Below are 60,948 nucleotides of genomic sequence, written 5' to 3' on the forward strand. Positions count from 1 at the left end.
ATATATAGTTACCACTAGCACACTGGAAGTACAGCTCTTTTTTGGGATGCCCATACCAACACTTTTGTGTGACTTTATTCTTTACATATGCTCTTTTCTTTCTGATTTTTTTTGAGGGAGGGAGGTTCGAGACAGGGTTTCTCTGTGTAGCTTTGGAGCCTGTCCTGGAACTCACTCTGTAGACTAGGCTGGCCTTGAACCAACAGAGATCCACCTGCCTCTGCCTCCCAAGTGCTGGGATTAAAGGCATATGCCACCACTGCCCAGCTTCTTTCTGATTTTAAGGACACAAAACTCTGTTTCAGGAAAAAAAGAAAAGAGAAGTATCACTTCTTGATTTCAAATTTTAACATAAAACAATAAAAATAGTGTGGCAAGGGCATAAAGATAGCTATACAACTCAATAAAACAGAATTAAGAATATATATATATATATATATATATATATATATATATATATATATATATATATATATGCAATTGTTGACAAGGGTATCAAGACCATTCACTTGGGAAAGAATAAATAAGTCTGAAAAAGTTAGATAGCCACATACTAAAAGGAGCAAGTTGGACTGTGTCTTATACCACATATAAAATTGTGCTGGCTAGTTTTTGTCACCTTGACAGAAGCTAGAGTTATCTGGGAAAAGGGAGCTATACTTGAAGAACTGCCCCCATAAGATTGGCCTGTAGGTAAGCCTGTGGGGCATTATCTCATTTGTGATTGATATGGGAACAGGAAGGCACAGCCTACTTTGGTAGTGCCACCCCTGGGAAAACGATCTTGGATGACATAAGAAAACAGGCTGAGCAAACCATGGAGAGCAAGCCACTAAGCAGTCAATGTTCCACTGTGGTCTCGGTTTCAGTTCCTGCTTCCAGGCCCCTGCCTTGAGCTCCTACTTGATATAACACCATGATCAAAATGAAACCACAACTCATAGAAAGGGAGAAAAATGTCAATTTATCATTAATGTAAGGGAGTGCTAACTATATAAAGGTCACTACGGATTAAATAATAAAAATGGCCCAGGAATATAAATATAAAGTGGTCCAGGAAATCTGAATAGACATTCCCTAGGGAAGATAGTTATACACATAGACATGTATATAGTAGACCATGTGGTAGTTTGAATGTAATTGGTCCCCATAGGCTCATAGGGAGTGAGTGGCTCTATTAGGAGGTGTGGCCTTATTGGAGAAAGTGTGTCTAAGTTCACTTCTTGCTGCCTGAGGATCAAGATATAGAACTCTGAGTTCCTTTTCCAGCACCATGTCTGACTGTATGTTGCCATGCTTCCCACCATGATGATAATGGACTAAACGTCTGAAACTAAACATCTGTAAGCCAGCCCCAATTAAGTACTTTCCATTATAAAAGTTGTTGTAGTCATGGTGTCTCTTCATAGCAATAGAAACCCTATTGCTATGACAGACAGTGAGCATGTAAAAAGATTCAATACCAACCTGAGCTGGTGGCTCAAGCTCATACTTGTAGCTACTTCAGAGGTTGAGGCAAAAGGATCCACATTCACAGTCAGTCTGGGATAAAGAGTGATTTTTAAAGCAGCCTAGGTAACTTACAAATCTTTAAGAAGGAGGGGAGCTGGAGATATAACTAAGTAGCAGTCTGTTTGCCTAGAGTGAACGAGGCCTTAGTTTCAAAGCTCATTGCCAACAATAATAACCAAAAGGTAGAAACAGGCTAAATATCCATCAGCTGATGAATGTATAAACAAATGATGCTTTATTCTTAGAGTGGAATATTCTTGCATAAGAATGAATAAAGTAAGTACATGCCATAACATGGGTAGACCTTGAAAACGTTATACCGAATATGAAGACCATGTACTATATTATTCTTTTTTTTAGATTCCCAGGGGTGGAAAATCTGTAGAGACAGAAAGGATATGAGCAGGAGATTGGAGGTGCAAGTGTCTCCATAGTAGGATACAGAGTCCTTTGGGTATGTGCCTGAGAGTGGTTGACCTGGATCATGTGGTAGATCTATTTCTAGTTTTTTGAGGAACCTCCACACTGATTTCCATAGTGGCTGCACCAGTTTGTACTCCCACCAGCAGTGAGTAAGTGTTCCTCTTTCCCCACATCCACGGCGGCATTTGTCGTCATTTGTTTTTGGATCTCGGCCATTTTGACTTGGGTAAGATGAAATCTCAGAGTAGTTTTAATTTGCATTTCCCTGATTACTAGAGATGTTGAACATTAAAAACAAAACAAAACAAAACCATTTCTCAGCCATTTGTATTTTGTCACTTGAAAACTCTATTTGGTTCCATCGTTTAATTGGGTATTTTCCCCTTGATATTTAGGGTCTTTTATAGTTCTTTGTATATTCTAAAAGTAATTCTCTGTTAGATATATAGTTAGTAAAGATTTTTTCCCATTCTGTAGGCAGCCTCTTTATTCAAATTATGGTGTCCTTTGCTGTACAGAAGCTTTTTGGTTTCATGTGGTTTTATTAATTAATTGTTGGTCTTAAGCCTTAACTATTGGGGTCCTGTTTCAAAAAGTGCTTTTCTGCACTAATGAGTTGAGGCATATTCTCTTTCTATTCCATTGATCAATGGGTCTCTTTTTTATGTCAATAACATGATGTTTTTATTATTCTAGTTCTGCAGTATAAATCTTGAATGGTATCAACTGCTTTTTTATGGTTTAGGATTAGTTTGGATATCCCAAGTCTTCTGTGTTTCCATACAAAATTTAAGATTATTTTTCAATTTCTGTGAAAAATTGTGTTGGAATTTTAAGGGGGATGAATATGTAGATTGCCCATTTTCACAATATTTATCCTACCAGTATATGAATATAAGAAGTATTTCCATATTCTTCATTTCCTTTTTTTTGTGCTTAAAATTTTTCATTACATAAGTCTTTCAGTTCCTTTGTTACACTGATTCCAAGATATTTTTGAAGGTATTGTGATGGAATTATTCCTCTGATTTCTTTCTCAATCTACTTGTCATTTGTATATATGAAGGCTACTGATTTTTTGTGTATTAATTTTGTGTCCTGCTACTTTGCATAATGTGTTTCAGCTGTAGGAGTTCCCTAGTGGATTAGTAGCCTGGTTTGACAGTTGTAGTCTTTTAGGGCTTGGAGTATGTCTTTTCAGGCCCTTCTGGCTTTAAAGATTTCTGTTGAATAATCAGGCATTATTCATAAGTGACTGCACCTTTCTCCCATGAAGCTTTCAATACCCTTTATTCTGTGTTTTTAATGCTTTGTCTGTGATATGTTGTGGAGAATTTCTTCTTTGACTTGTGTGACCACAATTATAATCATTCTTTCTAATTCTTTTAAGTTCTTTCAGATCATTTTCATTAAGGGGCCATTACTATGAGACTTGTAGATTTTTAGATGACGTTGGTTTGGTTTTTCATTTTTTCCCCCTTGTACTTGGTTTTATCATCTTGAGTTGGTTGGTTGAGTTTTTCTTCTTTCAGAAGAGGTATTTACAGTGTTCAGGATGGGGCTAATTCATACATTCATAGCAGGGTTGTGATCCCAATTTCCTATGTTTGTCTAGTATTTGGGGATATAGCCTCTATTCAGTTCTGTTTCTCTGTTACAGTTGGATGCTTTCAGCAGTTTGATTAAGGATCCTGGAGCCAGTTTCCTCTGGCAGTGTACACTCAAGGCCCTGTAGGATAGGGCAACTGGAGTGTCTCAGTCAGGAAGAGGCATTGTTCTGGGAGTCTGGGTAACATATGATGGCTGAAAGGTCCCTAGTGAACACCAGGGGTGGGATATGGTGAGTCCTAGAGGGAGTAGACAGGCTGAGATGCGGAAACTATCCCTGACAAGCAGCTGAGGAACTTGGGTGACCCAAATGGTGGGGAACCAAGAGGGAGAGCGTGGCTCCTTATGAGTGGTGGCTACAAGGCCCAGAATAACAAGTGATGTTGGGATCAGATGAGTCCCAGAGGAAGGGTGGGGAGGATGTGGCTATTCCTGGTAAGCATCCAAAGGACTTGGACAACCTGAATGGAGGAGAGTGAGGAGAGGGTTCAGGTAATCTACTTGAGTCCACAACACATATGGTGTCTATAGTTGAAAACTATTGATTATTTTGTATCTGTTTATTATTTACTTATTTTGAGACAAAATGTCATATAGCTCAGGCTAGACTGAGAGTCACAATCCTCCTGCCTCAGTAGTACCTTGAGAATTCTTTCTTGATTTGTATCATTTCTCTTTATTTATTTTACTTGATTGTTTGTTTTCATGTAGGAATGTAAACCCATGCCCTGTTACTCCCTCTTAGCTAGAAGTAGAAGTTTCCCTAATTTTTAAATAGAAGAAATTGAGACCAAAGGCAGCTAACTGGCTTATAGAAAACTCACACAAGATGCTGGCAAACTCAGGAAATTGCCCATTTCTAGTTTGAAATTGAAGTAAGTGCTTTCTTTTTAAGAAGGTGAATAATTTATTATATTTGTTTGCATGTATGCTTGTGCGGGCATACATATGTATGTGTGGGTACTCACATGCTACTGCACACATGTGAAAGACATACGACAACTTACAGGAGTCAGTTCTTTTCTCTCACTACACATAGGGGTTGAAGCTCAAGTCAAGTACCTTTACTGGCTAAACCATCTCTCTGGCCAACAAGTTACTTCTTATCTATCTAGCATCTTCTGGGGCAAATTGATTGCAGAAAGGTAAGTCAACCATGATTATATGAAGTAAATATCTTTGACTTAAGAGTTCTCTTGTCATTTCAGTCTGCTCATCTATGTGAGGATAAAGAAGCAGTTGAAACCATCTATTGCAGGGGATGTCTTTCTGTATGCTGTGAATGTGTTGCGTTGCTCTGATTGATAAATAGAATGCTGATTGGCCAGTAGCCAGGCAGGAAGTATAGTATAGGAGGGATAAGCAGAGAGGAGAATACTGGGAGGAGGAAGGCTGAGTCAGGAGTCGCTGCCAGCTGTTGCCACCATGAGAAGTAAGATGTAAAGATACCGGTAAGCCACAAGCCATGTGGCAAGGTATAGATTAATAGAAATGGGTTAATTTAAGATATAATAACTAGATAGCAAGAAGCCTGCCACGGCCATACAATTTATAAGTAATATAAGTCTGTGTTTTGAGACTGAGTGGCTGTGGGCCCCAGAGGGACTGGAGAAAACTCCAGCTACAATCTATGACAACCAAGGCCTCAGAGTCTATTTGGAAGAAAAATGCACATTAAACCATATCTGTGGCTCAAATGACTCAAGCATATTTGCCTGTAATATCATGAGTCACTCAGCTGTGCAGCTAAGGGAGTCAGAAGGGGTCATGGCATGCAAGCTCTTCTTAGGAAGGGCTCCTCAGAGGATAAAGCAACTGGGGTTTGAAAGAAAAGCAGTGTTTCTTAAGGGAGGATGTAAGTCAGGCCACCATCTCTGCAGGTCCATAGTAAGGTACACACAGGCCCTTGAAGGGTCTTTGGTTGTAAGGGAAGGATGGAGGTATCGTCCCAGATAAAAGGCAAACAGAGAATTTGGCTAGAGTTCTATGGTGATGAAAAGAGTGACGAATAGGGAACCTTTTTATCCTGTCACACAATCTAATCCTCCTGGGGAGATTGCTTACTATATTAAAGCAAGTTTCTTTGCAGGTCAGCAAAAGCTCCATTGTCCACTTGAAGAGGTGGGACAGACATTTCAGACACTAGCAATTCAATCATGTGGTGAAACAGTTGCTGTATTCCTGGAGTTTTTCTCTGGACCAAGAACTCACTGGTGCCTAAGACTTACTTCTTGTCTTAGTTCACAGTCTCAATGATGTGAACCAAGATGTGAACTAAGGGATACAATACCCAGGTGAAGGGTACTCTTTCCCATCCCTCTCCCTCTTTTATGCATAGGAGTGGCCAAATGCAGACCTACCTTCAGATCAGGGTGGGGCAGGGGAGAGATCCCCCTAGAGCATACCACCTGAAGGACTTTTCATATAGAGCCAGGAAAGACAAGGAGCACCCTGGAAAATCATTTCAAGCCTCTGCTTTATATCCTGCCTGAAAACGGACTATGTTTGGTAGACTTCTTTTCTGCATATGCTCACTCCTCCATGTTATGTTGAACTAAGAAAGATGTGCTTAGGTCAATGTTCAGCTTTTCTGGGAAATCACAGCCTTTGAAAGGTCATGCCAAAGATTTCATCAGGGTTTTATCACCTGTGGCACCTGTCATGGTATTCTACAGGATGAGTATTTGAAAAATGTCCCTTTAACAAATCTGGGGCTTTGGAACCCCTATCACGCTTAGTGTTGTTTCTTTTCTACCTGCACAGGGCCTAACTGTACACACAGGCCTTCCTACATCACTTCTTCTATTTCTTTAGATGCCTTCATCAAGTGAGATGACCACCATTGTGGCTAGGTGTGATTGCCCTGGGATGCTGAGACAATGAGGATGTCATGGCTTGATATGTGATCCTGCCTCCACTTCATACAGTTCCTTGGCCTTTTACTGACTTCCTAGTTACCATGCTGCAGGGAGAGGGTGTTGTTAAAAAAGAAACACCTATACAGGGGTGCCTCCTCCATAGAAAGGGAGTAAAGAGCCTGGGGTTCTCAAACTGCCTCTCCTGCTGCTCACGCAAATTTTGGAAGGGCAGCAGACCATAAGAAACACTGGCCTCTCACAAGACTCAGCCTTGACTCTCATATTCCAAGAACATTCACCTTCACAGGCTCTGTGACCTACACAACTCAACTGCCCTCCCTGTTGATTGGGAACTGCTACCCCAGCAGCTTGTAGCCCTATGTGCATTGTATCACCAAAATCCCCTTTTCACTCAGAGACTTCCCCAGATTTGAAAGAATAATACTGTCATCATCACCCTCTGCACAGGCAATGCCTTGCCATTCACTCAGACAATGTTCCATCATCTTGATGCCTCGGGGTAGGTGCATTAGGTGGATGTTCTGTAAGCTGTAACTTTACCTCCCTGTTCATTTTTCTTCTCTCAGTGAATTTTCCATCCTCACCAAAATAAAATCTCCTTAATACAAGTGTCCCAGATAGAAACATACCTATGTATCTTGGCTGACAGTTTGGGTTTGATAACACCATGCTCAGCAATTCCAGGACGGGGACATATTCCCAAGTGAACAAACAGTAGAGTTTTGGAGAAAATCCCTATCAATTCCAAGGACATTAGATCAGAAAATCCATTTGCTGAGCATACTGATAGGTGAGTGTTTACTTACTTTGAAAGCACATTTGTTTTTCAGAGGTATTCATAAAGGTATTGAATTTGAGTGCATTTTGTCTATTCTCCCTTGGTTTTCAGATAGGAATTTATAAGATAAATATGACTAGCTGTATCTCACAGCTATTTGTGGCTGACGTTGACTTTTTTAATATAAAATTCTCATTATCACTTCTTGGCCTTTTGGCTACAATCAAGTGATCTTTTGTGTCAGTATCTATTTATTGTACATAGTGATGGATTTCATAAAGACTTTTTCATACATCAAGTACTTTGACTATATTTTCCTCTCTCCCTTCCCTTTCCCCTCTTCCTCCTATTATTCCTAGTCATTTCCCCTAAGCAGTCTCATTTCTGTTTACAGGTTCTATATACATGTGTGATATTAAAATCCAGGATATACAAATTGGTGAAAACATGTTTGTCTGTGTTCAATTGCACTTAATACAGTTATTTCCAGTTGCATCCATCTTCCTGCAGATGACATTATTGCACTCTTTCTGAGCCTCCCTGGGATGTGAAGTTCCACTTGCAGGCTTCTTACACACTTAACACTCTGTTGGATGGAAGGGAAGAGATCTGAAGGTTAAGGATTCAAAGTGCATTGATAACCAACTGAAAACCGATAAATCACTTCTGAAATGACTTACTATTCCATAGCAGCCACCAGGGAAGCAGGGCTTGGAGACCTTAAAGGGATTTGTACATGTAGATATAGAAACTTGTCTCCCAGCTTCATCTCATGAAGTAAATGAGAGATGTCAGTGTGGAATGCCAGAGTCCTATATGACAGAAGGACTTTGTACAAGCTGCTTAAGTGTCCTCGACCCCCACTGCTCAGCTTGAAGGAAACTGTGGGCACCTAAGTCTTTAAGTGGCTAAGTGTCAACCAAGGTCATCCATTCAGTCTCCACCTCTTGGTCTCTCAAATGCTGCGCTTCTTTCTTTTCTTGGCTACATTCTAATCTCTCCACTGTGGTTATTTCCTTCTCTGTTCTAATCACTCTCTGTCATTTCCAAGATAAAGATTCCAACTCCTGTAGCTGAATGCAGTAGCTCATGTAGGCTCTTGGGGGATTGCCATGAGTTGGAGGGCCAGCCTGAGCTATTGTTATGTTTTAAAGGAAAAGAAAAGATTCCAACCCCTTACTCTAGTCTAAAACACTTTTCATGACTGACAAGCGCTGCACTTTCTAGGTTCTCCCACACCTCTCTTTGCTTAAATTTTAGACTGCAGTCAGAGCAAACTAATGGTTCTTTCCCAAGGCAGTCTCTTTGACCTATAGCCTTTGTGCTAGTTTCTTGCTGTACCTAGAACACTCAGTCTTTCCAGCTTGCCCTTTCTTTCCCTTAGCTACTGGACTGTGCAGAATTCTGTGCCCTATTATTATCTATTATTATTATCTTTGCAGGAGGTCCTCCCCCAATCTGAACCGCTTTTCCTCTGTGCTTCCTCCTCTTCATGTTTCTGTCTTCTTAGCACTCATCAACCTGATTGAAACTGCCCTTTTCCTGGTTTATGTCTCCCACTCAGTTCTGCCGGACTGTGTCTTACTTGTGACCATATTCCCCGCAGAGCCTGTTGAATGAATGATACATGTTTAAATGTCTTTTGAAACTGCAACTTGCTATACTAGTATTAAGTGTGGCAGAACATTACCGCATTCAACTTGGCCATTTACTATTGGTGGATAAAACTTTTTGATAGTAACTAATATCACATTTCAGTTATGTCATTCTTTTTCTGTCTTATAGCTGATTACTTAATAAGGCTTTCTAGTTAGTGAACATTTAAAGTGGACTAGACCGAGGTAAGATTTGATGTGATGGTGTCATTTACTCATTATATCAATCTTATAAACTAGGTTCTCCTATAAGAATCATCCTAATTTTTCAGATAAAAAAAAACTAAGTCTACAAATATAGGTTTTAAAACATTGAGAATCTTACCCAGTGTCTCATAGCTAAGTTTTTATTCTTGCTTTTGTGACAAGATCTGTCCTGCAGGCCAGACTGGCCTGGAACTTACTCTGAAACCCAGGCTGGTTTTGAAATGGCAGTGGTCCTTGTGCCCAGGCTCCCAGATTCTGAGAACAAGCATGTTCCACCATGCCTAGCTTCACAGTCAGATTTTGGATGTAGAGATTACAAGTTCAAAATCCTAGTCCTTACAAAGTTTTCAAATGGGGAAATTATTTACAGAGTGAAAAGATGATTCACAAGATGAGAAAATCATCTGTCAATTGTGTGTTTGCTGAGTTACCAACAGGTCACAGAACTACTAGAACTCAGTGATTTCAAACAGTTCCAACAGGATATTAAAAATGAATACAGAAACTTAAGTAGATATCTCTATAAAGAAGATACACAAGTGTCCAAAAAGTGTATGGAAATATGTTGAACATCATTGATCACCACAAAATGCTAATTCAAATGACAATGAGGTAACACTTCACACCCATTAGGGTGGCTTCTATTTTTAAAATGTGTTGACAAGGAAGTGGAGAAGTTAGAACCCTTGTGCATTGCTAGTGGGATGTAAAATGGTACAGTTGTTGTGAAAATGGTATGGAGATTCCTTTAAAAATAGAAGTACCCACCACATGATCCAGCAATTCCACCTCTAGGCATATACTTTACGGAGTTAATCACAGAATCTCAAAGGGATATTTGCTTACTGCAGTTTACAGATGTGCTATATACAATAGCTCAAAAGTGATGCAGTCTAAGTGTCCATTAATGGAGGAATAGATAAATGTGTAGACAGTCAATGGAATATCATTCATCCTTTTAATGTTAGGGTATCCTGATACACATCATGATATGGATAAAACAAAAAGACACAGTGCTGAAAAGCAATAATTCAGTCATAAAATGGGAAAATCATATGAATCCTCTTATTGGAGCTACTATCACAATGCAGTAGACACAGACAGATAGGAGAATGGTGGTACAAGCAGTGAGGGGATGGGAATAAGGAGTTAGCTTTGAATGGTATGTGTAGTACTTTTCACAGTGGGAAAGAAAAACCTCTAACCATTGATAGTGGCCATGTTTTCTCAACAGTGTGAGTATAATACCATGCCCTTCCAATGGTTAAAGTATAAAACATTACATGTTGATTTGAGTACAATTGGAAAAGCTAACCCCTAATTCTAACCATTTCCAAGTCTTGACAATGTCAGAAAATTCACTCCTAATGAATCTTTTAATTTGGATTTTATTTCTTCTGTCCTAAGGCCAGAGTTCTCCCTGCCAGGGCCTCCACATAGGTCAATGTTCCACTGTGTCCTAAGGTGGGACACAAACTTAGATGTCTAGTTCATTCTCCTCCTAGGAAGTAGATGGTTACTCTGAAGGTGGCACACACACATTTTACTCAAAACCATTGGCAGATGGCTGTGGGTCCCTTCTGTTCCCAGGAGTGACATCAAGACTAGCTACACTGTGCCTTTTCCTGGGAGCTAATCCTGACAGTGATGTTGGACATCATTATTAATAGGTCAAGAAGAGACATAAAGAGAAGGGGAAAGTGGCTTGGGCTGAGTCACACAGTGAAGTTGAAACAGCATGCTCCCAGTAAGAAACCTCACCCTGGCTTTCTGATGTGGCTGCCAGTTCCACAACTTTGCTCTTTTTTTGTACTTTGTACAACAGATTCACTGGCTATGGAAGCAGGTCTGAATTGTCTTGGTGATAAGTGAAGGAAACCTTCCTTGGTTTGGTATTTTACGATTTCACTTTGTTTCCTGCTTGACAGGAGGCCTTACCATTGAAAATCACTAGATCTTCAGGTTGCCCTCCACTGAAATATAGCAAAGAACTCTTGATATGCCTGGGGTCCTTTGGGGATACTGAGGACGAAGTAGGGAAAGAAGGATCTGCTTCATCCTTTCCACAGGTGAGCATCAGGTTAACTGGAGCATCACAGTCTCCTGGAGAACTTGTAAAACCAGAATGCTTGGGCTAGGAGTGCAGCGCAATGGTAGAACACCTGCTGAGCATATGTAAAGCTCTGGGTTCAGTCCCCAGCATCACAAAAAAGATACCCTGGGGCTTGACCAGCTCAGCTTGGAATGTTCCCTCCCCCCTGCTCTCCCTAGGGAGCCCAGCCCCAATATGAAGGGAACCCCCTTGAGTTTAGAAGCAGCTGTTCAAAGCCCCTGTCACCTAGCCAACAGGTACCTTCTTTGTGATATGGAAGTGCCACAGTGTTTGAGCATTCCCATAAACACAGTGTTCCTTCAGTCTTGGCACTTACTACATACCGCCTGTTGTCTTAACTTAACTGCTTCAGGTCTTTGCTTCTCATATCCTCAAGAAGCTACTGGAGAGTAAGGAGTATGTACACCATATCCTATTATTTTTGCTCCAAAATGTCAGCTTCATTAGCACACAGCGCATATTCGGTGCAGATGAGTTGAACTGATCTTGTCTTGTAGATGGGAAATCTGACATAATTTCTTACTTATTTGGACAGAAGCTCCATGTCCTTTGGAAGCAAAATGATCACATGGGAAAATTCTCATAGACAGAAGCCCTGGCTTCCAATCCTGGCTGTGTCCTAAACTCCCATTGTGACTTGTAGTAAGTCACTAGCTTTCTCTGGCATTTAATTTCCTCATATGTGAAGCCAGGGCTGATAAGTAAGCTTCATGTTAGCACTGGGCTTGGGCTATTCTGCATAGCAATGGGCAGTCTTTTTCTCATTTGAAGGTCTGAATGTCTTTTAAAAGTGTAAATCAATTCCAGGTTCTGAAATGAGAAACTTGGGTAAAGAGCAAAGTATGTGATTTGGCTTCGGTTCTATGCAGTGTGTGTGCGGAGAAGAGAATGTTGCTCACTTCTCATCCAAGTTCTTGGCTTTGACTGGACTCTTCCATCCTAGGAATGTGAAACATTCACTATCTTCATGCCTGTTCTGTTCTTTTTATGAATGAGCTGGTGCAGAGGTTCATTCCAGCTGGATTTCTGCTTGTCCCTCTGTATGTTTCTAGTCTGGACTAAAATGTTTGTTATTATGTTTGATAAAACCTGTTCAAGTAATGTGTTCTGAGGAGGACAATGATGACACAAGACACCAGTATTCTTTTCTTTCATGGAGCATCTGATTTACTCAGAAATTTGGTACACAGACTTGGGGATGTGCTATTGTCCATAAAGAACTACCTGGGAACTAAGTCTTGCTTACAGAAAGCTCCAGTACATAGAAGAGAGTCTGCTACTACATAGGTGATACTCACTATAAATATATGAAAGTGAATGAAAATGTCCATGTCTCTCAAACCTTTTGTTTTAAAGAGACATCTTTGAAATGCGTCTTAAGCTCACTACATGAATGGTACTGTCTTGATTGGGGAAAGCTAGGGAGCAGTCCTGTTTGCTCTCCCCTCTGGGTCCCTGGAAGGTTCCTCAGAGCCTAACTGGAAAACTTTTCTTGTATCCAGGAGAAATGAGAAATATTTCAATTCTTGCTCTTTTTCCCAGTTCATTTTTGGCCATGTGCAATTTTAACAAAATAAATAGAATATGGTCTTTCAATAGGGACATGTGTATCTGAAAAGAAAATGCTGCCAACTCCCTCTTCCCACCCTCACTCCAGGGATCCATCCCCCAGTTATTACTAAGAGCATGGAAGAGGTTGTTTTCAGTAGGATATCTCCACGTTAATCCACAAATGTATATGAGATCAGTGTTTGTTTAACTTAAATAAAAAGGAAAGGAAAATAGTGTGGTAGTTTCTCCAGCATGCAGTAGAATGCTTGTTGGGTATGGTCTACTACAATGGATCACAGTGTAAAAGCTCCTCTGTGGAGTCTGCTATGGTCAACAGCCAGCTAGGTGCAGCTGCCTTTTACGTCAGAGCACCCTACATTACCCTGACAATCAGAAATATTTCTAACCAAATTCACGGTCAGTGTCATGTACATGCCGGTGTCCAAGTCTCCCTAGAGAGCACATCTTTCTCCATGTTTGTAGGACTGTGACCCTCTGCCCAGCCTGTCCGACATCCTTGTTTCCCCATCACCAACAGGTTAAAGAGAGATAATGTCAAGGAGCTTACTTGACAGATTGGTCTGAGAAGCAAGGCACACCCCCACCCCCTTTATCTTTGGAAAACAATCTGGGATAATGTTTTGGAGATGTCAAAAGGATAATGCTTTTAAATTAAAAGGTTTCATTGTTACTGGTGTCATGGCCCTTTCATATGAATCTTTTCATGCCCTACAGATTGTCCCTCCTTATAAGAAAGACAGTTATACATATAACTTCCTTATGTGTCAGAATCGGTAGGCATACAACTAGTTCTGGGAATTTCATTTGAGAGTAAACTAAGGGATGAAAGGAATGGCCCAGTCCCAGACAGCAAGCCACTAGAAGCTGCATCTTCCCTGCTGATTTGTCTCCATATCCTCCATCTCTTGATGGGCTACCCATCCATCTTCAAAATCCAGCTCAGGCTGGACTCTGATAGAGGACAAGCATTTGCTACTGTTGAAGTTCCAAGCATTCCACTGCTCTCTGCCGCCATAACATATGGAGTAGTTATTTGGGATTCAGTAGTTAACACCTGAAATCTGGTTTTAGGATCAAGAACACTCAAGATTAGGGCTGGAGCAAACCTTAGGACCCCAAGGATTTATTCAGGGTCTGTCTGACAGCAAACCATGACTAGACCAAGTTTTCCTACACTGATCCTGCCTTCCTGGTTGGATCCTGAGCCCACTTCCATTTCTTGCTCCTTTTTAGTCTATAGATTGCCTTCCTTCTCTTCTCTGTCCCATGCTTACTGTCCTGTCTGACCAGAGAGAGGGGCTCTGTAGTGTGCTGCACAGTATCTGCACTTACTCTCTGGGACCTTGGTGTTTGTGGCTTAAGGCTGGATTAAGGACCTCAGTGGTGGGAGAGAGTCAGACATCCCAGCTCTGAAACAAGATTTCATCCCAGCTAAAACCACCCCAGACATTTATTTGTTTAGAGATGAAAATAACAGGTTTAGATGATATGGCCCTAAGTCCCCCAGCTAAATGGCCACAGCAGGAGCCAACTTGGTAGCACTCTGCTAGGACTCTTCCTTTGAGCACTGTCCAGGACCTCTAGGCACTGGAGGGGCAGGCCAACTGAGAGCAAGCCTGAACTCTGCCTTCCTTCTTGGAGCAGCACAACTGTCCCTGAAGTATAGCATTCCTTTATGTATGGAAACCTGTCTGTTCATTTTGTTCACGGCTCTTGTTTGAAATGCAGGAGCTGGCAGTCAACCTCTGTGTGGTCTGTAACCAGTCTGGCATTTTTTAAACTTTGCCTGGTCGAGATCCTACCCCTGCCCGCCCAAGCCAGGCACTACTACTCGAGTCCAACCGAGCCCAAGGGTGCAACCCCTGTGGTGAGGAGCCACTACCAGAAGTCAGCTCTTGTGAACCTGGAGGCTGTTAGATAGCCGGGCTGTGTCTGAATTCTCTGACTTTCTTCTGGATTTGCTCTGCCTTGGGCCGGTATCCTCCGCCCGCTACTCTCTCACGCCCCCAGTGTCCACCAAACTCAACAAACGCAGCTCTCCAGGGTGTGCCCATCTGGTCTCTGGGTCCTGGAGCCCGTGAATCTCCAGCTGGGTGCCCACTGCTCGCTCCAGCACTGGTTCCGGAATTAGGAGAGAAAAAGAGGAGAAGGGCCAGAGGGCACCTCTCTGGGGTCCTTGTCAGCAACCCGATCTTCGTGTTTCCCTTGCTGCCCAGCACCGGCTGCCCAACTTTTTTCATCCGTTAGACCCGCTGCTTGGGATTCGCAGCCTAAGTGGGAATCAAAGAGCTCTCCTGAAACTGCCCTAAGTCTCTTTGAGGGGATTCCCCCCAGGAAACTCAGGAGCTTCAGTGGAGCCACTTAGGGCTCTTCTAGGGAACAAAGGGTGAGGACTTCTTGGGTGCCCCTCAGCTACCCATTCCGTTTACATACAGTAGCCATCACCCCCTGGGGGGAGGGAGCCTGGCATTCCAGCAGATCCTGTGCCTGGAGCCTATTGGGACTGGCCTCTCCGGGGCAGGGGACTCTAGCAAGCGGCTGGCAGAGCGGACCTGTTTGCTGGCTACTTTGGAGGTGGGATGGGATCGAGTTTAGAGATGGAAAAGCGTGGAAGAAGAGGTTGCGTTCCTCTCCCCGGTTCATAAATGATCCAAGTCGCGAATGGGAAATAAAGAGTAAACACAAACAACCTCAAAAAAGAAGCCAAGAAACCCTAAGCCAAAAGAAGCAAGCACAACGCTGTTACAAAACTGTCTGGTTTTGTAACAATTTCCCCGCTGCCGGCCAATGAGCAGCGTGGTGGGGCGTCACGTGGTGACGTTTTATATAACACTTTGCTGAGACAAGACAGTTATTAGGCGGCGCGGGGCAGCCGGCATGGAGCTCCAGGAGGCGAGGCAGAGCCGGGCGCACTGCGATCCCGCGTTCATGGCAGCGCAGATCGCTTCCAGCCGTCGCTCCTTCCTCCCAGTTCCCTGTTCCTAGACGCCTCCTCCCCCGCCCCAACCTCCGCAGGTCCCTTTCTCTCTCTCTATGGATTCTTTTCAGACTGCACAGATGTTGAGCTTGCCCGCCGAGCTCGGCAGCAACAACTTAGAACTGGCGGAGCTGGCGGAGCCGGAAGAGCGGGCGGCATCAGTGTCCGGAGGAGACTCGGAGGCCCACCCAGACGAGTCTCCCGAGGGCTCGGAAGCTCCCGGGACGCAAGAGCTGGAGCAAACACAGCCTCCGGGGACCTCGACGCCGTCAGAGTGCAAAGTCCTGCTCACACAGGCAGATGCCTTGGCATCCGGGGGGCGCCTTCGGGAAGCCCTCGAGGTGTACAGACAGCTCTCCGAGAGGCAGCAGCTCGTGGCTGAGCAGCTGGAGCAGCTGGTGCGCTGCCTGGCTGAGAGCGTCCCGCAAAAGGAGCCGGTGGCGCCAGCTCCCTCGGACCGGAGCGGCACCTCAAGCTGCTGCAAGGTGGCCGTGCAAGAGGCAGGGGAGGCTGCAGCCGTGGCCCCCGAGGTATGGGATGGCTTTAAGTGCCGGAAGTGTCACGGATTTCTCTCAGACCCCGTGTCCTTGTGGTGCGGCCACACCTTTTGTAAACTGTGCCTGGAACGTGGGCGGGCCGCCGATCGGCGCTGTGCGCTGTGCGGGGTCAAGCTCTCGGCTCTCATGATGGCCAGTGGGAGGGCACGCGGGACGCGGCGGGCTGAGCAGCCGGCGCCACTGCAACTGCGAGTCAACGTGGTACTCAGCGGACTCCTGGGCAAGTTGTTCCCGGGCCCGGCGCGGGCGTCGCAACTCCGGCACGAGGGCAACCGGCTGTATCGCGAGCGCCAGGTAGAGGCAGCTCTGCTCAAATACAACGAGGCAGTTCGGCTGGGTGAGTCCTCCAGCCGCCACCGGGCCGCGAGGGCTTGGTCACGACGCGAGGGGGCGGGAGAACGAGCCGGCCTGCGAGATGGGGGATGGACCAGGGCAGAGTTGGGTGCGCACGGGGGGGGGGGGGGAAGGGAACGGCCTGTGGCCCAAGAGGAGAGGGACATTTCTGGGAGTTTGCCTTCTCTACTTTAGCTGTGCCTCAGTCTCTCTGGTTCTGTTGCTTTTTTTTTTTTTTTTTTTTTTTTTGGTCTTTGCCGTCTCTCCTGCTTGCTTTTGTGCTTCTACACCTCCCGGTCCTGGTTTCGTTCTGTTTCTCTCTCTCTCTCTCTCTCTCTCTCTCTCTCTCTCTCTGCGCGTTTCTTCTCCTCTTTGTCACTGTGTCTGTCTTGCTGGGTGTCAGCATCTCTATGTCTCGGTTTTTCCTGGACACTTCAGAGCTCCCTCTTCCACCTGCCGGCACCTTTGCTGCTGGGAGAGGAACTTGGCACTATTTCTCAAACTCCCGCGCGGTCTTCCCGGCTTTTGCCAGCCCGAGGTGGCCCGCCGGCGCCTGCCGGAGTCTGCGGCTCCTGTCTCTGGGAGTTGCCCCTTCCGGGGCCGCGGCTCCCCGTGGGGTGGGTCCGGCCTGGAATTAGGTCAGGAGAGCACTGGTTGCATAAGGACCTCGAGCCGCCCGGGCCAGCGGCCCCTCCTCCGCGCGGGCGGGCGGGCGGGGATTGTGTAACGCTGAGGTAACCGAAGTGGGCCACGCTCGCCTCGGAAACCATCCCGCGAGCGTGTGCGGGGGGCGGAAGGGGGGGCTCGCTCCCCGCTGCCCTGTGACTCATTGTCACCGCTTCCTATCACACGATCCTTGGCTGAAATAGATGCACTTGCCCACCCCACCCCCTCCACCCGCCGGAGTCAGACAGCCTGTGCCCTGACATCGAACCCTTTGACCCCTCTAACCCAATGGGCGGCAGGACCAGGCAACTTCTCGGGATTCCCGAGGAAACAAGGGCCTGTCTACAAAGAGGGTAGGCCTCTGTCTACCTTCTCCAAGAGTTGCCTGAAGAGGTAGGTAGGGTGGGCTTTGTAGCTTCAAGGGCAACCCGGGCAGTCCCACATCTCTCCTGGACTGAAGCACAGGAGTTCTCCCAAGGGACCTGTTTGCTTCACCTGCCTCCTCCCACTCAGACCCAGGAAGTGGCCTTGGAACCACAAGCTGGTGCCAGCACCTCTGCAGGCAGGCAGGGCACAGTGTCCAGAGAAGCTTGCTGGGGAGGAGGCAGTGGGGCTAAGCAGACAGGGCTGTGGGATCCTAGGGTCTCCTAGATCATCTCTGGTGGATGGAGGAGGGATGGGATGGAGTCTCCACGTGTTGAATCCCACTCAAGCCAGCAACAGGTAGTGCTGGAGGGAAGAAAACCAGGGTTGACAGACGTGAGGACTGAGGGACACAAACCCACACACACCACATATCCTGTCTGTGCCTATACAAAACAGGCTGTGAGCTGCTGTGTGTTTCAGAAGACTGTATACTCTATGCTAAAGGCAAGAGGAAATAATCGGCACCCAGGTCATCCCTGAGCCAAAGCCTGTTTCAAGCAATAGAAGCTGTGGCCCAGAACTTGAATGAAATAGTTTCTGGCCACTTATGTATAGAATTCTAAGGGAGGCTGTATTCCTTTCATCCATTCCCCAAGTGCTGGGCAGGAAAGCCCCTTCCCACGCATTCCCCTTCTATCCCTGCCACCACGTTCCCCAGGAGGACCTTTGTTAATCTCCTCAGAGCAGTTGGGGCAAAACTGTCAATACCACCTTCACCCTCCTAAGAGGAAAAGGGACCTCTTCAACAGACTGTATTTATCCTGGGAATGGCTAGTGTTTTCTTATTCTAAATGTTGTGCCTCAAAGTGTTAGCATCCACTAGCACTGGCCTAACCAGCGGTGTGACTTCTAGCCCTACCAGCTCCTTGGCCTTGTGTTCCTTATCTAAAGAATGGGTGGGTTGAAGACCTGTCCAGGCCTGAACTCCAGTGATTCAGTGATGGTGAGAGTCAGACTCCTAAAAGCCTTGTCAAGGTACTTTCTCATTTGGCCATCGATAGGAGGATGGACCTTGTACATGCATAGCTGCTTCTTCCAGGAAAGCTTCATATTCACTGGCCATTGGGAAGAGGGAGAGGTGGTGTTACAGGTAATTCTACCTAGAATACTAACGTGGACTTGTCTTGTTGGGGGGGGGTTCCAAATAGGGGTCCCATCTGGCTGCCTCTCTGTTCCCTGGCTTCATTCTTTTTTTGATAGTGGCTCATTCAGATGCCAGGTTGCTGGACACTAGCATTGTGCATCATCCATCTGGCAGAACAGTGCCAGGATTTCCTCTAGGTGAAAGTTTCTAATGCATTATGGACACCACACCTCCTAGGACCCGCTTGAAAAAGGAGGGCAGCATTACTCCTTTGCACGGAGAAGCTAGGGTGTTAAAGTCAGGACAATATTAGGACTGGAAATGACACTTAATCCTTTGGATCCAGTAGAAAGAGCTTAGGTAACTTTTCTTTCCTCAAGATCCACCCTCATACAGGACTTATCACATGCTTGTGCTGGGGGCCATTAATGAGGGCTTTTTTTTCTCTCATTTTGGCAGCTCCAAATGATCATTTGCTTTATAGCAATCGGTCTCAAATTTATTTCACCTTGGAGTCTCATGAGGATGCACTGCATGATGCAGAAATAGCTTGTAAACTTCGGCCAATGGGTTTTAAGGTGAGTGTGGGACAGGAGGGAATGGGAAGGGGCTGTACTGCAGACAGAGATTGGCAGGAAGAGCTGTCCCTATGGGGCAGGAGATGCTAGAACTTGGACAGAACAGAGAAAAGGTGTTCTAAATGATTGGACAGTGCAGGGCATCCCTTGGTAAAGGGAGTTCTAAGTCCGCAAGGGGTCTCAATAAATCTACCTTCAATTGATGACCTTCAGGATAGCCTGGTCTTCATATTTTTTTTCAAAATATGGAATCAGTAGCCAGACAGCCCGACTTCATGCCTCATCTCTGCAACTTTTCTTAACTATACAGTCTTGGGAAAATTACTTATTTCTCTGTGTCTGATGTCCTCATCTATAACATTCTTATATTCAATGCAACTACTAAGTAGGGCTGTTTGTGGGGATCCTACAAGATCACATAGGGAAGATGCTTGGAACAACGCATGTAGCACCATGTAAGTGTTTGCTATCACTGCTGCCATCACCATCACTCATAATTTTCTAGGGATAATAGGCAGAGTCTGAGAAAGATATTGCTGCCCTGGTCCTTAAGAACGCCTACTGATAGTCAGGCTTCTTGGGAGCTTAAACAGCTTCTTTAAAGAGATCTTCATATTCGCACAATGGTTGTGCCATTTTGAATCATTAATACAGTCATTTGATATGTCAGTTTGTATACCCTAAAAAAATCTAGGTCACAAAGGAGAGGTGAGAAGAAAGACAGGGTAGACATCAAGATAGGATACCTGAATACAAAGTACCATTTTCTGCATCTTTGCCTGGCTTCAGGACCAACCTCCTCCACATGTTTGTATTTAGTTTAGAAGATTAGAACTGGGTCTGGAGCTCAATATTTGCCAAGTGTGACCATAGGGAAGTAGCTACATTCTCAATACACTTGAGTACTCTTCTTTGTTAAATGACACTATTGCTATCTACCATGATTGTTTCACAGGTATGCATAAGAATCAAAGGTGAGAATGGCAAACAGAACATTCTGTAAACTACAAATGTTACAGGATCTTGGTTTAAGGTCCTCTGTGTACAGCCTGAGGGTGGGAAAAGCAGTGTCTCCAAGACCACGGTCACTGTGCTTATCTGAATCTCATGGGAACAGGTGTCCTCTGAATTTAGGCAGTACCTTCAATAATCTCTAAATAGTCTCCCAGTCCATCTAATTAAACACACTCTCTGCAGCAAATTACATGCAAAATCACACTGAATAGGTTAAATACTACAAAACAGTTTACATCAGTTTAGTTCAGATGTTGCTGCCTAATGAATTTTGATGTTAATCCTATGAAAACATTGGGTAATCGGAAGTTTTACAGATCTAGGAACTTCAGATAAGGTCTTGTGAAGCTGGGCATGGTGGCATGTGTCTGTAATCCAAGCAGGATCATGAGTTTGAGGCCAGCCTAGAGTATTACAGTAAGCTTATAATATTCAAGTAAACCTTATTGGTCTTTCATGAGAGACTTTTTATGGGTGGTGATGGATCAGTGTGTTCTCTTTCCCAAGGAACACATTTACAGCTTAATACCAGTCACCAATGCCTTAAGTTACCATGGGGACAGGCTGTCTAACATGCAAGCCAGGGAGCTGCCTTGGGGTAAGAGGGGTTTCTCTTGAAGCCTTTTCCACTAAAAGGAAAACTAACTCTAGATACTGTGGTGGGAAGAGGACTGATTTCTATAGCAAAGGAAGAGCTGGTGTGAGTACTTAGCAGGGGTTTCATTTCCACATAGTTGGGACAAAAGGGCAAGTTCATGGAACTCTGTTGTCTTGGGATTTGAAAGGGTCTACATACCTCTACATTCTGATTCTTGTATTTGCCACTATTTCTGGGTGAAAGGCCATAAGAGAGCAAGTCCAGTAGGCAGCCAGATTTCATCCATCTATCCAGGGCTTAATGTCATCATCGCAGCTTGCTGGTAGCACAGCTGTCAGTGGGGTAAGCTGACCACCGTGAGAAAGTGGGCTGTGTGAGTTGCTACTGAGTTGATTATTAGGAACCCAGAGGCCTCTCCAGTTTTCCAGCACTTCTCACCCTAAAGCTGCTCTGCAGTGTCCTGCTAGCCTTTCTCCAGAAGGCTACTCTTGGCAGGAGCACCAAGGGAATGTGGCAGCCAAGATCAGGATCCAGAAAGAAGTGAGGGTGTGGACTGAGGTCCCCAAGAGGTTTGTGGCTGTGGCCACTGCTCAAGAAAGCAGCTCCTAGCCAGGCCCTGACACCATGGAGACACATGTTAGAAGAGGAAGCAGAGGAATGCCTGACAAGTGACATCTGGGCCTTTTCATTCATACTAGGGACAAAGAGAAAGTAGCCCTTTGCTTTTTTTTTTTTCTTTCTTTCTTGCCCATTTCAGACACCGCTCAGGCCCTTCTACAGAATTTAGTCCAGAGCACTTGGGTTTGAATCCTGGGCCACAAAACTTCCTTATGACTGTAAAACATGCAACAACAGAAGAAAAGACAGCCGAGTTTCCAGAAGCAAAAACATTTTGAGGCTCACTCACTACTCAGACTTCTGGGGAGGTGGTCTTCCTTTGAGGGGAAGAGTGCTCTGGAAGTCCTGAGGCCACAGTTCCAGTTCTAGATTGCTGCTAATGACATTTGAGATCTTGGAGGAGCCACGGTCTTCCTCTCAGGCCACTGTAAAAGTGATTGACTGGCCAGGCAGTGGTGGCACACGCCTTTAATCCCAGCACTTGGGAGGCACAGCCAGGCGGATCTCTGTGAGTTCAAGGCCAGCCTGGGCTACCAAGTGAGTTCCAGGAAAGGCACAAAACTACACAAAGAAATCCTGTCTGTCTCTTTCTCTCTCAAAAAAAAGTGATTGACTGTCTTACAGACCAGTTCAAAGAGAGGCAAGTCATCTCTGGATGAGCAGTGGAAATGGAACTATTGTAGTCTGTGGTTAAATGGAGGCTCTGACATGTTTGTGATCCTCAGCTGTGGGATGAAGAGGAGGTTGTAAGCATAGAAGCTAAAAGTATGGGCTTTGTACATGGTCAGTCCCAGGTTTAAACTTGGACTCTACAGCTTTCCAGCTGTTGTACTTTGATCAAGTTAGTTCTCTGGATCCCCCTTTTGTTGTCTTTAAAATGGGACTCAGAATAGTTAGCCATTGCTACCGGGGTGAAAATCCAAGTCTTTGGACAACACTCCACCCAATAGTGACTGCTCAGGAAGTACTCAGCAATCGCTGTTAGTAGTGGCTACATTAAGAAGATTAAGAAGATGTGACTGACTGCTAATGTTTTCTTCCAGGCACACTTCAGAAAAGCACAAGCTTTAGCCACCCTAGGCAAGGTGGAGGAAGCACTCAGAGAATTTCTCTATTGTGTATCTCTTGACGGAAAGAACAAGAAAGCCAGAGCTGAAGCTCAAAGGGTGAGTTGAGTTACTCAGCGTCAGCTATCTAGTGGACCCCCACCAGTCTATCTTCTCTAGGGAGAAAGATGAAGATGTGACACTCCTCGATATCTGTGATCCTGAATGGGTGGTTCTCTGGGTTTAAGGGGCATGAGAGAGATACCAACTAATTGCCCAGAAGCCGCGCTGTTCTGGTATGTACTATCAAATTGGCAGGTCCTACTTTTTTTTGTGGGAACCAATGATGAATTCTTTGACTTGGAATCAGTGGGAGATAAACCAAACTAAAGCAAATAAGCTAACCTGGGTATGAGGGCTCACTGAGGACAGTTTGCTTGTTGATGAGAGGTCAGGGGCCAGGGTTGGGGGCTGTTTACCACTGTATAACTTTTCTTTGGCTGAATCGCACATTTCACTAGTCACACATGGAGGCTAGCTCCATTGCTTGCCACATACAGAACTCAAATCTTTACCTCTTCTGCTAGAAAACTAAACCCAGTATCTCACAAATGCAAAGTCAGAGTCCATTATGAAACAATCTAATTAGGCCTTCCAACTCTTGGGTACCAGGAGATTGTGGTTAGAAAACAAACATCATGAGAAATACCAAGAACTTGATTGAAGACTCAAGCATACTGATTTGATGAGCTTTGTCATTTATTCTAATATATTCTTCTGGTGTCTGGAAGTTGGATGCTGACACTCAGTGATTGTATTTGGTTTCCTGTTCCCAAGCAACCATTTAACACCAGGCCACAAGCCTTCCTATCCATGTGTAATGTTTGACAGGGACAGGGAGGAAGAAAGTGAGATAGAACTGGTCTCTGAAGAGTGTAGAATGGAATATTTAGCAAAACTGATAATATTGGCAGAGGTTGGACTCTGGATTTTCTGACTCTCGCATAGAATTTCCTGTCTGGAAAAACATTTGACCTGGTTTGTGTATGTGGATAAGGTTCTATTGAAAGGGGCATGACTCAGACAGAATTATTAGCAATCTATGGACCTTTTCTAAAACTTAAGTGTAGTCAGCCCATGGTATAGCATTACCTGAGCATTGACTATGTGCCAGACAGTTGGTTGGTATTTTCTGTAGAAGGTTCCATATAGTCCCATAACCTCACTTAATTTCTCACCATGTTATAGATGAGATGAATAGACGAGGAATCTAAGGCTCAGTGACTTTCTTGAGGCCACATGCTTCTTTACCTTTCATTTGCTCCTCAGGTGGCCCAAGAGTTTCTGGTATTATCAGTTGAACTAACCTCTCTCTCCAGTTTGCTTTTAAGGATGGACTATTGTGATTTCTATAACTGCCTGATGAAAGACAAGGCATTGTGTGAAACTCTGTAGGCACAAGAAGGCCTAAGTTCCCCATGGAACTTGCAATATTTTGTTGGTTAATATGAAGGCCAGTCAATACAAGTGAATGTGTGCTTAAGATAAGTCTTACAAAATTCTGAAATTAATGTAAGAATTTGGAGGCAATTTTCTGCTGAGTGTTATGGAGCTACAACAGCCATGTAAACACACTGAGAGGCCTCAACTGTGTGTATTCACTGGATTACTCCAGTTATAAGGCTAAACATTTGACAAATGGTCCAGATGCACTAGGCATTAATAAGCCTCCTTAGAAGCTTATTAATGTTTTATTTTAAACTACAGATTCTGGACCACCCCCTTCCTTCTTGACCTGGGCCTTTCTATGGCTGAAATTACATCAGAACTACTTTCATTCATGTGGAACGATTATTCTCCCTGAAAGCTGGCCCTGACTTGTGCTTTCCAAAGCCGTTGAGAAGGCCTACAGAGAGATCATGGGTAGTAAAGCTAAGAAGGGAACTGCTGTATTATTCCTGCCTTGTTTCTTTTGATTCTAACCCCTGGCCTCCTTTTCCTTATGCTACCTTCTTTCTTTCCAACCTTGTACCTGGGTGCTGTATGGCCCTCCAGGGAGACTGTCTCAGAAGTGGATATACCCTTTTGGGTCCCTGGGTAGGATTTCTGAGAACCAACATTGACTCCTGGGGATGAGTGAGCTCTGAAAGATTATACTTATGACCCTGGGCATTGTGAGCCTTCCCACCTTTATCAACTTAAACCTGGAAAGTAGGGGTTTTAGCAATGCTAGGAAACATAAACATCTCTCTGAGGACTTGAGGCACCTGAGCGCTAGATTTCTTCTTGATCCCTTTGATATATAAATGCCTTCATCATTTCCATGAGTGTGATGTGTATTTATTAGGCATTTATCTCTGAGTGGAGAGGAAGACTTATTTTGTGACACAGTGCAAAGTAAGGCAGTATAGTTTAAGGCTCAGGATCATGGTCTGTAGAGCACGTGAAGGGACAGATGAGGTCAGAGAAATGGGAGTATTGAGGTGAGGCAGCACTTGAGTAAGGTTTCTGTGCAGGGAAAGAGCAGAAGCAGGGAGGAACATCATGAAAAAACTTTGGAGGACGAGCAAGAGAATAAGCCAAATTTTGAGTTTAGCGTTCTTTTAAATTCTCTTGAATTAACACTCCCGACTATGTAGACTGAACAACACTGTTGGACATTCTATAGTGGGCTCCAAACATGGCAGGGTCTACTAGGTGATAAACATTTCAGTGTGTTTTAGAAGCTGATTGATAATGCCCTCTCTCGCAGCTGCACGCTCGCACGCACGCTCGTATGTACGCAGATGGCTAGGTAGATGCATACTTACAGTCCCTAACCCCTGATGGCATAGAGGAGAGCTGAAGCAAGACTGTGGACAGCTAACAGTACAGCCTGCACTTGGAAGCTTGTCTTTGACACCTAGAGCATTTTCTTCTCCTTTCTCTCTTCTACTACCTACATGCCCCTAGGTACTTGAACATTTTCTGTATGGATGACCAGGAAGAAGAGGCTGGAAGGGGAGAGGAAGTCTGAGCTCTGCTTTCTTAACATATACTTACTCAGGTCCCCAGCTCAAAAGAGATTAAAATCCAGGGGTGATGATGGGGGTGGGGGTGGGAACAAAACAGATAAGCAGAGAAAAACAGCAGCAAGGAACCCAGTGGAGATTTGTGAGCTTCTCTGCCCATTGAGTTGTTGCAGACTTGATTCTGCATTCTTCAACTGAAGTGTCCTAGTTTGCTTCTCTGTTGCTGTGATAAACACCATGACCAAAAGCAGCTTAGGAAAGAGAGGGTTTGTTTTCCTTACACATCCCAGGGCACAGTCTATCAGTGAGGGAAGTCAGGGCAGGAACTCAAGGCAGGGACTTGGAAGTAGGAACTCACGCAGAGGCCATGGAGGCATCTGCTTACTGGATTGAGTCTCAGGGTCATATTCAGCTACTTTTCTCATACACACTTGGGAGCACCTGCCTGGGGTGGCACCACCCACAGTGTCCTGGTCCCTTCTGCATTAATCATTAATCAAGAAAATACCCACACAAACTTGTCTACAGGCCAATATGATATAGGCATTTTCTCAATTTAAGCACCCTCTTCTCAGGATGACCTAGTTTGTATCAACTTGACAAAAAACTAACCAGTGGGTTGGGGATTTAGCTCAGTGGTAGAGCGCTCGCCTAGCAAGTGCAAGGCCCTAGGTTCAACCCTCAGCTCAAAAAAGAAAAAAAAGAAAGAAAAAAAAAGAAAAAGAGAAAAACTAACCAGTGAAGGAGGCATCTCTTCTGACTTAATCTCTATATTCTTTGGTTCACATAGATTTTAAAGCCCCATTGCAGCTAATTCTGCAGTGATGGCACCATAGAGGCGGCTCTTAACCTTGGCTAAGGAACAAAGGCATCTGTCATGCCTTCTCAAAACTCAGATTCCTGGGTTGTACTTTCAGATCTGGGGAGATTGAAGCGGGACCCAGGAACTGACATTTTCATAAGCTCCTAGGTGACTCTTTAAAAAAAAAAGATATATTTTATTTTTTTTTTAATATGTGTGTGTTTGAATGTGCGTGTGGGTGTTTGCACATGAGTACTGGTGCCTCTGGAGGTCAGAGGTGTCAGCTATCCCTGGAGCTGAAGTTACAAGTGGTTGTGAGCCACCTTACATGTGTGCTGGGAATCGGACAGTATGTGCTCTTAATAATTAAGCAATCTGCCAGGCAATGGTGGCACATGCCTTTAATCTCAGCACTCAGGAGTCAGAGGCAGGTGGATCTTTGTGAGTTCGAAGCCAGCCTGGTCTACAGAGCGAGATCCAGGAAAGGCGCAAAGCTACACAGAGAAACTCTGTCTCAAAAAATAAAACAAAATAAAATAAAATAAAAAATAACTAAGTAATCTTTCTCCCCCCCCCCCCCCCCGGATGATTCTGACGTGTGTCAATGCAACAACTTCTCCTTAGTGTGTCTAGGGACACTGCTCCAAGGCTTCCTCATTGGAGTTTTGCCTTGCAAGCTGTGTGCTCTCTGGTCCCCAACCCTCCCCCTTCACCTTAGTCTAGCACCTGTAGAAACTTGAGTAGTGAAGTCTTCTGTTTTATGTCACAGCTTCTCTTTAGTTTCTTTACACCATCAGTCCCGGGGGATTCTCAGGAACATTCTCCTGATATCCTGAAGCTGTTGGCACCTCACCCTAGATTAAAGGAACACGTAGAGTCAATGGCTACTGAAGGCACCAGCCATAATCTACCAAAGTTGTCACAGGTAAAACTCAACTCACCCAGCTCACTCATGATGCTTCGTTTGGCTCTTTTGTGGGCACACGAAAAGAGAGCCCTACCTCTCCTACTTGGGTTCCTGAGGGAAAAAGAAAGATGGAGTTGATAATGGCTGTGTCCTTTGCTTAAAGCTACAACTGGGAATTTCAGACATGGTCAAAAGCTTATTTCGTTGTTAATGTGTTCGTACTCTTGGTGAGATCCAGAAAACTGAGAGATTTGATAGAAGTAGAAAGAGATTGGCCCATTTCCCCAGAAACCATGTATTTGGGGTATGCTTATTGGCTTCAGCTTTGGGGCAGATTCAAGCTTTTGAGCACCAGTGAGAACTTTGTGCAAAGGTAACTCCATTTGGGAAGCAAATGGGTGAGGGGATTTCTTGTTCTTGTTTATACCTTCCACATAAGTCGGCTTCTCATGCACATTTATAGCAAAGTAGGGGTATGAGAGTTAAATTGAGAACAGAACACAGAGGAATGGGCTTCGGGAGCTGGTCTTTTTGCCACAGGGTAAGTGGGCAGAAGTCAGGGCTCAAAAGGACCAGACATAAAGCAAGGTTTAATACTGAATTCCTGGGCACCTTTGGGGAGCAGTTTCTTCTTCATTTCTACCTGAAGTTCCTCACTTGCATATAAGCCCTGAATGCTCACATCTTCCCAGTTTTTGTCCCTGCTCTAGAGAAGGAAGAAAATTCAAGGTGGCTGATTTTTCTTGGTAAATGCAGAACTTGGAGTATCTCCTGAAATCAGAGCCCCTAGTGGTCATTAGTACATGATTAAGACAGCTAACACTAGGAATGGGGACTCCTACTTGAAATTCAGTCTGAAATGAAGGAAACAGAACCTCTGGCTTTCTGAGGTGAGCTGGCTGGGGATCAACGAGTGCATTTGCACCCACACTTTGTTTTGCAAGGCCTTGGGTTCTTATGCGGATAGTGCTCTGGGTTCATGAAAAGGCAAGGCTGTAGTACTGTTTTATTTAGTCCTTGGAACCCCCTGAACATCCTGGGATATAGACTGCGAAAACCCACATCCTCTCCTTTCCTCTCCAGTTCATTGTGTTCTCTCGCCTGTGTCCACTAGAAGTTCTGGCAGGGGTAGAGGGAAACAATGAAGGTGGCCATTTTGCTGTCAAATATATAAGCACATATATATTCTTCGGAATTAGTTCTATAATTTTCTAATATCCTTCTCCTGGATGAAATTCTCTAAAAGGCTAGAGACGAACTATTAAGTCAAATTATTTTTTGTCTCCTTTTCAGACTTTTCACCCAAGATTGAGGAAAAGGAATGGATTGTCCCCTGTCCCTCTGATGAAAATAGCATGTAGCTGTGAAGCATGGCTTGCCTTGGCAGGCCTGTACAGAGCTGGCCCAAAGCCTTCCCTAACGTCCTTTGAAAAATGGCTATGAATGACAGAGAGGGGGATAGGAAGTATCCAGGAACAGGACATCCCTCACAGACCACTGGGGAATGGTTTGGATAGGAGGGCGGACTGGTGCTTCCCTTGCAGCCCCCCCTTCACCCCTGCCTAGGGAGCTTTTCCTCCCATGTGCCTTTTGTCCTTGCCTAGGGAAGTCCCCTAACTCTACTTAAGCTAAGCATGTCTTTGACATAGAAACATTAGATGTGAGCAATAAGCCTCATGACTGCCCCTCCATTGAGTTGTGTAGTCATTGAGTGTTCAGGAGTGAAGATCCGGGTTATGTTGCTTTCTCTTTGTCCCCTCAGGGTAAACTACTGAAGGACAATATTGGTCTCACGTACATTTTGATGTCTGGCTTTTGCTTCATCTAGGAGAATCCAGAGCTTCCACACTGTTCTAGTCAGGAGGAAGCAGCAGCTGGGGGAGACAGCAGCAACGTGGAGAATTCAGCTCAAGTAAAGGTGGGTGGTCAAGAAGACAGTGTGAAAGATCAGGAAGAAGATGAGCAGGATGCTGCCTCCATCAGGTCCGGCAAATGCCAGGGGAAAAAAAGGAACCATTGCCAAATTGATGAAATTCAAGAAGATACAGATGTGCCCAATAAAGTCTCCAAACAAGGTACTAAATCTACCCAGGGAGAATGTAGCTTAATGCAGATGACTGGGCTCACTGACATATATACATACCCTCTGTCTGGGGGCTCTCCTGGCTCTGAGTTTATGACCTAGCTCTGGCACTTTCCAGCTGTGAAACACCAGGGGTTGCAATGAGGTTTTCATGAGAGTGTACAGGGTACCCATCACACTGAAAGTGCCGTATGATAATTACATTCATAATCAAGACATTGGGGCAGGCAGCCCATCAAGTAATGCCATCCCATGTTTTACATCATGTCACTTTCTTCCAGGCCAACCATTTCCTGCCTTCATCCTTGTTCTGGGAATGTAGGATGAGAGAGGTATGGTCAGGTCTCACTTAGTTGCATTCTGAGAAGCAGTAGCTATGGCCTCCTATCTTTCCAAGATTCAGTATCAGCTCTGAAGGCCTGGCTCAGTCCTTGGAGTTGCCACTGCCGCTACTGCTGAGTGAGGTGCCTTCAGAATTGAACGTTCCCCAGGAGCTCTAGCCTTGGACTTCTCTGTCTTTGGGGACTGCTAAAACACCCCTGGGAGCTTACTTAGGGAAACCCATTGGCAATTGCTCAGGCAGCCACTAAACTAAACTCTGGGGGAAGTTTGAAATTGAAAATCTGAAAACCTTTTTTCCCTCAGAAGTACTGTCTATAAAACCAAGTTGATCCAGCTCTGACTTAACTGTTTTCTGAATCACAGATCTTCCTGCTCTTCAAGTGGCCAAACCAGACCTCAGTATTCCGCTTGCATCTTTTGATGCCTCTGACCTTGAATGCTCACTGTGTATGAGGTATGTGATGTGGGCCATCACTTACTGCCTGGTACTTCCTTCTCTTTGGTACCTGGGCCTTTCTTCTAGTAACTACTGAGTTAGTTAGTATGTAAATCATGGCACAGATGAAATGGAAACCACATTGTCATAGACTGCTGGTGTCCCCAGCTTACAAATGGTGTTCTTCACATCCTTAAATCCTGACTTAGAAAGACCTAGGGAGTGGCAAGAGAACAAAGGTCAAAAACTGATGATGGACCACAAGGTGAACATGTTTATTTGGTCCTCATCCGATTTGATTTTGTTATATATGACGATGCTGAAACAGGATATATGCTTTCCAGCCTGTCATGATCCTGTTAACTTATACTAGCCTGTCTCACATTATTGCTTGAGCCTTAGAGGTATTTGAACTTGTAACCCTGAATCCAAACTACTAAATTAAGAACTAAAGGCTCAAGGGTTAATATCAATGCCAACTAGTAGCCTAAATTGGGTTGTGTATGTTGTCTCTACTTCCTCTGGTCTCTGAAGAGCAGATTATTGATATATACCAATTCAACAACAAATAGACAGATTCTGTGATTGTGGTCTGAAGTTAAAAAGTTTATTGCATTTTGTTGCTGTGATTTAGTGGCTGAGAGAAGGGACTCTGAAGTCAATGTTTGAACCCTAGCTCTTTCCACCTACAGACCCTGTCCTAGAGCAAGGGACATTTGCCATTTGCTGCCACTAATTTTACTTTAGTAAAGTAGAAACCAGTGGTGTGTACTCCATGGGTTGTGATGATTAATTAAGAAAAACCATTAATGCCTAGAGTAATGCTTGGAAAACAGTAAGTACTCCAAAAAATTAATTATTTTTTTTCTTCTTACCCAGAAGTCTTTAATGTTAGATCCACAGTCTTCTGGGGAATCTCTCTATATGCATCCAAATAGACCCATGAATTCACCGAAGTAATATGTAAAAGTCTGTGTGTGTGTGTGTGTATGTGTGTGTGTGTGTGTGTGTGTGTGTGTGTGTGTGTGTGTTACTAAGACAGAAGCATACAACTTTCATTAGATTCTCAAATGTGGTGACTTTCTTCAAAAATATTAAGATGGAACTGAGACATTTGAACAACTGTTTGCCTGTCTTTTGCAAGCTCTTATTTCTCTCCTATTGGTCATGTCAGTTTATGTTCTGAATGACTTTTTTATCATATGAATAAAAATAAGGCAACTATTACCTGAAACATGGGCTTTTCTTAAAGAAAATATACTTAGGTTTAGGGGAATAACTTAGTGGCAGAGCACTTGGCAACCATTCATGAGGTCCTGGTTTCAATAACCAGTATCACAATAATAATAATAACAACAATATTAACAATAACAGTAAGATAATAATACACAAAAAATCTGTAGTAGCAAGATGTGTTCATAAGCATAAGCAGGTGTCAGCCAGCTCAGCAGATACAGCACAGGTGTTGTCAAGCTTCGAACACACTGTCAGGAGTCTAAGTGGTGTGGACTAGAGTGGGATGAACTGTAGAAAAAGATCTTTTGCACCACTTCATCCAGCCCCTCACAACAGAGTGCCAAGTGCAGCACACTAAAGCCAAGATAGGAGATAGCAAACTCCTGCTTTCAAGCAGAGACTGGGCCTCATCGCCACCACAGCAGTGCTGTGGCTCAAAAGGCCATGGTAGGCACTGTGAAGTAGATTTAATTTAGCTTACTCAGAAAGAGCAGCTCTTTGTTCTGCTTAACCCTCCTTAACACTCCTGCCAAAATCCAGGCGACCCAAAATCAAACATACAGACTCATCCTGTTTGTGTTTTCCCTGCGGAATAAAAATCCTGAGGTTGAAATTCCTTTGTTCCTCTTCCTTTTCTTTTCCTCTTTCATCTTCTTTGTCCCTAATCACAAGGGACTTTGTAGAAGAGTTAGGAATTTGGTCCAAGAAATAAACACACAGAGGATAAGCACCCCCTCTAGTTCACACCCCCTGAGCTTAAAAGCCATTGTGTCCCTCTTCCTGACCCTTGTTCCATCCTTGCCCAGAGTAGCTGTTATGTAGGCTACGAAATTATAGCTAGACTCTCACTGCCTTGTAGTGTAAGGAACCTGGCTAGCCTAAAGGGCTTTTTGATCTGAAGCCCTTAACACTTCAGACCTTGGAAAGAAACATGTAGATTCCTTTCCAACAGGGTTTGTCTGTAAGTTGCACATCAGATGCTGACCAAATTTGTTTTGTGTGGATGCCTTTGCTGTATTTTTCTAGTCTTGAAAAGTTCCTTTTCCCACGTGTAGCCATTGCTCTTTTTGTCATGATTGTTGTTGGCTTTTGTTTAGGCCTCATGTTTGGAGGAGAGCCTTTGTACTTGGTTACTGTTCTTGTTGCTCTGACTAAATATTTGACCAGAAGCCGTTTGAGGGAGGAAGTGTTTATTCTGGCTCACTATTGGCGGGGCTCATTCTCTCCCAGTGAGGAAGGCCTAACAGCAGGTGGGCAAAGTGTGGCTGTAAGATCAGGAGTCCTGCTGCTCACACTGATTTCACGACACACAGGAAACAGACAGTTATGAGTGCTAGTGCTCAGCCCACTTTGGAGTCAGTCTAAGATCCCAGCCCATGGGATGGTGCTGCCCACAGTTAAGATGGGTCTTTCCACCTCGGACTAATCATCCAGATAATCCCTCACAAGGGTCATGGAGATTTGTCTCTTAGGTGAGTCTACATCCTGTCAAGTTGACAATTGGCATTAATCATCACAGGTCTAAAATCACAGATAATTTCGAGCTGCTTGGTCATGAATTAGACATTTGTACCATCTGTACAAGATTCTAGACTGAATTCTAAGCCTGTGGTATTGCCCTGGTAGAGAAAAGTTAGATAAACCATGAATTTACACAGTTTGATTTGAGAGAGAAAATTGATCAGGCTTTAAGTTTCACAGGGGAAGGGCAGAAAGTGTGAATGGAAGCCAGGTGTAGTGGTACAGGCACACACTGTAAACCCAGCACTTGGACTTAGATGTAGGAAGGTGAAGAGTTCAAAGTCGTCTTTGTCTACATTGAGTTCAAGGCCATCCTGTGCTACATGAGGCCCTATTTTTTTTTTTTATGAAAGAGTAATTAGAGAGTACATAAGTGAGATCTTTATCAATCTCAAGTCTCCATTGTTGAATTGGAAGAACTCCATTAAGGGAAGTCTCCCTCTAACCCAACACCTCAGAACCCTGCCCTGCAATCATGAGAGGCATGAAATTCTCCTTGAAGTTTACCTGGCACATATCACCCTAGCCATTGGGGCTCATCTCTGGGTTGCCATAAAGCGATGCCTTTGGGATAATACTATATTTTGAATGTGAAGTGAGAGTATTTGCTGATACCTTTGGGATAATACTATATTTTGAGATGTGAAGTGAGAATATTTGCTATCTGACTAGTTCTCCGGTGACCCACTGATGATAAGCAAAAGGATCAGCTTTATATATAATCTAGTTATAGCTTCCTAAGTCACTGAGTATTAAGGTAGTTTACTTTCCTTTCTTTCTCTCTCTCCCTCCGCCTTCTTTTTTTCTTTGCTGTAATCTGATAGCAAAAGAACACAGTGCAAGCTGTCACTGGTGGGAAAAGATAGCTCTTTCCAGATAAGCCAGACATTTTATCTGGACGGACATCTAACTGAAGGCATTTTTTTTTTTTTTACTATTGTTTACCCCATCACTCCGATAATGTGAAATGCTTTCTTGTAAGACAAGCTGGCCCTGCTCTGATTTAAAACTGTCTCCCTGAAGTGCTTTCAAAATCCTTCTGTTAAATGGAAAAAGGACAGACATCCTCGTGTATACCTCTGTCTTCTTAGGTAAGAATCTTTGTGTCTCCTTTTGGAGAGCAGAGAAAGCAGGGAGAGTGACCGAAAGGGAAGGAGAAAAGTGCTTTGTGGAAGTGTGTATGTGGGCAGATGGATCACTGGCTGGCTGGCTGGCTGGCTGGGATGTATTTAATATATTGATGCATGTAACCCTGGCTTTCTCGTAGACTGAAGGAGGAAGATTAGTTGTGGAGTCAGATTTGATTATACATTCCAAGTTTTCTGTCTATCAGCTAGCTGTATAATCTTTGGCTTGTTATCCTGTCTGTTTGAGTTTTAATTTCCTCAGCAGTAAAATAGAGCTAATCATAATTGCCACTTATTAATATGTAGTAAATTTTAATGGAAACAGTGTTGCATATAGCCAGAAATATAGCAAGAAATTTATATTTATATTCTTAGAAGGGCAGTAGTCTCAATAATCAAGTGCTCAGGAAAAAGTTTTGCGTATTAGTAGTAGGATTCATCAGTCATTCTCATATGTATCATCAAATGATATATAAAAGTATTCAGATATGCTGAGTGTGGTGGTATATGCTTGTAATGCCAATAGTCAGAAGTTTGACGCAGGAAAATTAGGAGTTACAGGCCAGCATGAGCTACAGAGTAAGAACCTACCCCTGAAAAACACCAAGGAATCTAGGGAAGAGAACACATAGTTCTAATCCCAGCACTTGAGAAACTGAGGTAAGAGGATTGCCAGGGGTCTAAGGTGAACCAGGGCTATAACAAGGCCTTATCTTAAAAACAAACAATAAACAAAGTATGGGTGGTAATGGGGTATACCTTTAATTCCAGCACTCAGGAGGCAGAGGCAGGTGGATATCTGTGAGTTCGAGACCAGCCTGGTCTACAAAGTGAGTTCAGGATAGCCAGGGCTACATAGAAAAATCCTGTCTCAAAAATTTTTTAAAAATGCAAACAAACAAACAAACAAACAAAAAACCCAAACAAAGATTTGAAGATGTGATTCAGTGATAGAACACTTTCCTCGCACGTATAAGGCCTTAGGTTTTATTTACACACACACACACACACACACACACACACACACACACACACACACACACACCACACCACATAAAACAGTCAGATGCACAGAATTCATTCAGCTCAGCAGTTCCTGAACCCGCCCTGAAATCATACTTCAGAAACCCATCTTGAATTGTAAAAAATATATGTTCTGAAGAAAAATTATAAAGATTCATGTAACCCCTTGGTTTAATAATTAAGACATCAGCAAGATCCCAGAAATTGTCCATTGTCCATATATGCCTTTTCTCAATAAGGACCATACTTAACCACAACTCCTGTTGTGGTTTGAATGAGATGACCCCCATAGTCTCGTGCATTTGAATGGTCTACAGTTGGTGGCACTGTTTGCAGAGTCTTAAGAGGTGTGGACTTGCTGGAGCAGGTGTGTCCCTGAGGGCAGACTTTGAGCTTTCCAAACCTTCTGTCATCCCGATGACTCTCTCTGTTGCTGCTTGAGGTTTGAGGGGTGAGCTCTCAGCTTCTAGCTCCAGCCACTTTGCCTGTCACGTGCTGTCCTTGCAGGAACCTACCCTCCGGAATCATAAGCCTCATGTAAATGCTATCCTCTATAAAGGTTGCCTTGGTCATGGTGTTCTCTCACAGCAATATAAAAGTAACTAACCCAACCCCCAAGCTACTATCTTGAGTTCTATTCTGTTTCTCCTTATAATTTTACCATGTATATATGCAGCTGTAAATGGTATCATCTAGTTTGGCCTAAATCTTAAAACTTTGAATTCTAATGTATTGCATCAACCTGGTTGCTTCTTTTGAACTCAGTATCAACATGTAAGTGAAGTTTATTCATTTTTGTTAGCACATAGCATCTCATTGTGTGAGTGTGCCACAGTCTCTTTATTCTATTCCAGATGGATACTTGAGTTGGCTCTAGTTTGGAAATACCATGAATGGTCACTGTTTTTGCATGTGCCAGTGTTTGCCCATTTTTCTACTAGATTATTTGTTTTTCCTACTGCTTTAGGTGTGTGTTTTTCTTACAAGCTGTAGGTGTATTTAGATACAAGCTTTTTCTTACCTGTGCATTTCAAGCACTCTCTCCTACTATGTATTTTGTCTGCCTATTTAGTTATGCTTTTAAATGAACCTAAAAAGTCCTAATCTTAGCGCTGTTAAAATTAGCAATCTTTTCATTTATATTTAGTGTCTCTGAATTTTCTTGATTTTTTATCTCTGTGTCATAAAGATGTTTTATTTTATATGTTCTGAAAACTGTATTGTTTTCCTTTTTAAATTTACTTTTTCAGATCACCTGGAATTGATTTTTGTGTATGATGTAAAAGAGTCCACTTTCATTTCCCCGTACAGATAGCCATTATAGCATTTATAGGGTATACTATTTGTGCATTAAAAGTCCTCATGTGGCCGTGTTTTAAAATGTTCCATTTGCCATACGTCAAGAATCCATGCTTGGGTCTATTCCTGAGCTTCCTATTCTGTTCTGTGAATCTGTTTGTCCTTGTGCTAGTACACACTGTTTTAGTCACCATGACTTTATAATAAGTTCTGATGCTTGGTGGAGCAAGTCTTCCCACATCCTTGTTCTTCAGATATTTCTTGGCTTTCAGCCCTTTGTATTTCCTTATTGCATTTAGAAAGCAACTTGCCAAGTTTTGCCTCAAACAAATCAACCAATAAAGTAACTCATTGGGATGTATTAAGACTCACCAAATGTTTATAGTTCTTTTTTAATTGATTTTTTGAGAATGTCATATCTGAGTACTGTATTTACACCATTTGCACCTCTCCCTTTCCCCACTCCAACTCCTCCTGTGCCCCTCCTCCTCCTCAAATCATTGACCTCTTCTTCTATTGGCCTCTAATTAAGTGTGACACCATATAATATGAGGCTAACAACCTCTTGCTCTAAATTGAATACTCTTGGGAAGTCAAAAGAAGCTAATCAAGATTTGTCTCCCTTCTTTCTGTGCTCATCATCTTGTTAAATGTGAACCACACTTCTTAATAGTCATCACCAGCTGACCCTAACTCCTGGTCCTGCTTCAGGTGAATCTCTCTTTACACAAAGTAAATCTATGCATCTCTGAATGTGCAGAACACTTTTTATTAAGGGTTCCCAGATTGATTTAAAAACATCCTCCCTTCTGAAAGCAATTAAAATAAGATCTATTAGAAATATGGTACATATGAACATATTTTTATATGTGAGAATGTAGATAGATTTATACACACACATACACACACACACACACACACACACACACACACACACATATATATATGTTGATAGGAGTGAGTGCAGTAACAATATTACTTACTACTGCTAGGAAAATTGTCTATCCACACAAAAGACAGGCACATGTTTGTTACAGTTGTAAGAACCTTCAGGCACCAAACATCACTTAAATGAAGAAAAGATTAAAGGTTAGCAAACAAATTGAGTTTTTCCCTGTAGTAATATGATGAATAGGGTCCCTGTAGTAATATGATGTGTGTGTCTGCATGTGTGTATCTCTCTGTGTGTATCTGTGTGCTTACAATATACTTAGGTAAGCAGGTTGGCTAAATAATTTTTAATAATGGAATCTATTCAGACACTCTGAGCACTAATCTGAATTTTTCTTGGACCAAAGAGGAAAAGGCTAGAACTAATGTTACAAAATGATTTAGTTATGCCCTAACTATGAACCTATGCATCTTTATATCTATAGTTCAGAAATGAAAAAAAAATGTTTTCCTTAGGTGTAACAGTACCAGTGATGAAACAGAAAAAGAGTACCCCTCCCACAGGTTTTGACAAGCAGTTCTGTGAAACCTTAACCACGAATTCCCCTATCTTTTAAAATCTTTTTACAATTTTCTCCTATTTTATTTCCTAAATTTCAGATTATTCTATGAACCAGTCACAACACCTTGTGGGCATACCTTTTGCTTGAAATGTCTTGAGAGATGCCTAGATCATAATGCAAAGTGTCCACTGTGCAAAGATGTTCTTTTACAGGTAAACCATTCTTTCTTCCTTGGTTGCATTAACTTATTTTGTACTAACTCAGTGCCCAACTGGATCCTAAACCACTGTACTGTGCTTGACCAAAATACCAACCCCCCTTGCCATCTGTTTGTTTCTGCTGTCTCCTAGACATCCTTTCTCTCTCCACAAAGTCCTTCAGGAAAATGAGGCAACATGTGGCTTTTCAATAACTGTCAGTAATGAAGTTCATTTATGTTAGAAGCAAAATCACGAAATAGATGATAAACACAAATCTTGGTTCTGGTCCCATTGTGGTACCTCATAAACAATTATCTTGAGTGAATTTTGTTTCCACTATCCTTGAACTAGATAGCTCTGATTTCTGCATACAATGATGTTTATTTGTGCTTAAAACGGTCAGCTGCTTAAGGCTCCAGCCACCACTCCACCAAAGAACCCTTTCAGATTGTCAATGTGGTCTTTCTACAACTCCTCAGGAGCCACTGTTCTTATCAGCAGATACTTGGCTGCTTGTAAAGCTCTGAAGACTTTAGATTCTTTAAAATTTAACTACATAAGCTTCCATCTTCAAGTGGGCCTTATGGGCTTTCCTGTGTCAAAATAAAGGAATATGTCTTGCTTTCCTTCCTTCAGATACTTGGGGATCTCAGCTTAGAAACAATATTAATATTGCTTCTCCCTTATCATCCTTGAAGAAAGATTGCAGGTGCTGGGTTATCTCTAGAGAATGGTAATGCATGCTGGTAGTCCCAGGATTTGGGAAGCTGAGACAGGAGCATTGTGAGTTCGATGTCTACCTGAGACAGAGTAAGATCTTGTCTCTCGGGAATAAAAGGGACTATTTATATGTTCCTGTAGGTCCAGAGAAGTGTATATTGAGCCTCCCTTAACTCTGACTTTGACAGTAAGGAGCTAGAGTGAACCCATCATCCAGAGTAGCCTTGAGAATGAGAATGGGGAAGTGCTAAAGTAATGGCTTCTTTTAGATAAAGAGGTGGGATTTGCAACCTGATTGTTGATAAGATTTCCATGGTCCTTCTATTTAAATGAGACATCCACACTGTGTTAACACTACAGAGTTCACACCAACAGAAGGAAAAAGTCTACCATATGCTCAGCCTCTAGAGAAAAGCAGGTTACCATTTTAGGGTGTATGCTTCTTGGAGTTTTGTTTTAGCAGCGGCAGAGGGATCACTTTCCCACTTAGACTGGCTGTCTTTTGAGTCACTGCTTTCCTCCAAAGCCCTTCACTGGACATTATGGGTTTTTTTTCCTGTTGCCAGGCAATGGCAGTACCTGATAAGGCATCCAGGAGGCAGAAGCTGTGGGATCTCAGACTCAGAGGCTAGAAGATATTCTCATCTATCTCTGTATTCATACAAGGCCATACTTCTACCATTTAACAAAGTGATACATATTCCAATCATGTTCGTGGCAGAACAGAGACTCCTGGGGATGAAACAAAATTGTCTGAAGCCAGCAGTTTGATACCCAGGAACTCCCTCTGCTGAGTCCCACAGCAGTCAATCTCTGTAGCTATTTATTTTTTATTTTATTTTATTTATTTATTTTTGGAGCTGAGGATCGAACCCAGGGCCTTGTGCTTGCTAGGCAAGTGCTCTACCACTGAGCTAAATCCCCAACCTTTATTTATTTATTATTATTTGAGAATTTCATATGAGTGCTGTATTTACTTGCCTTTTCCTTCCCACTTTCCACCCACCCCTGCCTGTGTTTCCCCCACTCCTTCTCAATTTTGTCATCTCCTATTCTCTAACTATTGTTTCATATATGTGTGCATATAAATATATGATACAATTTCCCAAGTCCATTTAGCATTGCTCATATGCTCTTAGGGCTGGCCACTGGTATTGGATAACCAATTAGGGGGCTTCTCCCTGGGAAAGACTGATCTTCCTCTCCCAGCAGCTGTTAATTGCCTGTAGCTCTTCATCTAGGAGTAAGGCTTTATGGGCTTTCCTCCTTCCACACTGACAAGTTTTCAGGTGTTGTCCTTTGTTCAGGACTTGTTTAAAGAACTGTGTTGTTCAGATTTCATGGGTACAAGTTTTCTATCACACAGAGAAGGAAGCCATCCTGGTCCTCTGGCTCTTACAATCTTCCTGCCCTCTCTTCTGTGATGTCCCAAGTCTCACATGCAGGGGTTGTGTTATAGTTGTATCAACTGTGGATGAGCACCCCACAATGGATTGTTAATGTGCACTTTGACCAGTTGTAGCCTTCTGTAGTGGTCTCTGCTGCAAAGAGAAGCTTCTTTGGTGAGGGCTGAGAGCTATACTTATCTGTGAGTATAAGAATAAGTATTTAGAATGCAGTTACAAGTATATTATATTGCTTTAGGAGAGTGGAGGTAATAGGTTCTCCTCCAGGTTCCATTGCTTCATGAGCATATATTTTGACATTCATTGTTTGGTCCATATTATTAAATTCACACTGCTTGTAGATCTCTGCATATACACACACAGCAGTGATGTTTGGGAAAGACAGACTAGTGACATCTTAACCTAAGTCTGATTCTGAATGTCAGTGATACCTAGATGGTGTCATAAGATGGCAAGTAGACAGTCACCTGTGTTTGGCTGTTAGTGTATGTGTGGTTTTTATTTTAACTAAAGTTAAGACATAGAGACTTGGCAATATCTAGGAGCCAGGCATTCAATTGGAGTGGAGGTAAGGCAGGGCAGGGCAGGAGAAATGAACATAGCCTTTTGGTTCTCTGAATCCTTTGACCAGAATCTTTCAGCACTTCCCAGATAGGGCTTGTAAGCACAGTAATAAACTGCAAAGGAAGTATGATTCACCCCTCTTTAGTTCAGTCATGAACATCTGAAATCTAAAGCTTTGTTTGGGTTGACTGCAAGATTTTCAAAAGTTTAATGCAATGTTTCTTTGTTAAAATAGTTTTAATTATAAATGGTCAATTGCATGTTTATTAAGAAAAATCAAAACTCTAACATCCAAAAGATGCATATATTGTGGCTATATTAGCTTTCAAGTTATGGGTCCAAATTACCCATGAGTAATTTCACTACTATCTGGACTATATTAGACTCTGGGCTATACAATTCTCTGTGTTTTTCTGTGGACTGTACAATATTCCACTACTTTGTTCCATTTCTAGTGCTTGCCATCAAGAAAGTATAGCAAAAATGTAATAATGGAAGAACTAATAGCTAAATTCCTACCAGAAGAACTCAAGGAACGAAGGAGGCTTTATGAAGAGGAAATGGAAGAACTCTCTAAGTATGTACATGCATGTTTCTATTTTCCATTTCATGCACTTCAGCTCTGTACAGTTTTATGTCTTTTCTGATTCTTCACTTAGTCTTTAACCCAGTGGTCCTCAACTTTCCTAATGCGGTGACCCTTTAATACATCTCCTATTGTCACGGTGACCTCCAACCATAACATTATTTTCATTGCTACTTCATAACTATAATTTTGACACTGTTATGAATCATAATGTAAATATCTGATATGCAGGATATCTGATATGTAACCCCTGTGAAAGGGTTGTTTGGCCCCAATGGTGTCATGACCCACAGGTTAAGAATGGCTGCACCACCGGGCAGTGGTGGCACACACCTTTAATCCCAGCACTCGGGAGGCAGAGCCACATAGATCTCTGTGAGTTCGAGGCCAGCTTGGTCTACAGAGCTAGTCCAGGAAAGGTGCAAAACTACAGAGAAACCCTGTCTCAAAAAATAAAAAAAGAAATAAAAGAATGGCTGCACCTCTCTGAGTCCTTTTCTCACTATTACTTAAGGTTGTACTAATTAATAGTAGGACATACTGAGTGCTTTCTGTTTAAAGGCATCTCAGGCCTAACCCCTTTTAAGATTTAGACAGATGGTCTCACATTTATTGGCCCATTGGGTGCTTTGTGCCTGCACTGGCATTACTAGATGATTCAGAGGACCGGGATCTATGATGAATTGACCCAGTTGGGGGTTCCCCATGGGGTCATGTCCCTGGGTTTTCAATGAAAAGCAGATTCCTGCATTGTCTTACTCCAAGGGAATCATATTGTGACATTTGACCAACCAACCGATCTGTGCTCTACCCCATTGGTTTGAGATCCATCTCGTGTTTTCTTTCCGACAGCTTAAATAAGAATGTGCCTATTTTTGTGTGTACCATGGCCTATCCCACCGTTCCTTGTCCCCTGCACATCTTTGAGCCTTGTTACCGCCTGATGATTCGGAGATGTATTGAGACAGGCACAAAACAGTTTGGCATGTGCCTTGGAGATCCTGTCAAAGGGTAAGAGAGGAGACGTAGGGAACAGGGAAGTTAGGCAGAGAGGGATTTCTGTTTTACTTTGGAGGGTTTCTAGAGGTGGGGTCAACCAAGTTCATGAGGTTAGCCAGCTTAGAACACCAAGACATCTGTGAGGATCACAGTCCCTCTGGGGCCTGTTTTACAGTGGGAAAGGCTCCCTATTTAAAATAACCTTAGAAGTAATATTTCTTTTTTTTTTTAGAAGTAATGTTTCATTAAGCAGGTAGCATACATTATAAAACTTGTCTTGTGGGCTAGGGTTGCAGCTCAGCCTGTCTACCAGTCACAAAGCCTTGGGATCCATCCTCAGCACTATATAAACCTGGAGTGGTGTTGCACACCTGCAATCCCAAAAGTGGAGAGTTGAAGGCTAGAGAATACAAAGTGTAAGGTTATCCTTGACTACATATGAAGTCCAAGGACAGCCTAAAAAATGAGAGAGCCTGTCTCAAAAACAAAAGCCAGAAACAAATGAACAAAATTGTTTTGTTAAGAGTGTTAGCCCTAGAGCTAAACTTTTATATTTGAGTGCTGACCTTGGAGCACCTTTGATGTTGGGCAAATCATATAGCCTTTTTGTCCCCAATTTCTTTGTCTGTTAAGTGGGCATGATGGTATGTCTACTTAACTGGTCTTCCTTATTGGGAGAACTGATGAGTTATTGGTGCACTCCAAGCACTAAACACAGTTCCTGTCTAAATGCATCCATTTGGGATACTGTAACATAATACTGTATAGTAAGCAATTTATAAGCAATAGATTTGTATTTGAGACATAGTTTCATAATGTAGCCTAAGTTGACCTAGAACTCACTGTATAGCCCAGACTGACCTCAAACTCATGGCAATCCTGCTTCAGCCTCCCCAGTATTAGGATTGCAGGTGTGAGCTACCACAGGCAATAGAAATTTATGACTACTGTGAAGTCTACAGCCAATGTGCCATCATCTGATATAGTCACTTTTTGGCTTTTTAAAAATTAATCCAGAGCCTTGTATATGCTAGGCAGGTGTCTTAGTTGGGGTTTCTATTGCTGTAAAGAGACATTATGACCAAGGCAACACTTATAAAGGAAAACATTTAATTGGGGTCACTGGTCTACAGTTTCAGGGGTTTAATTCATTATGGTCACGGCAGGACATGGCAGCATGCAGGCAGACATCTTGATCAGAAGGCAACAGGAAGTGGACTGAGATACTGGGTGTGGCTTGAGCATATATGAGACCTCAAAGGCCACCTCCACAGTGACACACTTCCTCTAAAAGGGCCATACCTACTCCAGTAAAGCCACAATTCCCAATAGTACCACTCCCTATGAGTTTATAGGGGCCAATTACATTCAAACTACCACAGGTTTCTACCATTGAACTATATCCTAAGCCTGTTTTATTTATTTATTTATTTATTTATTTATTTATTTATTTATTTATTTGAGGCCAGGTGGGACTAAGTTGCCCAAACAAACCTCAAATTTGTGATTCACCTGCTAACAGCCTCTTTTATAGCTAGGGCTATCATTGTATGCTACCATGTTCAGGATGTGATAAGGCCTTGTTGTGTTATAACATGGTAGAAAGGCAAAGAGAAAGTGAGAGAAGCGAAGTCCCACCTTCTTCTTAATAATGAACACACTCTTGCAGTAATCAACCCACTCATGTGAGCAGAACCTTCATGGCTTGATCACTTCTTAAAGGTCCTGCCTCCTAACAGTGTTAAAATGACAATTAAATTTCAATGCAAGCTTTGAGAGGAACAAACATTTAAACTATATCACTGCACATATATGTGCTCAACAAATGGTAGCAAGTGTACCATTATGTTCAGATCTTTTTTTTTTTCATGGATGCTGCCTGTTGTATAGCTGCAGTTGTAGATCAGGGCACAGAAGTCATCTAGCAAATGGCACAAGGTGTTAGTAATAGCTGGGGTCTAGGCCATGAACAATAGAACTCATCACCAATTTACTGTCTTGACTTGATTCTCAACAAACAGGTTTGCAGAATATGGCTGCATCTTAGAGATCAGAAATGTCCAATTCTTTGCTGATGGCCGATCGGTGGTTGACAGCATAGGCAAGAGGCGCTTCAAGGTGCTCCATCAGGGCCAGCGGGATGGCTACAACACAGCTGATATTGAATACATCGAAGATCAAAAGGTGAGGGTGGCCAGTGCCAACAAACCTAACAGCCAAATTTTCACGGTAGTTTGGTATACAAAGATGATTGAAAAGGGGTTTCTCAGAATTGTCTTGGGGCCTTGGGATTTCTCACCCAATTGCTACTGGATGAATGCTATTGGGACTGCTGCCCAATTGCATCATCGTCCTCCCACCCCCTTCCCCTCCCCCTCCCCCTCCCCAAGGGGGCTTGATTTAGAAGGGGGTGTACACATAAGTATTTTTGACTATGGATTGATTTCTATTTTCCAATGCATTTCTTTTGAGAGTATGGTATATTTAAATATAAATTTGCATTTTAAAATGTGCAACTTGCTCCAGAACACTGTTCCTAAATTATCCCCAAAAGTAAAATATATATATATATATATATATATATATATATATATATATATATATACACACACACACACACACACATATATATATATATATATATGTCACATGTCCATTTAATCCTTGGTTTTTCTGAGTTAATGGGGAGATGAAGAGGTTAGTAATCTCATGCTCATTTATATTATTTATGTAGTAGATTAATACATGATTAATAGATAAAACAATTTGACCTTGAAGATATACTGAGGCACAGATATATTCATACCTACCTTCCCAGTGAGTAGGAAAGAAAAAGATGTAAAGATAAAAAGAGAAGAGGCATAAGCCAGCACAATGCACTTTACTCATATGCCTTCATCTGAGCTAACTCAAGCTTCTGGCTGTCTCTCTGCTTGCTGTTTCAGGCATTTTTCTCAGTTATACCTTTTGTCTTCCTGCTCTCTCTGCCATATCTGTACTCCACCCAGCACCTGGCTGCTGGGTGTTCCATATCTTACACGGGAGAGAACCAGATGTGTGAAGGAAAGGCAGGTCAGATTCTCAACCGTAGGTCAGGTGTTAAAAACAACTGTGAGGTGGATGGAGAAGATAGAGACTGCTTCACTTTCATTCTCAGGTTCAGGGAGAAGATTGTGCTGAACTCATGGGGTTACATAACTGTGTGTATGAACAAGCATCCTCATGGTTTCATTCGCTCAAAACATCTCTGAAGAATCGGATACTAAATCATTTCGGTCCAATGCCAGAGAAAGATGAAGATCCCCAGGTATGCAAGAATATCTGTGTAGAATACTTGGCCCCACCAGGTGGGGGTGTCCAGGCTTTGTGATTAGGTGGGTGTGTGGTTGTCGTCCAAGAAGTCAATGCAGAGAAGAGGACAGATCCAATACAGTATTGTGTAGCTAGATAGTGAGCGGCATGGGTAAGAGCAAAAGGATCCCAAGTCAGAACTGGATTAACTGTAGTAAGTAGTAGGGACTGGGAACTAAGACAAATACTGAGAAATAAGTGAGGTGTGAGGAAGACAGCAACAGCAGCGACAGAAGAACCTTCAGGAGGAGTCCAGACCACTTGCACCGTGGTAATGTTAGGGAGTAAGAGAGACGATAACTAAGGCTGCTACTTCCGGCCAGCTTCAGGTCCCCTTCTCCAGTCCTGCAGGAGCTGGAAAGTAGGATCACCTATACTACAAGAGTCCAGCTGCAGAAACCTTCATACCCAGCCCATCTGTGCATAGCCCTGCAAGTCTAGACCCTCACCATTGTTCCTAGCTTGAGCAGGTCCTGAGAAAACTGACCCCCAGGACATGGTTCATTAGGTTCTACTGGATTGCTCTTCTTCCTTGAGGAACAGGTCTCTGTGAGCTCAGGCTGCAGATCCAGAGTCCACTAGGCAAGTGGGGGAGAGTTCACTTTCACCACGCTTTGCCTGCCTTGTTTCACACAGGCGGTGTTTGTGGGGAATTCCAGTTTGGAGTACAGATGCCTTAAGAAGCTCTAGTCTCTTAATGCTACCTTTCCCCATATTCTAAGCTGGCTGTCCCACAGAATCACTCCTAGAACTTCTTTGATTTCTTTTTTAGTTTATGCTTCCTGATTCTATCACAATAGAAAAATCTGAATGCATATATATATGTATATACATATATATATATATATATGTATATACATATATATATATTCTGACCTTACTGCCTAAAGACAGTGTTGCCTGCCTTTCTGGCAGTGTGACCTTGGGTAAATCCCTTCCCCCTATCAATTTTTTCTCTAAAACCAGACAGAATCATTACGAGTCTAAAGTCCCTCCTCCTCCTCCCTTCTGAGGTTTCAAAACACCTGTCGGTCTCCAAATGGGCTGAAGTGTCTTGCTTCCTCCAGCCCACAGAGTGGCTCTTCTCCCTCCATCACTCACATGTTCTAAAGAAGGCCAGCAAATGCTTCCTGATGACCCAGCTCTTGGCTATGGTGATTCAAAAAGACAGCATAACTCAGAACAAGGTCATGTTCAAGCTTAATGTTCCCCTTCACCTGCTGGGGAACATTCTCTTCCAGTCAGGCAAAAAGATAGAGATCAACAATGCTAACCACATCTTCCACAGGAGAAAACACAGATGCCTCAGTGTGATTCATAAGGCCTTAATGACATAGCAAGCCCAAATCATTTCCTTTCTGATTAGTTTTGTTATCATGTTTCCTTGATCATGGCGGCGGCAGCAAAAACTCATCCAGTTTGCTGTATCTAATCCTGCAGCCCCAAGTAGTTCCATAAATAAGAATGTCATAACTTGGTGGGAGATTTCTTAGAAACAGCCACAATATTAACATCATCAGCTTAAGTATCTGCTGGTGATCTTGGGAAAGAAAGTTCAGAATAGCAACCTGGTATCCAGAAGTGATTGTAAGAGAAAATACCTTGCACACTACAGTGAGGTACACACACACACACACACACACACAGAGAGAGAGAGAGAGAGAGAGAGAGAGAGAGAGAGAGAGAGAGAGAGAGAGAGACAGAGAAAGAGAAAGAGAAAGAGACAGACAGATAGACAGACAGACAGACAGACAGACACAGGAGAGACAGGGTGGGGGTGTCCAGATGAAGCCAGAGGCACAGAAAAACCAAGCATTGTTCAGGAACGTTCGGGGAGAAACACACAAAGCAATTTCTGCAAGTGGAAAGCTGACTTTTTTTTAAAAAGTTGTGGGAAGAAAACTCATTTGAGGATTAGTAATAAATGTCTAAAATGTGTGCTCAGGAAGGATTGGTAAGGGATGAGAAGTGTCAAAAGGAAAACCCGAGGGCTAACAGGAATGTGTTTTCTCTAATTGGAATGTTTGGTTGCTGTTTTGAAACTGGAAATCATAGATCTTGGTTTCATGGGAGATGATAACTATGGCTCTGTTGTGACATGGTATATTTAGACTACAGCCTTCCACCAAAGTAAGAAAATAGTGGGTGTTAAAAGGCATGCCAAGTCCAAAGAGTTGTAGGATTAAAGGCCTGGATTTGAAACAGATCAGTCCTAAGGACCTGAACCAGAGCCTTAGAAGTAGAAGGGACAAAAGCATGTAACAGCACACCGCCTAGGGAGCACAGTGTGTTGGTTTGCTTGGTTTAACAAATAGGAAAGATGATTGCGGGTCAACTGAGAGAGAAGCCCCCAGTCCTGCAGGACTAAGGCAGTTCTACTCCATCACAGAGCCCTGCCATCTTTAGAGAGTTCTTTTTCCTTGACTGAAGAAGACTGAGCATCACTATGTCTTCAATTTTGTTAGAGAAAGGAGGAGAGGCCTGGAGAGATGGCTCAGAGGTTAAGAGCACCGACTGCTCTTCCAGAGGACCTGAGTTCAATTCCCAGCAACCACATGGTGGCTCACAACCACCAGTTCAAGGAATTAGATACTCACTTCTGGCCTCTGTGGCACATAGATATCCATGCAGACCAAACACCATACACATAAAATAATAAAAATTCCAAAAGAAAAGAAATGGGAGGAAGAACAGGAAGGCAGAGGCTGCATACTCTTTTCCCAGAACTTACACATATCACTTCTCTTTATATCGTTTTAGCCAATATTTTGTCTATGGCCTCACCGAGCTGCAAGGGAAACTGGGAAATAATAATGTCCCCTACCCCCTACCACCACGTGGCTGTATGCTCATCTGAAAGAAAAGAGGAGAGAAAGTGCTGGAGCACATGGGGTGTTTACTTTATTCATGTGAACATCTGTACATGCACTGCACGGGAATAGGATTGATGAACTGTGTTTCTCTGTTGCAGGTTAATCCGAATGGTCCAGCCTGGTGCTGGTGGACATTAGCGGTTCTTCCCCTGGAAAGCAGAGCTCAGCTCCCCTTCCTAGCAATGAGATCCTTAAAGGATAGACTCAACGGTATTCGGCGAATCCTGGCCTTTATATCCAGAAACCAAAATTAGTGGGAGCAGATTGCAGAAGAGGCATTTCCACCCTCTCTACTGCCCAGGGGCGATGTTCTTGTAAATATATCTAATTGCAATAACACCTTAACAGAAGAGAGTATCCTAGAGAGATGTTACTCTGCTTTTTGGCCACACAGAAATTGAGTAGGAAGACCAAAAGAACTTCACCTGTTTGACTTTCTGTCTTCAGATGCTTTTTGACACAAACAGCCAGAGGTGTAGCAGATCCCAGAAAAAGTTGTTTAGCACCAATTTTTTTGAAAGTCGAATGTGACCTGTCTTTCACAGCTGAGTGACTGTTTGGTTGAAATGTGAAGCAGAGATGCTGACAATCTTTCACTGACTTGAGGTCTCGTTTCAAATGGTTCAGGTTTTATAGAGCATTGTGTAAAATAATGTTCATACTTCTTTCTGTTTTAATAATTTATTTTTTGCACTACTGTATCCTTTTTCTACATGTACGTTTGTAACTATTTAAGTGTACATTACTGAAAAGTCCGTTGCTTTATTTATTGATGTGGTTTACTATGTCTGTAGGGGAATAACAGTACTAAACATGTGCAATGTTCTTTACTGTTTTTCTGAATTCATCCCCATTCTTGGGCCAATTTTATATAATTCGTGTCTGTAGTAGTAGACTAAGTTTCAAGGAATTTTGGAAGGCTTCTAAGGTAATTTGTCTTCGCAGATTCCACTCTTTCAGTTTGAATTAAGTGATAGAAAATACTTAATTGATTTGGCATAAGTTGTGATGCGTGCAAGAGTAAAGTGAAATACTCCATTTTCTGTGTGTAATACAGAATAAGGCTGAACAATTCTTTAGGAATGGAGAGATGAATTAGCAGTGTCTTTTATTACAGTCTATTAGAGGTATTTATTTCCAGCAATCTAGTTAGAAGTGTATTAATTTCTCCCCAGTGCAGTTAAGGATAAGATTAATAGTTATCTGGTTTTTCAGAGAGAATGGCATCAAGACCTGTACCAGCATCTGCTGAAATACTTGAGGGACTATTCCTTCTTAAAAGTGTAAAGAAATCAGGAAGGCTAGAATCCCCTTAAATCTCTACAAAAGATCCAGAGACTGCATCCATGACTTCATGTAAACACTGCCTTCCCTCCTGGTAACAGTGGGCCAAGGATTGCAGTGCAGGAGAGAAAGGAAAGAGAAGGGGCAGGGGTGGCGCTGCTTAGCTTGCTCAGCTCTAGTTTGAGTCCTTCGGCGGCAGAGAAAGCTGAAAAAAACAGATTGTGGGAGTGTTATGACAGAGGAAAATTAGAGCTGGGAAAAGTGAATGGTCGCGTTTGTTTCTTACTCAAACTGCTCCCAGGTGGTTTTGGACAGCTATGGTGTGTTAGTCACATGTAGCCCCTCCACTCAGAGAGAGAGAGAGAGAGAGAATGATTGATTGATTGATTGATTCAAGGTTTAGTCTGGGTTCTTCTGTAACCACAAGAAACATGAAAGAGGTGGGGTTTTTGTGTTAGACAGAGGTGATCTCCAGATGCTGTAAAAGAGACTCATGTAAGCAGAAAGTAAATGATCATCTGCACTTGCTTATGTAGGCTGTGGTGTCAGAGCATTACCAGCTCTGAAGTTTGGAATAATCTGGGCAGGTGAAGAATGCACATGTATGGAATGGAAATATAGGATGGAGTACAATCTGAGTTAAGTCTAGAGGGCTCAGAGAGCAGGAAATGAAGATGCTTTCCTCTCACACCTGACACCCAGCCACATGATCATGGCAAAGTTCTAGTATGATTGTTTCCTATTCTGTAGTGCAAACACAACAGAGAAAAGGGTCAAAAGCTTCTCCACTTGTTACATGTGTTACTTTGGCATTAATTTGACTTGCATGGAGCTCCAGTTTCTTCAGCAGCACCTGTACTAAAATTGGGATGACACAGAGAAAATGATCACAGCCTCTTCGCAAGGATGGTATGCAAATTCGGATAGCATTCTATGTTTTTATTAAAAGATGGCATAGTGGTGATGTTAATAGCATATAGGCTTCCTAGGAATGTTAAATGGACATGTCAGAAATGACTTAGCACAGTACCTTGATGATGGGAGATATAAACTGTAACTATTATCAGCCATGTTGTAGAATATTATCAATGGTCTATAGTTACATGAAGTGCTGCCTTTCCTTACAATACTCATTTGTAGCCACTTTAAGCTTGTTGGGAAAATCCAAACCACTGATTCTTGGACCACAACTTGATGGTTTGCAAAGTAACTCCTATTATGGTTAAAACTAGGAAAGCAGGGCTGGGGATACAGCTCAGTTGCATGGGTCACCGGGTTCTAGCCCCAGTACTGTAAAAATATAAGAAAATGAAAGGACGGGAGAGCAAATGATTGTTAGAGGTAGGGACTGATTCCCATGCTAAGAAAATAATTTCCATTTTAATAAGAGCTAAAAAGTAATGCTGTATTTGGGGGGCATCTAAAATTCCTGATAGAATGGAAGCCTTATGTTTTAGCTCCATGAGCACAACTAAACCATCCCTCCCTATTCTTCAAAATGTGTTGAAAATTTCAACTGTACCAGAATAATTAGATCTCACCATTTATGAGTTTTGCACATAGCTAATGGTATTTCTTTATGCTGCCCCAAATAACAGGCTCTACAATGATGTGTTGAGAACATACCACGTACCAGGTACTAAACTGAGTAATATCATTTGCCTGAACAAATGCAATAACCTTTTAGACAGCATTGTTAACCCCCATATGTATAAGAAAACAGAGGCTCAGCAATTTTAATGAATATGCCTATGTAACATTTTCATCCAATGAGTGGCCAAGCTTGATTCTTTACCTATCATGTAGTAGATCTCTCAACATTTTGAATAGATTGTTATACATGTTTTATTCAACAGACATGGCAGCCAAATCACAAAACACCCTAAGAACTCAAAACGAGAAGTTCCAGGTGAAGCTGCCCAAAACATCTTCTGTTAATCTAGGAGAAAGAGGAAGTTCAGCTTATTAATAAAATCTCATTGATAAGAGGGTACCCAATCTGAGCACATGGAAATCTTGGCTGGCCTAAGTAGTATGTTCCTCTGAGCAGCTTGAATCCATGTTGGATTTGTTCTCCAGTCAGCTTTTGTTTCAATGATGGCAGGAAGTGGGAAAGTAGGCTTTAACTTTCTTCGGGATGTACGTGAGTGGGATAATCAGTTGAACTTGACCATTTTTAGCACTTGCAGATTGACTGTTTCTGCTTCTAAGCACAGTAACAATGAGTATAGAGATGAAAGCTAAGTCTCAGCCGGAAGGACAAGATTCCCCCTTGTAGACAGTGCCACTTTCTTGGGTTAGTCCTTTGAACTGTGACTTCATAGCTGACCCTGTCCTTTCCTTGTAGATTATTTTCTGTGTGTGTGTGTGTGTGTGTGTGTGTGTGTGTGTGTGTGTGTGTGTGTATGCACACACACATACACTAGGTAGCAAGCAGACCTTATGCCTTTCTGCTTTGTACCGTACTACTGCTGCTAGCTAAAAACCAGCAAAATGTAGAAAGTGAAAAATGAAGAAACTATTTTTCAGTGGATAATTTGAAAAAATGGGTGTTTGCTCCTCACTTTGAGGAGCAGAGAACTATTCCAATAGCTTGCCTTTCTGGAGGCCAACTGCTTCAAGTTCAGTACTGCCTCAGTAGCAGAGTTGAGTTCTGGCACATGTGGTGCTGCCATATCTGCCTGTGGAGCTGACTTGGGTTTGGATAATCCCCTGTGATTAGCCACAGAAGCCTCAGAACTCCCATGGCTGGGCCACTGAACCAACTTACTGCCAACAGGTTGTGTCCTGTTGATGGACTGCAACCCACTGGGGCCTGCATGCCCTGTGCCAACTCCATTTCCAGCATTTTAGCTCTAGATTCATTCCTTGGGTTCCCAGCATGTTCACTGTGTGTCCATTTCTACTCATCCAGGTAGAAACAGGCAAGCTGTAAGTTCATTCTTGGGCCTAAAGAATGAGGTTTTGATTCTAGATGGAAGACAGCTCTTAAAAGCAAACAGGGCTTTGCTTTCTGGCATTTCTAATATACAGAGAGCAAGAAGGGAAAGGAGCCATGCACAGTGTACACATCCAATTCCTTTTAGAATGGCAGATCCCACCCACTCCACTGCTTAACTACTTAATACTCTGGAGTTTACACATGCACACGTGAAATGAAGAGCTTTTCACCTAGAAGCGGGTGTTTCCAAACATGTTAAGTTAACCTCCAGAGAGAAGTGCCTGGAACCACTGTTCCTGGTGTCACTTTAAAACTTCGGCTTCATGACTTTATAGCATTTAAAAACCTTTGGCAGCCACAAATGTGATTACCAGAAGTTTACAAAGCAACACTACCTTGTGCATTATCTTAAAAGTCCACTGGCATTCATCTACTGTTCAGGTGATGAGGACAACTGGTGAGATAAAAGGAAGAGCAAATAGTTCAGCATGGCACCATTGGCTGATGTCAGATAAATGAGTCTCGTTATTGTATGCAGTTCTCTGTAACGCCAGAACTAAAACATCAAGCAAGCCACTTAGATGGTGGCAAGTGTGTGTATGTGTTTGGTAAGCAGCCATTTTACTTTTGCACAGTCATGAGTTGAAGGGAAATTAAGATGCCGCTCCCTTCCCACCAATGCTATTCAACTACCTCTATATGCCTGGTTTCTTTTTGGGGGTTCCCTTCCTCTAAATCTGCACAAAATAGTTTCAGCTCATCTACGTTGTAATCGCAATGTGTTATAGACAGTCTCTGTGAAAACTGTTTGTTCATTAAACAAAGGTTTCCTGTTGTCTCTGTTATCTACCAAAGTGTATTCTATCCTAGAAAAGTAATTAATTGGCCAGGATGAGCCTGGTGGCTACAGTCCCAGCTACATGGAAAGCTGAGGCAGGGGGATCACAAGTTCATCACCAACTTAGGGAATGTAGACCCTGTCTCAAAACCTAAAAGCTGGACTTAGTTGTGCAGGCCTGTAATCCCAGCTGCTTTGGAGGCTGGGGCAGAAGGATTGCAAGTTCAAGGCCTGTGTGGGTTTCAGAATGAGTTCAAGGCCAACCTTGACAATGCTGTGAGATCTTGTTTCAAAAAAAAAATAAGTAAGTAAATAAATAAATACCATTAAAAAAAAGGGTTGACAATACAGCTCAGACAAAGCACTTGCTTAGCATACACAAGGCCCTGGCTTCCATTCAAATTACCACAGAAAGATCAAAGAAAAAAAGAAGTAACCAGCTGGTTTCAGCAGTACTGTAGCATATCATGATGACAGACCCTTTAAAGAACTGAGTATACAGCTCAGTGGTAGAACACTTGTCCAGCAAGAGTCAGGTCCGTAATTCAATCCACAGCACTATAAAGACTAAGTCAATGCAAAGTCAAATGATTCTTTATCGAACCAGGTCTGCACCCCAGCAGCAAACACTTACATGCATGGCAACGGGGCAGGTGTGAATGGATTAACATGACTAGTACATTCTGAAACATTGGCTATAAGTTGAGTGTTTTTTAAAACAAAATAAAATAACAACAACAAAAACCACTGGAAAGTTTTACACACACACACACACACACACACACACACACACACACACACACACATATATGTTTTTCGAGACAGGGTTTCCCTGTGTAGCTTTGCGCCTTTCCTGGAACTCACTTGGTAGCCCAGGCTGGCCTTGAACTCACAGAGATCCGCCTGGCTCTGCCTCCCCAGTGCTGGGATTAAAAGTGTGTGCCACCACCGCCCGGCTGTTTACTTATATTTAACGACTTATTTTTAAACATTTTCCTTTCTTCTTTTCCAGCATTTATCACGGTTTTTTAAAAGCATTTCTTTGACTCTTTAGTAAGTCCATAGATGAATCCACTGTATTTTGACCCTATCCCTCCTCCAACTCCTCCCGGGCCTCCCCTGATATGTTTCCTTTCCAACTTCAAACCTTACCTCTTCTTTTTCTCTCTAACCCACTGAGTACAACTAGAGCTGTCTGTATGTGTGTAGGTATAGGGCCATCCACTGAGGCATGGGAAACCTACCAGAGGCCACACCTCCAAAGAAAAATGATTTTTTTCCTCCTCCAGTAGTCAGTAGCCGCTCAGCTAAGGGTTGAAGCATTTTCCAGTTATCTGTCTAATTTCTTTGTAAATAAAACATTCTTGTATTGTGGTTGATCCAAGCAGATCACCTGCTGTTTTTTCACTATCATTGTCATGAAAGAAAGCTAGATTTTTTTTGTTGCCTTATTATCCCATGACTAACATTTTTGATGGACTTTTTTATCTTCTTAATTTTTTAAGCTTTAAACTTTTTTATTTTCATTGAGTGGTTTAAAGGGAGCTGATGAGATGGCTGAAGGGGCAAAAGCGCTTGCTGCCAAGCCGGATGACCTGAGTTCAGTCCCTGGAACACACACACACACACACACACTAACTAACTAACTAACTAGATATAAACAAAATGATTTTTTAAAAAAAGAATAGCTTAAGCCAGGCAGTAGTGTTACCCACCTTTAATCCCAGCACTCAGGAGGCAGAGGCAGGCGGATCTCTGTGAGTTTGAGGCCAGCCTGGTCTACAGAGCAAGTTCCAGGATAGCTTAAAGGTGAAGCCAAATCATGAACCAGTTTTATGGCACTAAGGATAGAACCTAGGGTCTCACAAGTGCCCTACCACTGAGCTACATCCTCAGCCCAGCACGAACTGAATGATGGGAAAACTGATGAAAAGTCACTGGGCCAATGGGTTATATTAACCAAACTGGCCCCAGCAAGAGTGCTTCAGCAGCATGTTCCATCTTCTCTGCAGTGCTGATTTTTGTGTTGTGCAATTAATAGCATTTCTGCACCTTCTATTCTGCCACTGAAAAAAAGGACACAAGAATGAAACAATGAAAAGATGAGCTGAAGCTGGGGATGTGACACACTTGGTAGAGTGCTTGCCTAACATACAAGACACCCTGGGTTTGGTCATCAAAACTACATAAAGTTGGCATGGTGCACCTCAGAGGTGGTGGCAAGAGGATCAGAAGTTTAGGATCATTTCCATTACATAACTAGTTCAAGTGCAGCCTGGGATTCTTGAGACTTTTTTAAAGAAAAAGAAAAGGAAGGAGGGAACAAAAAATTGAATTGAAAGATTGGGATATAGCTTGGTGATAGATTGTTTGCTTAGTGTATGCAATACCATGGGTTTAATTCCCAGTAAAGAAAAAAGAACTGATAATCCAGGTTTACTGTCACATACCTGTGATGCCCACTAGAGAGGCCCAGAAAGGATGATTTTGAGTTAAAGACTACTTTGGACAATATAATGAGAACCCCGCTTTCAAAATAATAAAATGAAGTAGAGAATAGCATAAAATAAAAAGCCAAGCATGTTGTTACACACCTATAATATCGGTTACTCAGGACGACTGAAGTATGGGAATCATGAGTTCAAGGATAGCCTGAGAAATACGGATTCAGTCTTAAAAACAATGAAATAAAATGATGGGAAAACTCGGTCTACTTGGGCCCAATCCTGTTTGTTCTAACATGACCTATGGAGTAATTGAGAAAAATCAGAATTCTTGGCCAATTAAGGCCCAGAGGGGATGGTTGTCTGTGTCCAGACTGACTGTCTCTATTCTCAGGAGACACACTACACTTAAGCCAAAGGCGCAAGCTCCCTTCCCTGCCCGTTCTTCCACCCAGAATGGCTGTATGGCTTTCTCTCTAAAGAACTGGATTGGGCCATCTGTAAAGAAAGGCATTCCTATTTGTTGATGTTCTAGAAACTTCAAGTGAATCCAAAGCTGTCAGTTTCTGCTTCCTCCCCTCTCGGATCCATTCTGGCCCCTTTGAGTTTTCTCTAGAAAGTTCTCCCCATGACAAAATGAAGATCCAGGAAATGGAGGAAAGTGCCTTAAGCTCATGGGCTCCCAAAGCCACAACACCACCTTCTTACAGTTTGATTTCTTCATACCCAGGAAGGGTTGATGGAGGGTGGGAGAGGAGACTTGTCTGTGGTCATCTCAAGGTGGATACGTATCCTAGTCCAGAAGCCTTGGCATCTCCACACCTCCTACTACTCTCTAGATTTTTGCTTACTTACCAGTTTTCCCACTCCGACCTATAGTCACACTGATTGGCCACCTTTGTTTCCTTTCCACTTTCACACATATATGTACTAGCACATACCACTGGTGCATTGAAAAGCACTGAAAAATTTTTCCTACGTCTATTAAAGTGCAGCCCCCCCAAATTGTACCTTGTTGCAAATACTACCTACCTTCTTGGGAGTAAGTATCAACAATGTCTAAATGCTTAAAGTTCAGCAAAATTAAGTTCTCAAAATAGCTCATTTGCTCTAAATCCAATGACTCTACAAATATCTGGCTTCTTAGGGATGCTAAAGGTTTAGTATAGGTCTATTCAGTAATCACAGGAAGAGGTAGGATAACTGCCCCTTTAGGCCACCAGGATGTCTATTGACACATTGGTATGTGAGGCAGGATAGACAGAGAAGATGATCTAGATTTAATATTTTGTAGCAGGAATCTTAAAAATTTTTATCAATAAAATCAAACCTGAGGCCAGTAATTGGGGTGAATGCTGGAAGATCAGAGAAGCAGAACAAGCCACAGTTTCCTCACCTCGCCAGTTCCTTAGCTGGTCTTGTTTCCTCAGACTGCAAGCTTCTGTGTCCTCATCCCAATGGCTCTCAGCTGAACTGTGCTGCTCCAAAGCCTAAAAGCTTAAGCAGCCAAATGCTTAAGCAGCCAAATGCTTCTAGTTTCTGGTCTTCACACCTTATATATCTTTCTACTTTCTGCCGTCACTCCCTGGGATTAAAGGCTGGATAACTGGGAATAAAGGCCTGTGTTACCAAGCCTGGCTGTTTCTAATGTGGCCTTGAACTCAGAGATCCAGAGGTATTTCTGTCTCTGGAATGCTAGGATTAAAGGCGTGTGCTACCAGTGCCCATCCTCATGTTTAATATTGTGGCCATCCTGTTCTCTGGCCCCAGAGAAATTTATTAGCTTGCACAATTTTGGGGAACACAATACCACCACAATATTTGTGTATGTATACAGATATACCTATATGACATGAAAGTAGGAAAACTATAAGAAGGGAAGAAGAGGTATAAAAGGGGGTGGTGAAAGAGAGAGTGTAATGGTAGATGTGTTGGCTAGTTAGTTTTATTTCAACTTGAAACACACTAGAGTCATCAGAGAGAAAAGAGCCTCAATTGAGAAAATACCTCCATCAGAACAGGCTGTAGGCTGGCCTGTAGGGCATTTTCTTAATTAGTGCTTGATGTAGAGGGTCCCAAACTATTGTGGGTTTTATAAGAAAAGGCAGGCTGAACAAGCCAGGGGAAGCAAGTCAGTAAGCAGCACTCCTCCATGGCCTCTGCATCAGCTCCTGCCTCCAGGTTCCTGCCCTGCTTGAGTTCTTGTCTTTGCTGATTTTGATGATGACTGGTGATGTGAAACTGTGAGTGAAATAAACTCTTTTCTCCCCAGGTTGCTTTTGGTCATGGTGTTTCATCACAGCAATGGTCTCACAGCAACTGTCTCACTGAGACAGTAGGGGAGAAATAGATATCACATTTTACTGATATGCAGAATCAATCTTTGGCACAAAAGGAGACTGGGGGAACCGAGGGGACAGGTGGGTGGGGGTAGAATGGCTAGAGATGGGAATGGGTGAATATGAGCTATGTACAATAGTACATCTGAAAATATATTAATAAAGTGCATTATTAAAGTGGTAAACGCAAAGGTCAATTTAAAATGTAAAAAGGAAAAAAAGGAGGAGGCTTGAGGAGACACCCCTCCCCTTTGGAATCTAGGTTGTATTTCTTGCTGAGTTTGAATACAACTGAACAATTTAAGACTCCTGAGAAGATAGCCTGCAGACACAACACTCTTTTTTCTGTACCTTATCACAAACAAGAGTATCGAAACATTGAATAAGCCATGCCAAAGCAAAACAAATGTGACCTTTGAGTTTTGACTATCCTCCATAAATCTTAATAATGTAACTGTACCTCATAAACCAACTCATGATTCCATCTACAAAAGGAAATTTTTATGGAAGAAATAAACAAGCTAATACTTTTTATTTGATTTTAAAATTTTGCCTAATTTTTAAGCTCTGTTTAGTCTTTGAGCCTGGTTCTAATTGCACTCTTTGACCAATGTAACTTCAAAAACTCAAACCAAAACCCTATGTAACTATTGTTTAAGCCAATTAGGCATGAGCATCTGTCTCTCCTAAGAAGCCTGCATGGATATGTACTAACTCATCTTTACTCAATGGACCCTGACTTTCTTCACACTGACTCATGCTGATTTTTTTTCTGTCACATCAGCCAAGATCCCAACCTTATCTTAATGGAGGTTCCTAGGAGTTGAACCACCTGGACTACTTAAAGTTGAATCTCAGAGGCAGATCACTTGCCTAGCGTGTGCCAAATCCTGGGTTCCATTTCTACTCTGCAAAGCAAAACAAAATAAAACAAACATGACCCCCACCCCAATCCAAAATCCTTCCAGGAGATGGCAGTGTCCTCTTAAGGGCTGTTTTTGTCATCTCAGCAGATGGTTTGACATCATCCTGTACTATTTGTACCTAAGCAGATATCACCACACACATGGAACACATGTATCTTTTTTCTTACACACACACACACACACACACACACACTCAGACGTGAGACTTCATGTGTACCTTACCTGTAGTTTACAGAGCTTCAATCAATGATCTCATTCATATACTCTATTTAAGCCTCTCTGCACACTAAAGTCTATAGTCAACTGTTTGAGACAGTTCAGGTTGTATTAACCTGAGATCACTAAAATATTTCAGAGATTTTTCTGGAGGTCCAGCATATCAAGGTTGCATACTATATCTGGGTGTGTCTTTAAATGATTGCCTGTTCTAGTCTGACGAGTTTGAGGACTGACCCCACTTTTCTGGTTTAGTCTACCAAGTATGTTGGCTATTTGGTAGAATCTTAGCAACAATCAAATATAAAATATTTATTTACTCTTTCTGGGGCCATTCTGTATAAACAACATTGATAGTAGGTTGTTCTGCCTTAGAGAAACAAAGCCATATACATGAGCAGCTATATTGGAATGTTCTTCTATCCCCTGCCATACATTTCACTCAGCAACCTGCTCCATTTGCTCTCTGGCTTCTGATCTGTGCCCCTTGGGGAAGTCTTTCTCTCCTTCTCTAGAACCTAGAATAAAGTGACTGGATATTCTCTCCCTATCACTTTTTTCTCATGTTTTTTTTTTTTTTTGGGGGGGGGGGTCTGTAGTTTACTGTTTTGGCTCTCCACAGTTTGACTCACCCATATGGGTCCAGTCATAAGACTGCTTTTGCCCTCTTCCTTCTTCAACATCACACTGCTTTGCCTCTGTCTTCAGCTCATTCACCCACAGACAATTTCTAAGTGTTACATGCCCATGTACTCCTGCTGATAGCTCCTCACATTGGCCTTAAATGGGCTTTGTCATCTAATCCTAAAGTTTCCTATGATATCACAATGTACATTTGCATTACCTACCTGATCCTCGAAGATTTATGCTCTGTAAAACCACTCCAAATAGAAGACACTCTAAAAAACACTCCCACAATCTCAGAAAAAATACATGTTACAAATCTAATTGTGATGCCTGATATCCTCCAGTGGCTCCCTTCTTCAAAAGCAATACTATATCTCTTCCCTACTCTCCAATCCCTTAGCTGCAGGGCTAAAGGGGAGAATATTCTGTTTAGGTAAGGAAAAGAATGAATATGCACACACACACACACACACACACACACACACACACACACACACATATATATATATATATATATATATATATATATATATATGCACATAAACAAAACCATCTCAATAGATTGTTGAGAGGCCACTTCTACCAATGGCCATTTATTGGAAAAAATTAATATCAATTAACAAAAAAGGTTTATAAGGACTTTGAACCACTTTTTACTTAAATTTTCTGATTTGGAAGATTTTATAAGACAGTTCTGTTAGTAATATAAGTTAGGATAGAAAGTGAATCAGGTACATTTTGGGCTTACC

At 42.6% G+C, this 60,948-nt stretch overlaps 1 protein-coding gene and 1 non-coding gene across 3 annotated transcripts; both read left to right on the forward strand.

Moving 5' to 3' along the window:
- Positions 1-15,593: 15,593 nt before the first annotated feature.
- Positions 15,594-53,645, forward strand: Lonrf3 (LON peptidase N-terminal domain and ring finger 3). 2 transcript variants are annotated; one of them, XM_036174416.1, is made up of 12 exons: positions 15,594-16,618; positions 19,250-19,368; positions 22,642-22,764; positions 27,227-27,382; positions 29,193-29,439; positions 30,153-30,243; positions 37,983-38,097; positions 41,231-41,352; positions 42,214-42,372; positions 44,382-44,544; positions 45,518-45,667; positions 48,683-53,645. In XM_036174416.1, the coding sequence occupies exons 1-12, from the start codon at positions 15,781-15,783 to the stop codon at positions 48,836-48,838; spliced, it is 2,439 nt and encodes an 812-aa protein (XP_036030309.1). In that variant the 5' UTR covers positions 15,594-15,780; the 3' UTR covers positions 48,839-53,645. The 2 variants fall into 2 exon arrangements, with proteins under 2 accessions (XP_036030309.1, XP_036030311.1); XM_036174418.1 differs by lacking the exon at positions 27,227-27,382.
- LOC118574875 lies at positions 50,706-50,809 on the forward strand. Its single transcript, XR_004943761.1, has one exon. It is a non-coding gene; the product is annotated as a U6 spliceosomal RNA (small nuclear RNA).
- Positions 53,646-60,948: the final 7,303 nt, after the last annotated feature.

This window comes from Onychomys torridus, chromosome X, assembly GCF_903995425.1.
Source record: "Onychomys torridus chromosome X, mOncTor1.1, whole genome shotgun sequence".
Taxonomy (NCBI): Eukaryota; Metazoa; Chordata; class Mammalia; order Rodentia; family Cricetidae; genus Onychomys; species Onychomys torridus.

Excerpts from the sequence above, each read along its gene's own strand:
- Lonrf3 (XM_036174416.1), top strand. The coding sequence starts at position 15,781 with ATGGATTCTTTTCAGACTGCACAGATGTTGAGCTTGCCCGCCGAGCTC. Across the intron at positions 16,619-19,249 it reads CAACGAGGCAGTTCGGCTGG|CTCCAAATGATCATTTGCTT; the intron begins GTGAGTCCTCCA and ends TCATTTTGGCAG. Across the intron at positions 41,353-42,213 it reads GAAATGGAAGAACTCTCTAA|CTTAAATAAGAATGTGCCTA; the intron begins GTATGTACATGC and ends TCTTTCCGACAG.